The sequence below is a fragment of the Pinus tabuliformis genome, chromosome 8 (assembly GCF_031772625.1).
Source record: "Pinus tabuliformis cultivar Carrire ecotype Pingquan chromosome 8, CPIR1, whole genome shotgun sequence".
Lineage (NCBI taxonomy): Eukaryota > Viridiplantae > Streptophyta > Pinopsida > Pinales > Pinaceae > Pinus > Pinus tabuliformis.
In genome coordinates, this window is record NC_142294.1 from 1578384382 (window position 1) to 1578456470 (window position 72089).

General features: G+C 39.3%; 3 protein-coding genes across 3 annotated transcripts; all 3 read left to right on the plus strand.

Annotated features, from left to right (window-relative positions):
- Nucleotides 1-672: 672 nt before the first annotated feature.
- MAPR2 (membrane-associated progesterone binding protein 2) lies at nt 673-1604 on the plus strand. The gene is made up of 2 exons (XM_089367624.1): nt 673-849; nt 1099-1604. Exon 2 carries the CDS (start codon nt 1125-1127, stop codon nt 1422-1424), a length of 300 nt encoding a protein of 99 aa, XP_089223750.1. The 5' UTR covers nt 673-849; nt 1099-1124; the 3' UTR covers nt 1425-1604.
- A 2592-nt stretch (nt 1605-4196) lies between these two features.
- LOC149242060 (uncharacterized) lies at nt 4197-31821 on the plus strand. Its single transcript, XM_089370752.1, has 2 exons — nt 4197-4310; nt 31360-31821. The coding sequence occupies exons 1-2, from the start codon at nt 4197-4199 to the stop codon at nt 31819-31821; spliced, it is 576 nt and encodes a 191-aa protein (XP_089226878.1).
- A 1156-nt stretch (nt 31822-32977) lies between these two features.
- Nucleotides 32978-33520, plus strand: LOC149242061 (uncharacterized). The gene has a single exon (XM_089370753.1). It carries the CDS (start codon nt 32978-32980, stop codon nt 33518-33520), a length of 543 nt encoding a protein of 180 aa, XP_089226879.1.
- Nucleotides 33521-72089: the final 38569 nt, after the last annotated feature.

Here is a 72089-nt window from a genome sequence, read left to right on the forward strand (position 1 = left end):
GTTATCACGTTATGGTATGCTTGGAAATGGCGGAATCATAAAATATTTAGAGATTCCAAGACCCCTTTCTCTACCATCCTGCATAGTATTTGCTCTAGCTTTGATGCTATCACAGGTTTACAGGCATAATACATTTGTCTCATCATTTTTTTTTGCTCCCTCTATTTGACTTACTGCCAAAGCATGTTCATCTCCAGCCATCTAGCATCATGTGCAACCACTGTTTGTATCCATCATTCTCAGAGTTTTGCTATATGTCATCCTATCATCATGATCCAGCTCTATCTGACTTGATATCCACTCAAGTCCTTCTCATATGTTTTCAATTGTAGCTCTTTATATTGACTTAATATAATACTTGATATCCACTCAAGTCCTTCTCATATGTTTTCAATTGTAGCTCTTTATATTGACTTAATATAATCTATATCGCTTTTTCTTCTTGAAAAAAACTCATTGTTTTTAAAATTGATTTTATTTTGACAACTACATCCATATGCCAACTAGCATGGAGAATTATTAAATTTTATGTCTTATTCCAGCCAATTGTATTTGTGTCAACCTCATCCACCTAATCATAGAGCCCGTGACTGCGAAATATCGACCTACCACATTGCCAATCTGAGGACCAACATGGAAGAAAACGGGAGATGGATTTCCGAACTACTAACTGCCATTCTTGCCGTGGATAATTGACCCTATATCTAACGTTTACTGTTCAATGAAAGCCATGACGTAAGCAACTCTAATAATATTGCAGTGAAAAGCAGCTCTATCTACATTTTGGGTTGTTCATCATCGTCATTTCTGTGAAGCTACTGCGATACTCAATCTCTAAGCCATTTCAAGGTAAGCTGCTGCAATCCCTTAGTTTTCTTTCAGATTTGGTAGTTTCTTGGCCTCAAATCTGTTCCAGGAAAAAATGATTTTATTTGCTAAATTAGGAGTCTACCGTGACATATCTCTGACAAAACCATTTAGCCTTTGAACTGCTGGTTGAACATATGCATTCAGTTGGGTTGCCAGAGCATTTGGTGAAGAGATCCAGAGAACCCATGTAATCATATTTCATTTGCTATTGACCTTTTTCTTTGGCAGGAGGTATTGGGGTTTTCATAGTGTCCATGGAATTCACTGAAGAGGAGCTGATAAAATACAATGGATCTGATTCCAGCAAGCCCATTTACATGGCAGTCAAAGGGAGGGTCTTTGATGTCTCCAGTGGGAAGAACTTCTATGGGCCAGGGGGGTCATATGCCATGTTTGCAGGCAGGGATGCGAGCAGGGCACTGGCGAAGATGTCTAAGAACGAAGAAGACATCTGTGCTTCCCTGGATGGGTTGACAGAGAAGGAAATTGGTGTTCTGGCGGACTGGGAGAAGAAATTTGAAGCAAAGTATCCTGTTGTTGGAAGTGTTGCTTAGTTAAGTTTGGTGTGTTCACAAGAAAATTCTGTAATTGGGTATTCTCAAAAAGATAACTAGTTCAGCTCTGACGGCTGTGGGAATGATTCCATGTCTTTGATCAAGCATGACTACTTATACTTTATTGTATATGTTTAAATATGTTAGTAATGGATGCATATTCTCACTGTTATCAAAATACCAAGGGCTGTTTTGGATGGTCGAATGCATTGAGATTGTTTTGTTAGTTTCTTTTGGGTGTATTGTGCTCGGTTAATCATTTTTGCTAAGCAATAATATAGATTTATCTTAACCCTACCCTGGGTGAGTTTGAAACCTTACCCTGCCTGAGGTTGAGGTTTGGGAAGGTTAAAAATAATATTGGAAAGGCAAATTTTTTTTGAAATTAAAATAGATCTATGCTGGTTTAAAAGAAACAAAAGGTTGCTTTTCTTTTTACTTTTTTAAACTATTTTTTTGACATTACACTTTTTGCACGAGGTTTCCCTGGATGTAGAGTCCACCTCGTTTCTCTTGGTGTAATAAATCAAAATAACTTTTAAAAGCAACACGGTGCTGGTTCACTAGTTATGTCAATCTATTATCTATCCATTCACCAGGGTTCTATGCTTATTGTGGGCAGCCCTGGCCATTACCTGTGTGGCATGAGTTTGAAAGGAATGAATCAGAGTACAAGTCCCCTGTGTGACTTTAGTGGATTAGATATTGAGTACATTACAAATGCACATAATCCAGTTATTAACCAGGAGACTCATTTTTCTTTTCTCTTCCCATCCTTGTTCATTTGCTCATTCCTGCCCTGACACTACATTAATATCAGTTTTATGCGGCCTTGGCCCTTACCTGTGGCATGAATTTGAAAGGAATGAATCAGAGTACAAGCTCCCTGTGACCTTAGTGGATTAGATATTGAGTACATTACAAATGCACATAATCCAGTTATGTGACCTGAAACTCAACAGGAGACTCGTTTTTCTTTTCTCTTCCCATCCCTGTTCATTTGCTCATTCCTGCCCTGACACTACACTAATATTAGTTTTATGCAGCCCTGGCCCTTACCTGTGGCATGAGTTTGAAGGGAATGAATCAGAGTACAAGCCCCCTGTGACCTTAGTGGATTAGATATTGAGTGCATTACAAATGCACATAATCCAGTTATGTGACCTGAAACTTAACAGGAGACTCGTTTTTCTTTTCTCTTCCCATCCCTGTTCATTTGCTCATTCCTGCCCTGACACTACACTAATTATTAGTTTTATGCAGCCCTGGCCCTTACCTGTGGCATGAGTTTGAACTTTGAAGGGAATGAATCAGAGTACAAGTCCCCTGTGACTTTGGTGGATTAGATATTGAGTGAATTACAAATACATATAATCCAATTATGTGACATGAAACTTAACCAAGAGACTCATTTTTCTTTTTCCTTCCCATCCCTGTTCATTTGCTCATTCCTGCCGTGACACTACATTAATATCAGTTTTATGCAGCCCTGGCCCTTACCTGTGTGGCATGAGTTTGAAAGTACTGAATCAGAGTAAAGTTCCCTGTGACTCTGGTGGATTAGATAGTGAGTGCATTACACATAAGCTAAAAGTTATGTGATCTGAAACTTAACTAGGAGACTCGTTTTTCTTTTCTCTTCCCATCCCCGGTCATTTGCTCATTCCTGCCCTGACACTGCACTAATATCAGTTTTATGCAGCCCTGGCCCTTCGCTGTGTGGCACGAGTTTGAAAGGAATGAATCAGAATACAAGTTCCCTGTGACTTTGGTGGATTAGATGTTAAGTGGATTACAAATGCACATAATCCAGTTATGTGACCTGAAACTTAACCAGGAGGCTCATTTTTCTTTTCCCTTCCCATCCCTGTTCATTTGCTCATTCCTGCCCTGACACTACATTAATATGCACGTAACATATGATAAGAAGGAGAGTGAGTTCCTGTTTCTTATTCCCTGAAAAACTCTAGCCTCATTTCCATTTCCTCTTTCTATTCACATAGCGAATTTACCATTTCCAGTAACATAGCCAAAAAGATAATGAATTGAGCAACACCAACTTCTAAACATCTGGATACTAGATTAGCACATTACTAATCAGTTTTATGTCCATACCATATGATGGCAGGGTGGGTTCATGTTTCTTATCCCCTGAGATCCTCCTGTCTTATTTCTTGTTCCATTTCCATTTCCTGTATCTACTAACATAACCCATTTACCGTCCCTAGTAAGGTAGCCACATCTAAACAAACTGACAAGAAGAAACGAAATCCTCAGCATTAAATGCACAGGAATACTATACAACACTTCATGGAACCTTACCCCTGATCATTTTAGGAAACTTCGTCATAAGAGATTTTCATTGTTCAAAAAGAGGAGAAACTATACTCACAGCACCCCCTTGATCCACTTGCAGAGAAATATTTTTATCCGTTCACTCATAACAGAGCCATGTGACATCCACAACAGTTAAAGTGAATAGATACATTCAGCTATAACAAATATTTCAAGAAAGAAAGCTCTGTTCCCATACATTTAAAACTGTAAACCAGGATTATGTGTTTGTCCAGCCACACCAATGCTAAGAGATAAATCTAATGCATATGCTGCAACTTGTAAAAGACTGCATCCAAATCAAGCATCTGGCAGGGGTTGTGCAAGAAGGGGCGGAATTGTTCTAGGCGAAGTAACAGGGTCTAGCCTACACTGGCGAAGACTTGTAAAGGTTGGGATAATCCTACTACAATGATGCATGAGAGGTAGAAGAAGTTGATGGAGAGGACGCTACTAAATGTAGCAATTGGAGTAGAACTTGGGCCTGAGATCACGAAGGTTGAAAAGTTAGCTGGCAATGAAGATGAGGAGGAAACTGTGATAAAAACTCCAGTGATTTTTAGGACTCTAAGCAATAATGATATTTGATCAGACAAATTCAAATAAAAGAAGAGGGTGAGAAGCAGAGTTCCGGGTTGGCAATCCAAAATTTTAGAGTAGATAAGAATGGCACTTTTGAAGAGAAAGAGCCACCCACAACAATCCTGGGAATTGCAATTAAAATTTTTAACTATTGTTATACAGTGTTATGGGGTTTAACCGTAAGTTTTGCTGGGTGAAACCCACGAGATGGAGGTTCAAACCTTATTGAGTATATGGCCTGTTGTGTCTTGGTTAGCAGAGTAGGCGACCCTTGAGTGGACGTCTTGGCTCTTGTTGAGGCATAAGTTAATTGCTATTGTGTGCGGCTTGCAGGCTGTTGCACCTAGCCTAGGTTTATAGTGGCAGCCAGTTGGATTTGATCCTGGGCCTGTTCAGGATAAGTCACATCAATTATCGATTATCCTAGATTAAAAAAAAGATAACTATTGTTTTAGGAGGTTTAAAAAAAATAAAAATTAATGCTTTTGTTTTTTAATATTTTATTTGATCTCGGCTCTTGTTGAGGCATAAGTTAATCGCTATTGTCTGCTGCTTGTAAGCTGTTGCACCTAGCCTAGGTTGCCTAGGTTTACAGTGGCAGCCAGTTGGATTTGATCCTTGGCCTCTTCAGGATAACTCTCACCAGTTACTGATTATCTTAGATTAAAAATAAAATAAAATAAAATAAAATAATTTAACTGTTGTTTTACGAGGTTTAAAAAAAATAAAAATTAATGTTTTTATTTTTTAATATTTTATTTGATTTTTCTTTGAATATATATATATTTTAAAAAAATTTAAAAATCTGTTATATATATATATATATATATATATATATTTTTGTTGTTGTTGTTGTTGTTGTTAAAAATTAGGTTTTTTTTAAAATTATTATTTTGCATAGTAATGATGATTTTCAAAATTATCCTAAAAAAATGTTGCAATTTTAATGTTTTGGGTTTTAAACTTTTAAGTTATTTTATGTTAAGATTTTTTTAATTTGTTTGTTAAGTGGTATGAGTTTATTAGAGATTACATCATGTTTGATCTATGATTTGAGAAACCGCAACCCAGGGGTATCTAAGCCCTCATAATCTCTTGGGGATCACACCCCAGGCCTAGGACACACCAACCCTTATAATCACTGGATTTTTGCTGACAGGGTTTTGAACCAGTTACCTTCACATCACACAGTGACTTAACAATGCACCCCATCACCGTCTATTCTACGCTTGGTGGGCCTTAGGTTAATATTTTAAACGAGTTATAATTTAAACTGAAAAAAATAAAAAACTCTTATAGAATTGTTCTTTGATTTAGGTGTTGAGTTTTAAGTTTTTTTTTGTAATCATGATATTTGGTTTCTAATGCCATGTTTGAAAATGTTGGAACTTTAACCTTAAAAAAATTGTTAAGCAACCTCTATTCTATTCTAGGCCTGGTGGGCCTTAGGTTAATATTTTAAACGAGTTATAATTTAAACTTAAAAAAAAAAAAAAACTCCTATAGAATCGTTCTTTGATTTAGGTGTTAAGTTTTAAGTTATTTTTTGTAATCATGATATTTGGTTTCTAATACCATGTTTGAAAATGTTGGAACTTTAACCTTAAAAAAATTGTGAAGCAACATCACCACTTTTCAATTTGGGGTGTTTTTTCATGTTTAATATGCAAAAATATGGGGTTTTTTATTGTTTCTAGAATTCTCATTTTGAGGTCACTATTCTCGTTAAATTTGCAACCTTTTTAAAATAAAGATGCATAAATCAATGCAATAAAATAATATAAAATAAAATTTGCTAACAATATTGATTTTATTAATGAATTAGAATTGGATGTAGTTCCACTTGATGTATGTGGAGTGGTGTTTGGTAGTTTTTATATGTAAATGTGAGATGCACTCTTCATGTGGAAAGCCAACAAATATTGCCTCATGAAAGATGGAAAATCCTTCATTATCAATGCACATAAGGACAAATCAAAAATTTTGTTACTAGGTGCTAACCAAGCCAAAAATTTGATTAATTCTAACAAGAAGAATGTTTTACTATTTTTAAGAGAAACTTAATTTGTAGAATAGTCAATGAGAGCAAATGTATCTTTGGAGTGGTGCACTAAGGAATAGAGACAACAACTAGAAGAGTTGCTATACGCATACAAGGGAGTGTTTCAGAAGCCAAAAGGGCTAGCACCCAAAGGAGAAGTGGAGCATGAGATCCAACTAGTGCCAAACTCCCAATTACCAAATATCAAGTTGTATAGGCAGTGCATTCTAGAAATAAATAAGGTGAAGAAACAATGCTAGCAATTGTTGGATTAGGGTGTTACTTGACCAAGTACTTCACCATGTGGGTCACCCATCATAATCGTGTCAAAGAAGGATCAAACTTGGTGAACGTGCATTAATTATATTGTTAAACAAAATTATGCTAAAAAATAAGTACCTCCTACCTAGAATTTATGACTTGTTGGATTAGGTGTAGCAAAGAAAATACTTCACCAAACTGGATTTAAAATTAGGGTATCATCAGGCGCGGGCCAAAGAAGAAGATACCTAGAAGATTGACTTCAAAACTAGACAAGGAACTTTGTATGAATGATTAGTCATGCCATTTGATCTATGCAATGCACCAACTACGTTCATGAAATTAATGAATGATATATTGCATCCATATCTAGATTCATTTGTTAATGTTTATTTAGATGATATACTGGTATATAGTGCTACCTGGGAGGGGCACATCTCACATTTGATTCAGGTGTTAGAGACATTGAAGAAGCACTAATTGTTGGCAAATCTCAAGAAGTGTGATTTTGCAGGGTAGTCTTTGGTATTTAGGCTATGTACGTGATTGGTGGAGGGGAGTGCAAGATAAACCATGCCAAGGTGGAGGCCATCATGAAGTGCTTAGTGCCTACCAATGTTTTTGAGGTCAAGATTTTCATTGGAGAAACATAGTACATGAAGAAATTCATAGGGCTCATTTTCAACAGTATCCACATCACTTCATGTCATAAAAACGAGTGGCAAGAGTTTCTAGTGGGGGAAGGGACAACAAAATGCCTTTGAGGAGTTGAAGAAGAAAATTAGTCAAGCATTGTTTTGCACCTTACCAAACTTGCAGTAGCCCTTCAAAATGGATATGGATGCGAGTGGGTATGTTATGATAGTGATCTTGATGCAGGGAGAAAAGCTAGTATGTTAACAATATAAGTGTTTCATAGGGAAATTATCAACTACCCAACCCACAATTAGGAGCTCTATGTTTTGATACAAGATGTCAAGAAGTGTGTAATGTCACCAAATTTTGGATTACTAGGCGAGGTGGTTAGGAGGGTTTTCCAGAGCTTGTATCAGCCTGGTCATATGAGCATGATTACTCCATTGGTGGGCACAGAGGGTTTTAGAGGCTTTTTATGGGTCTAACTGGGGTCACTTACCATATTTCATCATCAAGATCAATTCTGCACGATTTGCTCTTGGTTCCATTGCGTTCCAACGATTTCTGTAAAATGACGTTAATAACAAACATATTTTAATTATTTATGCTTAAGGTGTTGTTTCAGGCTGATTACTTGGAGAAACACCTTAATGTAATAGCTCCTTGGAATCAAGGTGAAAAGATCTACATGATAGAATGATAAAAATGGGCTTGGGGTGGCCAGTGCGCCCACACAGGTGAATTAATCATTTTTCGATATTAAAAGTGACTTTAATTAGCTTATAAAAGTCACTTTACTAAATAAATAAAAGAAAAATATTTTTAAATATTTAATTGGAGGGAAAAAGGGAAAGTGAAGGTGAAAAGACAACCTGAACTCCTTGTTGTATACAAACCCTAGAAATGGAAACATATCGTTATACTGATATGACCATCTATGCATGAAAAAAGATTCTGGAACTAGGGAGAGGAGCGCGGGAGGTTGCGGGAGACTAGGGCGGAAAGCTTATGCGCAAGGGTTTCTCCATGAACGGGAGCAGAGGAGGGAGCTCCACTCCCTCCTTCAGAGAGGTAGTGGCTAACAAGGGCAAGACACCCCTGGATTCAGGCATAGGTAACTCGACGACAAAAGAAGCAAACAGGGACAAGGAAACATTGACCAACAAAGAGAAGAAAAATGATGGTACAAAAGACAAGAAGGAAAATGACAAAAAACAGGGAACAACAAACAAGAACCAAAAGGGACCATGCAAGCCCAAAGCTGATATCACGCCCAGAGTAATCTTAAATAACCCAGAGCTGCAGGTCCATAGGGAGCACATGCAGACTTATGCTATCATATGAAAATTCATGGGACTATGGCCCACCAAAAAGGTGCTACAAACATGGATAAGAAACCACTGGAAGCCTAAAGGAAGCATTGATCTTCATCTAGGATCTAAGGGTTTTTTCACTGTAGTGTTTGCAAACATTGAGGAAAAAGATAGAGTGTTTGAAGGTGGGCCCTACTTCTTTGCAGCAGCAGGGCTCTATATGCGGTTGTGGATGATGAACTTCGTGCCGGAGAGGGAAACCTTTACCTTCGTCCCGGTTGGGTAAGACTCTATTCGCTACCTCTGGATTATTGGCAAATAGAATCACTTACAACTATAGGCAATAAATTAGGGAGGTATGTCAAAACTTCTGAATCCATAAGAAGGGAAAAATATACCTCCTTTGCCAGGCTTTGTGTAGAGATGGACCTATCGGGAGCACTTCTGGATGAGGTGATATTGGAGGTTTATGATGAGGAATGGGTGCAGACAGTTGACTACGAGCATATTCCTTTTAGATGTCGAAAATGTCATGAACATGGGCACCTTCTTAGACACTGCCCTCTCAGTAAGATAGAGAAAAAAAACAATCCCAACACAATGAAAGAAACAGAGGGCTTTCACAAAGTATCTCATAAAGGGAGAAATGGCAAAAAAGGGCCAAAACAACACCAAAGCGGAGAGAAAAAAGTGAGGCCAAACCAGTTCCAAGTTCTTGAAGAGGAGGAAGATACAACAGTTGAAAATCAAGTAATGAAGGATGGATATGTTAAGCAGGACAAGGGAGAAGAACAAGATCAAGAAAAGGTAAAGGAAAAGCATAAAGAGATCATGATGAGTGAATCAAAGATGGATATGGATCAGGAAATGACTTAGAGCGAGATGGAAATGGAGGACAATGAGTTGCAAGAGATTCTTGACAGAGAAAACCTAGATCTAGAAGGGTTCTTGAGTAAGGGAACGACGGGAAGGGTAGAATCTCTACCACAAGAAGAATGCAATCGAATAAGGCAGTTATTCTTATGGAAAACTTAGGCAAAGAACTTAGGCGAAGATTACAACATGGAAAAACAAGCCAACCATGGAATAAAAGCAGTAAAATCGACTCCAGGATTAGCTCCAAAAATCCCGGGGAAAAAAAGGGGCAGAAAAAAGCAGAACGAGCTACTAATGGAATGTGGAAAGCTCATGATAGACTCAGGTAAGATGAAAGATCTAACCAGTTACTCCTTTACCAATCTGTAATTATGAAGTTTACAACTTGGAACATCAGAGGTCTAGGAAGCAAAAGAAAGCAGAGAATATTGAATAATAGAATGAAGCAGGTAGCTCCGGATATAATCTTTGTCCAAGAAATGAAATGCTCTGTTCAAAAGATAAGACAAATACATAGCAAATGGCTCAGCATATATGAGTTCATAGAAGTCAAAGCAAAAAATAATTCAGGAGGTATCCTTATCCTCTGGAATCCCCAAAAAATAGGTATTATTGATGCGGAAGCATCAAGGAATTATTTATCAGTTGTTATTAAGCCTATAGGTGACAAGAACGCTTATCTAGTAACGAATGTTTATGGCCCTCAAAGGTTAGATGACAAAATCAGGTTTATTGATTCTTTAGTAGACCTCCGAAATAGATTTGCAGGGCTACCGTGGGTTATAGGAGGAGATTTCAACATGATTAGATCTCTCTCGGAAAAAAAGGGGGTACAAGAGCACTAAATAAAGATTCCTCAGCTTTCCAATGTTTTTATGAAAACATGAAGCTGGTGGACATTGAAACAAACAATGGCCTTTGTACATGGAACAACAAAAGAGGAGGAGATTCTCAGGTAGCTTCCAAGCTGGACAGATTCATGATCTCTGAAGAGCTCATGCTCCTAGACAAGGAAATAATAGCAGATATTCTTCCTTTTGGAGGCTCAGATCACTGGCCAATTCAGATGGAGATCATGGGCATTGGCACCCCAAGAAACAAACCGTTTAGGTTTGAAAATATATGGCTATCACACCCAGATTTCTACAGCAATATTGAAAAATGGTGGGCTGAAGACCTGCAAATTCAGGGATCTTCTATGTTCCTGCTGCATAAAAGACTAAAGCACATTAAGCAGAGGCTAAAGGAATGGAACCAGAAGGAATTTGGTAATATTTTCACAAGTAAAAAAATTGTAGAAAACAAAATTCTGGAGCTCAATCAAGATTTGATCAGGAATGGCTTTGATAAAGACAAAAATGAGCTAGCAGAGAAACACCAACAAGAGTGGGAAATGCAGTGCAAACTGATGAGCCCCAATTTTTGGTAACAATTTGGGCTCATTTGGCCTACTTACCTTGCTCAACCCTTCATCTTTTATCACTTATGCATTCATTTCTTAGTATATTCGTGTTATTTGTAGGAAGAAGGGCAGGCATTATGTCTATGTGGCTAATACATGATGATTTCAGGTTTTTTGGCATTAAAGGGAGCAAAGACCACGCAGAAGGAGACAAGGAGACAACAAAGGTGGCATTGCAGGTTTATAGGGAGGTTGTCTACAGCCTTAAATGACCTCCCTCGTGATCTCCACCCTAACTCCGAGCTCCAACAGCTTTCCCCACCGAGCTTAAAGGCAGCCAACGGATTCTACAGGAACAACAGTTTACAGCAGTTTACTTTTAGTTGGACAGCCGAGCTCCACTAATTGAGGAAGCCAGCTTGATCCTCATCATGTATAAATATTAAGGCCGTAGCCTTTGATAGGAGCTTTTTGAACTTTTGAACTACTGTTGCAATTTCTAAGCACGAGCTACAGCTCGGTTTTTGCTCTTTGTAAGCCAGTTTTGGCATGTTGTTAGACTCATGATTATTTAATAAAGGCAGGCAGCTTTGGATTCAATTCTGAGTTTTTAAGGGAGCTATAGCTCTCAGGTTAGGGCCCAACCTGAGAGCAATAGACCTCCTTTTCCTTGTATTGTTACTTGTCTTTCCTTTCAGCACTTTATTCCTCTGTTTTGACATGCATTTGGAAATTACAGTCTGCTGATTCGATTTCTTTTATGTGATTGAGTAGGATTAGTTTACGGTTCAAGCGCTTTTAGTTGCTTAGATTATAGTAGGAGGATCAGCATTCATTAGAGCTCCAAGAAAAGGTTGACAGTGCACTCACTGCCATCTCTGTTTAGAGATTGGGGGTGTAGACCGTACCAACCACCAAAAAAACGCAGTCTTATACTTTCATTCAAGCTGCAACACAGTCATTTCAATTGTAGATCCATCCATGCATTCTGATCTTGAACAGTACTTCTTCATTCCAACTCCATGCACGATTTTTCTCTGAAGTTTACATTGCTGTTCGTTGAGTTAATAACACAGTTAGGATAGGTTGATGAATTCTCGGTTTTGTGCAGATTTGTTTCCTTTACATTGCGTTGCATCACTCTGTTATCTTCTTCTTCTTCTCAACCGCGCCTAAAGCCGCCTACCCAACCTCTGTTCAACTCGTTTGCTTTCCAACCCTTCTACTGTTCACGTAGCTCCATCTTTTTGGACTTTTCATTGCTTCCACCCTTCTATCCACCAACCAACTATACCCACTCTTTCCTCATCTCATATCTCTGTTCCTGAGCCATCATAAGCTCCCTTTCCATCCTACCTATCCACCCAAAACTCCAACCACAGAACATCCTGTAGAAGTTAGCAGACTTCCTGTAGAAATCCCGAGCTTCCTGTAGGATCCCCTGCAGACATCCTGTAGAAACCTGTAACCTCAGTTGCCAAGCATCTGAATGTTGTGGACTTCTGTGGAACGATGTTAGGGATCCCCTGGAACCTCTCCTAGCCCTCCTGACCTTTCCCAAGCTTTCTTTCCCTTCGAACTACCCCTGCACAGTCAAACCCTAATAAGAAACAAAATCATAATAACTCAAACCACTTAAGCAAAAATATAAAAACAATGTTCTTTTCAGTAGAAGTAGTTTAAATTCATGCATCTCATATCACTAGAAGTAATGGCATCATTTCTAGAAGTTTGCACTCCCACCATTGCATCATAGAGATTAGACTAGTCAGATTAGGGTTTACTAGGGTTTCCATGTTTTGTTGGCTTTCAGTTCATTATTGCAAAGTAGGTTAATTTCCTTTGAGATAGCCTTCGTCCATCATTTAGAAAGCTTCTTCTGAGAACATATAGAAGTTGGCTTGAGCCCTAGCGGACTTGTGCCAGCTGACCAAGTGACAGCTGCGACAAGAGCTAGTACTTGTGCATACAGCACCGTCGCTTCCAAGTTTGTTACGAACTACCGGGTTGATAAAATTAGAGATAGGAAGCTCCAGGAGTTGTAGCATTATTGCTACAATACTGGAGCCCACCATCTTTTTGGCGCCGTTGCCGGGGAAGCGTCAGAGTATTAGTAATTGTTGCTTTTCTTCTATTTTCTTACTCTTGCCTTCTGCTAAGTAGTTTATTTCATTTCCATTCTGCAAAAGTAGCATAGACATTTCCTGCTTTCATAGATTAGCATTTCTCGCTTTCATAGATTAGCATTTCAATTCTGCAATTTCATTTCTGCAAGCGTAGATTAGCCTTTCATTTCTGCAAGCGTAGATTAGCCTTTCAATTCTGCAAGCGTAGACTAGCATTTCCATTCCTGCGATTTCATTTGAGCAAAGTAGATTAGTTCTTTCCTGCTTTCAATTTGATTCTGCATCTTTATTTCAGTAAGATAGTTAGTTGTAGATCAATCTGTTTCAGTTTTGCAGGTACCAAAGAAAAACAAAAGCAATAAAAAAAAGTCTTTCCATTTCATGCCTCGTAGGAACCGAGATAAAACAGGCAAATTCTTACCCAACACCCCCACCACATCACTGAGTCACCCTTCTCTCTTCTTAGGTGACAGTGATCCAGAAGAACCTATAGGTGAACCTCCTGAGATATACGAAGATCCTATAGCAGAAGAAGAATTAGAAACCATCCCATCTGAAGCTATGGCTGACAATAGAAGAGAAGATGAGAGAATAGAAGGTGCCTTCCCCATCCGAGAGACCAATGGAGAGATGAAAATGAAGAACATTAGTCCCTCCGCTCTACCTCACTTCCATGGACTGACTACTGAAGATCCTGATACCTTCCTGTTTGAGTTTGCTGTCCTTTGTAGAACCTATGACTATACTGAAGATGAGCAGAAGCTGAAACTCTTTCCTTCCACTCTTAAGGATGCAGCATTGCGCTGGTTCATGGGCTTACCTGGGAATAGTATCACTACTTGGGCTCAGATGCAGCGAGCTTTCAATACCAAGTACCGGGACTACTGTAGGTCTAAGGAAACCAAGGGAGAAATCTTTCGGATGACCATGGGAAATGATGAGTCCTTAGAGGATTATGAGGAGAGGTTCCAACTTAGCTATAAGCGGGCTAGGTGCACACTTGACCCTGAATCCCTCAAGTTGGTCCTGCTCCGAGGAGTCCCTGAAGACCTCTTAGATACCCTTCACATGTTAGCTGGGGGGGATATTTACCAACTGCCTTATGAGGACATCAAGACTGTGTTTAGAAACCACTCCAGGGCAGCTCGGAAACGAGGTAGAGGAAACCTCCTCTCAGCTGGTGTCCCTTTCTCCAAACATGAGTTTGCAAATCAATTGGAAGATCTTAAGAGTGAGGTGAGACAGACCATTGCCATGCAACTGGACACATTCAGGATCCAGCAGAAGAAGGAAGAAGCTGAGAGAGCCTTGGCTATCTTTTGCCCTAGATGTACAAGGAGACACCCTAAGAACGAATGCCCATTGCATTCGGTTGAAGTGTGTTTCGTTTGTGAGGAGGACCATCCCACAAACCAATGTCCAACCTTACCTGGATTTAAAGCCATGTACCAAGGGACAGAAGCTCCCACTGAACCTCTCTATTTCCTCAACCAAAGAAGGCCACAAGGACCTAGACCTTACCAGTAGGGGATGCAAGGGGCACCTCAAGCTTATTACAACCCCAACCAATCGACTCCTATGCCTTCCTGGGGTCCCCCTGCTCATCCTTCTTGGTCTATGCCTCCTCCATGGTCTTACCCACCTCAGTACCCTACTCAACCCACTACTCATTCCTATCACTCACATGCCCAGCCACAGCCTCAGTGGAATGCACCTCAGTCGGGGTGGAGGCCCCAGTACAACACTCCTCCTGCCATTTTGCCTCCACCACCAGTTCAACCTCAACCATTACCTCCTGCTCCTCCAAGGCAACCTCAAATACCTGCTCAACCGAACCCGAACCCCAACAATAGACAGGCCCAGCAGGTATACACTGGGGAAACATCATGCCCTACTTATGCTGTGGAGATCCAGGAGATCAATCTTCGATCTGGAAAGACTCTTCCAGATCGCCAACCTCCTCCCCCAGAGGATGAGGAAGATAAACAGGAAAGTGAACCAAAGGCTATTCCACCCTTTCCTGAGAGACTAACAGCCACCACACAACCCAACCCAGAGGAGGATGAGCTCCTGGGTGAGCTCAAGCAGTGGTGTGTGAAAATACCACTTCTCCAAGCCATCAAGGATGTGCCAATATACAACAAACTGGTTAAGGAAAAGTGTTTCAAACACCCAGGCAGGCGAAAGAGAGATGCTTCAACCATCAATGTCTTAGGACAACTGTCTGACCTTATGTTAGGACAAGTCATCTGCCCAAAGTATCTAGATCCTGGGAGTCCTGTAGTAGATGTCCACATCAATGGCATCATCATACCTCACACTTTGATTGATTTGGGGGCTGCCATTAATGTGATGACCAGGGATACCATGCTCAAACTCAATCTTCAGGGTTCCTTGAGGAAGACCTCGACAGTACTGCAACTAGCAGATCGCTCCACTGTGACTCCTGAAGGGATTGTGGAGGATGTCTTGGTCTCTGTCGACTCTTGGGAATACCCTGCAGATTTCTTGGTTCTGCAACCCAAGGCAAAGCTTACTGGATATCCTCTCATTTTGGGAAGGCCTTGGTTAGCCACTGCAGATGCTTACATAAGTTGTCGTGCAGGAAACATGACCATCAAAAATGGTCCTATGTCCAAGCAGCTAGTCCTATATCCTCCTGCCCAACCTTCCTTAGAGCATGACTTACCACTTTGGTTGGAGGAAGGAGAAGAGGATGAAGTGTACTCAGCACCTCTGTGCACCCTAGATACCACTAGAAGAGACCCCCCAACCGAGGATGACTTGATCGAGACCTTGATCCAGAATCCACCTTCCAGTGCACTATCCTTAGAGAAATTGGTGGAGGATGCCCAAGCCAGCACCTTAGTGGATCTTTGTACCACCAACCCTGTTACTCCCAGAGTCAAGAATGTGGAGTTCGGCCCTGAGAGAACGTTAAAGATCAGCTCCTCCCTATCTCCTCCCTAGGAAAAGGAGCTGTGTAGCCTGTTGGCGAGTCACCTAGATGCTTTTGCTTGGAGCTATAAGGAGATGAAAGGAGTCCATCCCTCGGTCTGTACCCATCACATATACATCAAAGAGGGTTGTAAACCGGTTAGGCAACCTCAGAGGAGAATGAATCCAGCCCTTAAGGACATTGTCAAGGAAGAATTGCAAAAACTGTTGGATGCCGGATTCATTTACCCCATCTCAGATAGTGAATGGGTGTCCCCTCTGGTGTTGGTTCCCAAGAAGAATGGGAAGTGGAGAATCTGTGTGGACTACCGAGAACTGAACAAAGCTACCAAGAAAGACCATTTCCCTCTACCTTTCATAGATCAAGTGTTGGATGGACTGGCAGGAAAGAAGTTCTTCTCTTTCCTGGATGGGTTTAGCGGGTACAACCAAATCCAAATCAGCCCGGAAGACCAAGATAAGACCACCTTCACTTGTCCTTGGGGTACCTTTGCCTACCGAGTTCTTCCCTTTGGGCTATGCAATGCTCCTGCTACCTTCCAGAGAGCTGTCTTAAGCATCTTCTCGGAGCTGGTCCATGATGCAGTGGAAATCTATATGGATGACTTCACTCCTTATGGGGCCAACTTCCAAGAAGCATTGTCCAATCTGGGAAAAGTCCTAACCAAATGCATTGAGATGAACCTGTCCCTTAGTCCTGAAAAATGTGAATTCCTGATGACTGAAGGGACCGTGCTAGGCCATACCATTTCTTGCCAAGGGTTACAGGTGGATCCTAACAAAATTGCTCTCATCAAGAAGGTTCCACCTCCTCAAAAGGTAAGGGATGTTTGGAGTTTCTTAGGATTAGCAGGGTATTACCGGAGATTCATTAAAGACTTCAGCAAGCTAGCCTCACCATTGTTTGGTCTGTTGGCAAAAGATGTGGAGTTTAAATGGACTGACGATTGTCAGAGGGCTTTGAATGAATTAAAGGACAAGTTGGTGTCAGCCCCAATCTTGAGAGGTCCAAACTGGGCCCTACCTTTCCACATCCACACTGATGCCTCGAACAAAGCCATAGGTGCAGCTTTAGGACAAGTTGAACAAAAACTTCCATATGCCATTTACTTTGTTAGTAAAAACTTGTCCAAAGCTGAGCTGAATTACACTGTAACTGAGAAAGAGTTTTTGGCTGTGATCCATGCACTGAACAAGTTCCGACACTATATCACTGGCTATCAAACATTTGTACATCAGACCATGCTGCAATTAGATATTTAATGAATAAACCAGATGTGAATGCTCGTATTATTAGATGGTTACTTTTGTTGCAGCAGTTTGATTTGACCATTGTTGACAAATCAGGTAAAGAAAATGTTGTTGCTGACTTTTTATCTAGATTGGATTTGTCTGCAGATGAGGATGGGACAGTGGATGACCAGATGCCCGATGAACATCTGTTTGCTATCTCAGCACTCTCTCCATGGTTTGCTGATATAGCAAACTACCTTGTTTCAGCACAGTTCCCTCCGCACCTATCTTCAAGAGAGAAGAGCAGAATCATCAGAAAAAGTGCCTCATTTACTTGGATCGGGGGCAATCTGTTCAAGCTTGGCCCCGATCAGATCTTAAGGCGTTGTGTAAGGGAGGAGGAAGTCTTTGATATCCTCCTCACCTGTCATGATGGGCCTTGTGGAGGACATTTTGCAGCAAAGAGGACTGCCTTCAAAATCCTGCAGGTAGGCTACTATTGGCCCACACTTCATCAAGATGTCAGAAGATATATCAGCCAATGTGACCGATGCGAAAGAATGGGGAAACCGACTCCAAGGGATGAGATGCCTCTCCAACCTCAAGTGACTCTTGAGCCATTTGAGAAGTGGGGTATGGACTTTGTGGGTCCAATCAACCCTCCTTCGAGGCAAAAGTCTTACATCATTGTGTGTACTAACTACCTGACAAAGTGGGCAGAGACTAAAGCAATCAAAGCAGCAACAGAAGAGAAGGTGGCCGAGTTCTTAAGAGAAAACATCTTCTACAAGTTTGGCTACCCAAGAGAGCTGGTCACCGATCAAGGGAGCCAATTCACATCCAACCTAGTTGAAGACCTACTAGCTCATCACAAGATCAAGCATAGGACTTCCACCCCCTATCACCCTCAAGCAAATGGGCAGGTGGAAGTCACCAATAGAGCATTAGAAGGGATCTTGACTAAGGTGGTGAGCAGCAGCAGAAAGGACTGGGCAGATCGCCTGGTTGAGGCCACATGGGCTTACAACACTACCTGGAAGACCACCACCGGCTTCACACCTTATGAGCTGCTCTATGGGAAGAAAGCTTTGCTGTCCATTGAATTTGAATACAACACTTTGAGGATGGCAGTTCAGCTAGACCTAGATCTCAGCCATGCACAACAAGAAAGATTATTGCAGCTGAATGGACTGGACGAGCACCGAATGCAGGCCCTCCTTCACTCGGAAGTGGTTCAACTTCAGAGAAAGGTGTGGCATGACCAACACCTCAATGACAAGCAATTCCAGCCGGGAGATTGGGCCTTGTTGTATGACTCCAGATACAAAGATTTCAAGGGAAAGCTGAGAACCAGATGGCTAGGACCATATGCAGTGGAAAAATGTCATGACAATGGATCTGTTCTTATTCAAACCATTGATGAGGAAGCCATCCCCATGCTTGTCAATGGGCATCGCTTGAAGATCTACAGGAAGCCTCTCTTAAGACAAGAGTTCATGAAAACTATGGAGAAATCAGTGATGGTCATAGAGAAGGGTTCTGCCTCTGCTTTGGGCATACCCTGAAAGATTTAAAAAAAAAAAGAAAAAAAAATAATAAAAATCCTTGGGTGAAAACCTCTCTGAGGCGCCCAAGGCAGGTGGTAGGGGTGAAAACCTCATTGAGGCGCCCCTATTGTCTTTCCAAAAAAAAAAAAAGAGATTCGAAAAGATCCTTGAGCGAAAACCTCTCTGAGGCGCTTAAGGCAGATGGCAAGGGTGAAAACCTCATTGAGGCGCCCCTGTTATCTTTCAAAAAAAAAAAAAAAAGAAAAAAAAGAAAAAAAACAATAAGCAAAAAAGACAAGGACAACAAGTTCATAATGTAAAATTGCATGCAGGTTGCAGGTGTTCTATGGAGGAGAGGAAGCCTCTCAACTCAAAGCCAAGGATCCTTATCATGCTGTCAGGAGACCTCACCAGCACCTCCTCCAAGAATACTCATTTTCTCCAAGGTATGTGCACAATTTCATCACGGCTTGAGTCTTCTACAGGAAGATGCAGATTTTCTACAGGAAGGTGCAGACTTTCTACAGGAACACAAACTTTCTACAGGAAGCTCTGTATTTCTACAGGAAACTTCCTGTAGAAGTTCAGGACGGCCCAGAATTCATTCTATGAGGAGATCTAATGACTAAGGATCGGTTTGGACGCATGCAAGCTACTGTTGTCACCCTTGCACACTGCTGTCACCTCGTCCTACCACCCTTGTCGACATGCAACGAAGTTACCTGCACCAGCAAAGCAGATCGTTGAGTTATCAAAGAGAAAGCAATTTTTAAGATAAAAAAATGCTGAGATGCCATACCATATCCATCCCAGCCATCCACGAGCTCAGGAAGCGTGATCGTGAGGCCAAATCCTTCGTCGTGCAGCATGCACCCGAGGAGGAAGAACTGTTACAAGACATCCTGCGGGAGTCCTGTAACAGTTAAGCCCGCTAGAGTGTACACCAATCACAGCGCTGGCCATATGCAATGAAAACGCGGGCGCATGCAGCCACAGCATCCAATCCATCGTCGGCAGCCTGTAAACATGAACCTCCGGGCCTGCGCAAATTCATCAGCGGCAACCGAATCCACTCATCATCGTCCAAAAACCGAAAAATCGTGTTGCGGCCGCACAGGTAAGTGTCTCGACCCTTTCTTCCGTCAGATTGCATGAATTTTACTTTGAATTGTTTGCAAAGTGTGAAGAGAATGGGTTGAGCGGCTGTATGGCCAGTTGACTGGCCACGTCGACCAGTTAATGGTCTAGTCGGATGTTTGGGTGGCGGCCATGACAAAAGGAATGGGCAGCACACACGTGAGAGCAATCCCGTCGGGAAAAACGGATTTAGCAGAAGAGACGGCGGCGGATCTGCGGGGGGATGATGCGGCAGTAAGTGAACTCGCAGGCAAATGATGGGACGACGTCATCCAACGGTCCGGCGGGGACAGCTCACCCCCGTGCCACGGATTCCGCCGATTCAAATCTAATCGGCTAGATCGCCCCATGCATTTATCATTCACCGTTTGGAACGCGAGTGATCATCTGGATCCCTCTGCAGTTCGATACGCCGAGCCTTTGGCTATCAGAACGCCTGTGAAGCAACACCGAGAGCGCAGACCAACTGCAGTCTTTCCCAGAAATCGCGCGCTGCTCCTACAGGAAAGCTGTTTCTACAGGAAGGCGGGTTCCTCACGTCAAAAGGTGGCAGATAAAAAGGTAAACCTGAACTCTCCATGCAATTGGCTTTTGAAGGTGGCAGAATCGTCGTCTACAGTCTGGTCGTAGAAAATTGTTGCAATTATCGTCTGCTGTGCATAAACTGTCGTTCTACAGGATGTCAGGGTAATTAAGCTGTGTTAAGGTCCTCAGAGATAAGCTTCGTGGATTATGTGCATGACAGAAGCGTAATTCTACGCTCTGTCTCAGTAGACCAAATTTCTTCCACGTTCGCCACCTCTAGTAAAGCAACAGTTTTTATCATGCCGGGTGGGTTTATTAGACGGGAACCCACTGATTCAACAAAGTTAAGGGAAAATCTGGAGGTGGTGGAGCTCTTCACACGAGCACAATGGATATCCTTTTGTGACAAATTGCAGGGTTATGACGACGAAGTGGCAGAAGAATTTTTGCAGGCTCTGAGGCCGAAATTCAAAACATTGGCCACCGTGAACTTCAGGGGCCTAAGCCTCAAGCTCACCCCGCAATATATCAGCCGAATTACTGAACTTCCAATGGGTTTGCCCTGGGATAAGGAAGAAAGGAAGTTGAGCCAACAGGCCAAGAAAGAATTCTTTCCCCCAAAGGAGGAATTCTCGGAAGACAAAAATGGGGTGCGTAGAACCAGTTTGCTGCCACCATGGAATGAAGTTAGCTGCAAATCATGAAGTATATAACCTGTGAAGGCCGTTTTAGCATTGTGTACGGGTATCACTTTCGGTTGCTCACTGAATTAAGGCACCAGATTGATCTTCCTGTAGAAAACAAACTGAGCATCCCTTATTTCCTGCTACAGTCTCTAATTGAGTGTGCCACAAAGTTAAAAGAAGGCATAACCGACCAGGTAGCCCACCATGGATTGATCAAACTTCTCGTGGAGGATGCACTTCATTCATATAAGGTTCCCCTCTCATGGGAAGCATTCAGAAATTTGACAAGAGATGGAGACATAAGGATGTTGACTGAAGAAAGTGGTTCCTCCAGCAGTGAGGAAAAAGAATCAGTGGCCGCGGGAAAGAAAGAAACAGGCCAGAAGACCCCGACCACAGTGCAGAAGAAAGAACAAAGGAGGAAGCACGAGAAAAAGGATGCTGAGGAAAAAGGTGACACACCCATCTTGTCAGCAAGAGAGAAAAGGTTGCAAGGCAGAACAGACAAAGCTGAGAAGGTCCACATCAGCAAAAGTACCTCATCAGCACCCGCAACCAAACCAAAAAGCAAAACTCATGCAGCAAAGCGAGCCAAGGTGACGACACCTGTGTCTACAGGAAAGTAGAAATAGGCTTCTACAGGAAGCCCTGAAAAAGTGAAGCCCAAGGAGAAGAAGGCGGACATTCTAGCAAGGGAGGCAGCAACTGTGCTGGCCGCCCTCAGCACGCCACCTAAGCCAAAAGAGAAGAGAAAGAGGGAGACCCCTCTATACTTTAAAGCTCGAAGAAGTGTTAGGATAAAAATGGGCAAGCCATAGCCTCCGTCCAGCAGCCCGATTATTATTGAAGATGCCCCTACATCGCCCAAGGAAACGTCCCCCTCGAGGATATCAGTCACCTATGAGAGGGGGAGCCCAAAGAAAACTACGTGGCAAGAAAAGTTAGACCTGTTGACTGAAAAAGCTCGGCTACAGGAGGCTGAAAATGTTCTACAGGAAACTCTGGCCTGGCTACAGGAAACAGAGAAGATGGAAGGAGAAGGACCCTCATCACCACCAAGGGAGGGTGAGGTAGAGCCACCTGAAGAGGCTGAAAAAGAACATATACCAGAGCCCAGCCCTCAGCCTAGTCTGAGTTCATACTACACCTTTTTAGAGGCGGGCAAAATTATACCTCAAAAATTTACTGTGCCACTATTTTTTGCATTAGAGGAAGAAAGAGTCCGTACACACACGTGGATGAAGATTGCCAAGTCAAAGGGTGTGGCGGACATAGGCCATTTACAAGAGAAACTCAAGGAGGCCAGGAGTGAATTAGCCATGGCTAAACATGTGGCCAATTGTCAAAGAGTGTACCTACAGGAAGAAAACCAGAAGCTAAGATTGCAGCTACAGGAGCTGAGGGCAGGGACAGGTACATCCTCCAAGGACACCACAGAAGAATAGCAAGGAAAAAAGGAACTGACCACCGGTCTTGAGGAGCCAATGACACCTCTACAGGAAGCAGAACAGCAAGCACAAATTGAAGTGCAAGCTCTAAAAGAACAGCTGCAGCAAAAAGAAGCACAATTGGCCTGCATGGCCAGTTGGGCCATGGAGGCAATACAGTGCAGACAACCTGCAAAATCCTATGGTTTGTACTTGAAAGACCAATGGCTGCAGTTCCAAATAAATACCTTGGCACAAAGAGGTATTTCTCAGATCCAAGACCCACAACAATTTTCTGAATTGTGCAGTACTAGTTCGTCCGAGGATAAGGCTAAATTAGCGGAGTTCTACCTCCACAATTTGGCCTTGCCTAATGTAGTTTCCTGGGATCCCAATACTGCCTTGGGTGATATGCAATTGATGGCGTTTGCTTCATGGTTGAACCATGAGGATCAAAGAGCAGCAGAAGCAAAATCGGTCATGAACCGAGAATTGAACGAGCCATTGTTCATTCGAGCAGAACTAGAGGATCCAGTTGCACTCATCTCAGCACACCAACAATTGTCTACTGATCCTACAGCTTCATTAAGATATATGGATCAACAGGCCCAAGCCATAGCTCATTTTGAAGACATGGAAAGACTGTTAGGAGAAAATGCTGCCCAAGCATGCACACGCAGGTGGAATACATTGGCACACAGTTTGAAAATCCGAGAGTACCATACCCCAACTCGGATGAGGGAAGCTTTGGTAAGGGTAGACCTTTACAAGAAATCCATGCAAAGCCTCCAGGCCAGCTGGATTGGCCTTAAACTCAGCCCACCACTGCTGCTAGGATTGACTGAAGGCAGCACAGAGAAGGATGACAGTGAACAATGGGAAGAGGTGGACAGGAAAGCTGGGTTTCATATCAACAAGGAGGACACTACCACAGAGGCTTGAGATGTAAGGGTAGCAGTAAAAGCAATGAAGGATGAAGATTTGGACTAAGTTGCTCAAGGATGAGCAAATATTTTAGCTGGGGGGTGATGATGAGCCCCAATTTTTGGTAACAATTTGGGCTCATTTGGCCTACTTACCTTGCTCAACCCTTCATCTTTTATCACTTATGCATTCATTTCTTAGTATATTCGTGTTATTTGTAGGAAGAAGGGCAGGCATTATGTCTATGTGGCTAATACATGATGATTTCAGTTTTTTTGGCATTAAAGGAGCAAAGACCACGCAGAAGGAGACAAGGAGACAACAAAGGTGGCATTGCAGGTTTATAGGGAGGTTGTCTACAGCCTTAAATGACCTCCCTCGTGATCTCCACCCTAACTCCGAGCTCCAACAGCTTTCCCCACCGAGCTTAAAGGCAGCCAATGGATTCTACAGGAACAACAGTTTACAGCAGTTTACTTTTAGTTGGACAGCCGAGCTCCACTAATTGAGGAAGCCAGCTTGATCCTCATCATGTATAAATATTAAGGCCGTAGCCTTTGATAGGAGCTTTTTGAACTTTTGAACTACTGTTGCAATATCTAAGCACGAACTACAGCTCGGTTTTTGCTCTTTGTAAGCCAGTTTTGGCATGTTGTTAGACTCATGATTATTTAATAGAGGCAGACAGCTTTGGATTCAATTCTGAGTTTTTAAGGGAGCTATAGCTCTTAGGTTAGGGCCCAACCTGAGAGCAATAGACCTCCTTTTCCTTGTATTGTTACTTGTCTTTCCTTTCAGCACTTTATTCCTCTGTTTTGACATGCATTTGGAAATTACAGTCTGCTGATTTGATTTCTTTTATGTGATTGAGTAGGATTAGTTTACGGTTCAAGCGCTTTTAGTTGCTTAGATTATAGTAGGAGGATCAACATTCATTAGAGCTCCAAGAAAAGGTTGACAGTGCACTCACTGCCATCTCTGTTTAGAGATTGGGGGTGTAGACCGTACCAACCACAAAAAAAACACAGTCTTATACTTTCATTCAAGCTGCAACACATTCATTTCAATTGTAGATCCATCCATGCATTCTGATCTTGAACAATACTTCTTCATTCCAACTCCATGCACGATTTTTCTCTGAAGTTTACATTGCTGTTCGTTGAGTTAATAACACAGTTAGGATAGGTTGATGAATTCTCGGTTTTGTGCAGATTTGTTTCCTTTACACTGCGTTGCATCACTCTGTTATCTTCTTCTTCTTCTCAACCACGCCTAAAGCCGCCTACCCAACCTCTGTTCAGCTCGTTTGCTTTCCAACCCTTCTATTGTTCACATAGCTCCATCTTTTTGGACTTTTCATTGCTTCCACCCTTCTATCCACCAACCAACTGTACCCACTCTTTCCTCATCTCATATCTCTGTCCCTGAGCCATCATAAGCTCCCTTTCCATCCTACCTATCCACCCATACAACTTCTCCACTCCTCCATTACCCAAAACTCCAACCACAGAACATCCTGTAGAAGTTAGCAGACTTCCTGTAGAAATCCCGAGCTTCCTGTAGGATCCCCTGCAGACATCCTGTAGAAACCTGTAACCTTGGTTGCCAATTATCTGAATGTTGTGGACTTCTGTGGAACGATGTTAGGGATCCCCTGGAACCTCTCCTAGCCCTCCTGACCTTTCCCAAGCTTTCTTTCCCTTCGAACTACCCCTGCACAGTCAAACCCTAATAAGAAACAAAATCATAATAACTCCAACCACTTAAGCAAAAATGTAAAAACAATGTTCTTTTCAGTAGAAGTAGTTTAAATTCATGCATCTCATATCACTAGAAGTAATGGCATCATTTCTAGAAGTTTGCACTCCCACCATTGCATCATAGAGATTAGACTAGTCAGATTAGGGTTTACTAGGGTTTCCATGTTTTGTTGGCTTTCAGTTCATTATTGCAAAGTAGGTTAATTTCCTTTGAGATAGCCTTCGTCCATCATTTAGAAAGCTTCTTTTGAGAACATATAGAAGTTGGCTTGAGCCCTAGCGGACTTGTGCCAGCTGACCAAGTGACAGTTGCGACAAGAGCTAGTACTTGTGCATACAGCACCGTCGCTTCCAAGTTTGTTACGAACTACCGGGTTGATAAAATTAGAGATAGGAAGCTCCAGGAGTTGTAGCATTATTGCTACAATACTGGAGCCCACCACAAACAAGAGGAAATTTTTTGGAAACAAAATCTAGGGTTTTATGGCTAAAAGAAGGAGAACGTAACACCAAATTTTTTCACAGAGCTACCATTGCGAAAAGAACTCACAACAGAATCTCTTTGATCAAGGATGAAAATGGCCAAATTCATCATTCCCATGAGGAGATAGATGCGTAAAGCATTTTAGGGACATTGCCAAAGAAAACGTCTCAGAAAGAGAACCTTTCATCAAGGACATAACTAAACATATACCTAAACTAGTCTCCAGAGAGGATAACTATAATCTCAATAGACCTATAACTGAAAAGGAGATCAGTGAGGTCCTCAAGGAAATGCAAAATGGCAAGGCACCAGGGCCGGATGGTTTTAATGTGGATTTCTTTAAAATCTGCTGGACTATCGTTAAAAGGGACATAGTGGAGATTGTGGAAGACTCCAGAAGGAACAAGACCATCTTGAAAGCTCTCAATACATCTCTTATTGCCCTTATTCCGAAACAAGACAATGCTCAAACTCCAGAGAGATAGAGGCCCATCGCCTTATGCGATGTTGTCTACAAGATAATTTCCAAAGTGGTGGCTAACAGACTCAAACCCCTGCTCCCTAGGCTTATCTCCGGGGAACAAACAGGGTACGTAGAAGGAAGGAAAATTCTGGACAACATAATTAAAGCTCACGAGGTGGTTCACTCATTAATATGCAACAAGAGAGCAGGCATGATCATGCAACTGAACATAGCCAAAGCTTATGACAAAGTAAATTGGATATACATCAAAAAAGTGCTCACAGCGTTTGGTTTTGATCATAATTGGGTCAGATGGGTCATGGCCCTGGTGACCTCTTCCAGCTTTTCAATTTTGGTAAATGGCTCTCCTTCTGAACTTTTTCTCCCTTCCAGGGGTCTTAGACAGGGAGATCCGCTATCTCCTTTTCTCTTCGTCCTCATGATGGAAGGGCTGGGGTGATCTATCAAACATGCAAGAGAAACAAGAAGAATTCAAGGATTCCAACTTTCGGAGAATGGGCAGGTTTTGACGCATCAACAGTTTGTGGATGATACCATGTTACAAGGAATTCCCACAGTTAAAGAAGCACAGGCCTACAAGCAAATTTTTAAGGTCTTTGCGCATGCTACAGGTATGGAAGTCAACCTTACCAAATCAAAAGTCTTTTTCTTTAACACTCATATCGCCATCCAGAGAAATATCTCCAGAATTTTAGGCTTTCAAAAAGAATTCCTTCCTTCTAAGTATTTGGGAGTTCGTCTTACAGCTACACCCCAACACAAGAGCATTTGGGATCCACTAGTTACTAAAATGCAAGACAAGGTCAGGAAATGGACAAACATATATCTAAATTTAGCGGGAAGACTAGTGCTTACTAAAGCAGTTCTCCAAGCTATCCCTATCTTTATGCTTTCAGTCCTCCCAACTCCATTAGGAGTCTTACAACACTTTCAGAATATTTAACGAGATTTTCTGTGGGGCAAAGATGAAACAAGGAAGAAATGGGATTTGTTCTCATGGGAAAAGATCTGCAAACCCAAAAACCAAGGAGGCCTGGGTTTGGACAATCCAGAGATTCTCAACAAGGCTCTAGGAGCAAAACTTTGGTGGAGGTGGGTTAAGGATCCTAAAGCTCAATGGGCAAGCATCTGGAAGGAAAAATATGCCAATGTCTGGCCAGCTTCTGATATAATACGCATGACAGGAACAGTGAAAGGCTCCCCCATATGGAATAAGGCTTGGGAGAATAGAGAAGTGGTTCAAAAAAATAGTTTCTGGGAAATCAGAGAGGGAGAACTGGCACTTTTCTGGGAGGACAAGTGGCAACAAGAACCTATTCTTCTAAGGGAAGAATTTGCAGGCCTCAAGCAAGAGACTGACAATCAAGGATTAGTTAAGGTGAAAGACTTTTGGGAAAATCCACAAAATGCAGAAAAGTGGAGAATTTGGAAAAAATAGAGAGCAGAGAGGATAGGACCCTCAACAGTAACGCTGAGTCCCTTAAGAGAATGCTGGATCAGAGAATAATTCTAGTAACTAAAGGGTAGGATCAACTGAGATGGGGCAACAACAAAGAGGGCAACTTCAACATCAAGGAAGCTAAAGGTCTTCTCCTTGATTCGGACCCACAAGCTCCAAATAATATTTGGCTGAAGCTTTGAAGCACAAAGGCTGGATGAAAATCAAACTCTTCATTTGGTTAGTTAACCACTGGAAAATCTTAACCTGGGACAACCTCAAAAAAAGGGGCATCTGGAGGGTCTTTGTGAAACCCAAGAGGAGACCATCGAGCATCTTCTCAACAACTGCATTTTCACAGACATGATTTGGGATTTCTTTACCAACATCTTCAAATAGTCTGATAGAGACAAAGATTGTATTGGTAATACCCTAAACAATTGGAGGAATAAGTTTTCTGATAATGAAGTTCTCAATTCTGTCTGGGATCTCTTGCCGGGTTTCATTATATGGAATGTGTGGAAAGAAAGGAACAAAAGAATATTCAAAGAGGTAAAGAATGACTCTATTAGCCTGGTGAAGCTGATTATAAAACAACTTAAGGAGACAGTTGGTACCACCGTTAGGAATCTCCCAAAAAATCCTCCCTCAGTCGAAGAGTTGAGAATCCTTCAGCTATTAGACATGCAGGGGCTCATTCCTCAAGACCTAGGCAGGAAAGCAAGATGGAGAGAGGCAACAGAGGAATTCTGGCATCCTCCCCCTGAAGGTTTTTTAAAGTACAATATAGATGGAGCTTCCAAAGGCAACCCAGGGGAGGCTGGCTTTGGGGGAGTTCTAAGGGATGAAATAGGTAAAATATTTACCCTCTTCCATGGATACCTAGGAAAAGCCACCAACAACATGGCATAATTAATGGATTTGGAACAATGCTTAGAATTTTTGATACAGAACAATTGTCAAAACGTCATAATAGAGGCAGATTCAGAGTTAGTCATCAACGCAACCAGGAGAATTAGTAATGGATCAGGGCCGGAAAAGGTCACAAAACATTGGAGGTTAACTTGGGTTCTCTAGAGAATTCAAGTTCATCTACAGAAACTTCGTACCCTCAAATTTATACATGTGAAAAGAAGAGCTAACAAGTTGGCAGACATTATTGCCAACCAAGGAGTAGATTGCAAGAATAGAGCAACCTTATGGAGGTGGGACACAATGGTGCAAAGCAACCTGAAAAGACTATGTCACAACCAGGCAAAGAAAGATATTGAAGTGTATAGAAGCAAAATAACAGAAACCAACTAGTGATGAATAGAGGTCAGAGGGTTTCTCAAGGTTGGACAAAAAGGTTAAGTAAGGACGATCTGCCAAGGTTAGCGATTAAGCTGACAGCGTGAAGGATTGTTCTCTAGGTTGGGCATCAAAGTTGCCTGGATCGAAGAATGAAACATCTCATACTGCAACAACACCTCAGGTTCCTTGCCTGTCGGCGGGCTCTTTGGCGGGTGTTTCCTTTTTCTTTTGGTTCCGGAAGTCAGGGCGCATCGTATGGCGTTCACTGTGGTCGCAAAACTGAAGTTTCTTGTCCAGAAATTGTTTACTGGCGGGGTAGTGGTATTCTGGCGATCGCATGCCACAAAGGTGGATTCCGGTTTTCCCATTTTGGTAGCGATCACATTCATTGGTTGACACATGGTGATGGGGTCGGTTGGAATACCACCACCCTCATCGCACACTATTGTCCGAGCTTGTTGGGGGTGCGATATGTTCCAAGACCGTCCGATCTTATGATGCGATGCGACAGCTGGGATGACTCATGTAGTTTGGTGTACGGGCTTGTTATTTGTCGTGCTACTTTCCATTATGAAGTTATCCGCTGCCTTTGGATAGGTTTAGTAGAGTCAATGGTTAAGATTAATGAGACAGGTTGTCTGCAGGTTGTATTCATCCTCTTATACGAGGTGTGTTTCTCTCGCAACAATTGTAATTAAAGCAGCTGGTTAGTTTTTTTGTTGGGAGTAGTCAGTCTTTATTACTCTTGGTGGGTCGCATTTGTTCTTTGTGGAATGCGCCTTTCCTTTTCCATCCTCAGTTTCTCGGGTGGGGTGTTAAGTGGCGTTGTTTTTTTTTCTGATTGGTTCTTCAGCTCTCTTTTGAGAGTTTTGGGGTTTTGTCGTTGGGATCGGGGCTAGTTCCTCTCACCCGTATTTAGTTTTTGCAGGCTTTCTCCTTGGTCCACACCTCATCGAGGATTGTTGTATTCTATGTATTTTAATTGATGATTAATGAAATAGAAGGTCCGACTCTTGCCTTAGCAAAAAAGAAGGTGAAAAGACAACCTTAAACTCATTAAATAAAGAAAATGATGAGACTCTCCTTATTCATGCATTGTGTGTGAGTTTGGAGAAAGAGCTATTGGAGAGAGTTTGAAGGAGACATTGAGGGTTTGGAACCATAGTTGCCATAGCAAACTTGTGTGTGAGTTTTGAGAAAGAGCTCTTGCAGAGAGTTTAAAAGAGAAATTGAGGGTTTGGAACCCTAGTTGTCATAACAAATTTCGATGTTGCAACAAAACACCCTAGTTTGAGATTTGCGAGTGAAATGACTCAAATTTCACTTTCAAAATACAAAGGAGAAAAAAGTTTTTCTAGAAATTGAATCTGAAAAGGCATTATTAGTTGAATCTTTGATTTATGGTTCTTCATTTACCATCTTTCAAGTTGAAGTTGAATATGTGGGAGCCAAAAGCCCAAGCTAAGGTTAAAGTAATTCATTGTTGGGGAGAAAGCACAAGTCCCTACCATTATGCTGATCGAATCTTGAGAATAGAGGCTGCATTGTTGTGAAAAAGAGACAAGGATGGTTTCTTGTCACTAATGACACAATTTCCTCTTTTTACAGTGGTCCAAGTTTCACATTGAAAGGCAGCTCGAGCATTTAGTGGGAGCCACTCATCCTTCTTGCTGTTGGACAAGATTATCTTGCTTTCTGGGATGTGTGTTAGTGGCTGGGTTGTGCGTGGTACTTGGAGGAGCTCAAACACAGTTAGAGTCAAGACATATCCTTTCCTAGCTGAGAGTGAGGCTGAATATATTATTCCACTAAGCTCGAGTCTTTATTTTCTTGCTGGCCGTGGGTTCTGAAGGTTACAATAATGGGTGACAAGTCACTCTTAAATACTTTTCCATTGTTGTAGATTCATTCTGGGCTACGTGCTACCCCAAATACTAGTTTGCATGGGATTCCAAGGCTATCACTAAGTGTGGAACTGCATATTAATTCATTGGCCAATGTACACTTTAAACTGCTGCTGGAACAATGCTTCAAAGGAAGTGTTATTGAAGTCTGTACATTTACTAAATCGCTGCCACTAACAATCAGGTCCTATACTTCTTATTTGTTCACTGTGTATACGGATTTAAAGGAGAACATTTATCTTATGGGTTATGTTGTTATGTATCATTAATGGGTTAGTTTCTAAATTGATATAAGATATGTATGTTTGATATTTTGGAATTGTTGGTACATATGAAGCATTAAATGTATTATCCAACAAATAAAAACTACAGTGTAACACTTACAACAAAGTGTAGACAACATGTTTGAAGAAATTGGTCACTGAAAACTCAAACCAAAACTCAGAATTTTTTAAGAAAAACCAGCAGTGTTAAGAAAACTCAAACCAAAACTCGGCAGCACGCTTGAAGACCTGGGCGGCTGAAATTTGGGGCCACCATTTGGCAAATATCCCCTTCGTGCAGACCTTCGTGAGGGGATGGTTCGCACTGAGATTCGCTCGTGCTGATCATACCAACTGGGTTCTATCCTCCTACTGGCACTTTGATCATGCCCCGGTACTCTTGAAGAGATGGACTCCATTATTTGACCCAGAGACAGAACAGATTGGCATCGGACCGGTATGGATTCGGCTTCCAGGGCTTCCACTTCATTACTGGTCAGAAGACATATTCAGGAGAATTGGCAATGCCATAGGCACATACATGAACTATGATAAATCCTATCAGCAGACGGGCATGATGGCCTATGCCAGGATTCTCATTAACCTGGACACAAGGGGAGGTCTGCTTGAATACATAACCATTCAGTGGAGAGATACAGAGCGCAAGCAGATTATAGATTACGAAGGCATCCCATATCGTTGCGCAGGTGCCATAAAGTGGGCCACTTATATAGGGACTGCCCACTCCTCAGAAAAGCGATGATGACTGACAAGGAAGATGCAGCCGATCAGCCTCAAGACAATCCCCCCAGGACGCAACCTGTTCAGCTCAATGGGGATCATGAGCGCACACAGAATGTGGAGGAACCTCGGAGCATCCCAGAGGCAGCCGATACTGCTATGGCTCCCACTGCTCCTCCTCCTACATCGCCAGCACCTGTGTAGCCACCGACTGAACAAGCGGGCCATGAGCAATCGGGTAAGTCTTACACTTCCCCTTCTCCGACATCTCCTATTTCTTGCATGTCGTTGGGCATCTCATCTCATAATTATATTGGCACTGAACCTATCTCTGCTATGTTATCCTCTGCTTCTCACCCCCTGAGTTTCCGCACACACACTTCACTCATTTGCTCCCTACCGTTCCCTTCACCGGTGGCCCCTCCACCGCGGATCACTTCGTCCCTGGCATCCATCCCATCTCTTTCGACCCAGGCTTCCCCCCGATATTCTCTTCGACCTCGGACAAAGGACAGAGGTCTGGATGCTGTAGGCCTCGACCTGGCTAACGCTCCCATGGCCCTCAAGAACTCCCGGGGTCGACCCTCCTGCATTACCAAGGCAAGGCACACTGCAGATGAAGAAGTTGCCCTTGGGTGACAGCAAACTATCTTCAGGGCCCTTAGAGCGAAGGATGGCCCTATCCCCCTCCCCTCATGAATATTCTCTCCTTCAACTGCCGTGGGTTTGCTAGTTTAGCCAAAAAACTAGTGTTTAAGAGACTGCTCTTATCATCTCTACTGGACATTATTTTTCTTCAAGAAACACTATGCCAGGCCGAACCACTCACCCATTCCCTCACTTCCTGGTTACCCAACTGGACCTTCCATGCACTCCATGCGTCCGGTCGATCAGGGGGTTTGGCCATCGAGGTCAATAACAGAACTGCGGAAGTCCGGAATATTTTTGGAGGAAGAGGCTTCATTGGACTAGACATTAGTTCACATTCGGTAGAAAGGGACATCAGAATCATCAATGTCTATGGCCCTTGTGCTGATCGTGCCAACTACTGGCGGTCCTTACTTGAATCAGAACTATTCCAAGCAGACAACATTATTCTTGGAGGGGATCTAAATTTCTCCCTTGGTTTCAGTGAGTCATGGGGGCACCTAGCACAGGTCGACTCCCTAACAGATACTATGTCTAGCCTGCTAGAGGAACATCAATGGGTGGATATACCGTCTGCTAGACTACAATATACCTGGTCAAATAACAGAAGTGGAGATCAAAGTCTGGCCAGGAGACTTGATAGATTCCTTATCAAGGAATCTTTGTTTAATAACCTCCCCAGAGTTCGTCAATGGGTTGGATCGGGAGGCATATCAGATCATCGGCCCATTTTCTTAGAAGCAGAGGACCACACCCACAAAATCAAAAGCCCCTTCAAGTTTAATGCCTCTTGGCTCCAGGACCCCTCTTACATCCAATTGGTCCATAATTACTGGCAAACCAATCTCATCAGGGAAGACGAGGATATCTCAGTGGGCTTTGTTAGGAAACTTACTGAACTCAAGCAGATTACTAAAAACTGGGCTCATCAAAAACGCATCCAAGATAATCAGACCCTAAAAGAGGCAGAAAGGGTCATAGCAGAATTTGAAGATTTGTCAACTGGGACCTTCCTCTCCCCTGAAGTAAGGAGAATTACACCTCTCTTATTGCAAAATGCTCACAAATCCTGAGAGAAAGAGAAGAAAGTTGGAGGCTTAGAAGCAGAGCTATTTGGCTCATGGAAGGGGATGCCAATACAAAATTTTATCAATAAATTTGCTAATGGCCGGAAAGTTATCAATACTATCTGGGAGTTAAGGAACGACCAAGGGCACCCTGTTAGTTCACAGCATAACCTGGCCAGGCTGGCCACAGAGCACTTTAGAGGTATTTATAAAGCTCCTGAAGAAGTTAATATCTTAGAAATCATGAGGGTGGCCGAACTCTTCCCTAGATATATAGAACAGGAAGAATCTGAGGAGCTTCAGAAGGAAGTGACCATGGCAGAATTGGAGGCTACACTGAAATGGTTCAAAAAAGATAAAAGCCCTGGCCCAGATGTATGGACCATTGAATTCTACCTCGCATTCTTTGAAATCCTGGGCAACGACCTTCTGAAGATTGTTGAGGACAACAGAAGGCGGGGTAGAATTTCCTCTGCCATTAAATCCACTTTCATCGCTCTCATCCCCAAAACAAATGCGCCAAGCACTTTTGATGACTTCCGGTCCATCTCTCTCTGTAACTGCCTCTACAAGATCATAGCCAAGACCATCGCCAACCGCCTCAAGCCCATTCTCTCGCATCACATATCCTCAGAACAATTTGCTTTCCTCCACCACAGATAGATCCACGAGGCAATTGCCACTGCCCAAGAACTAATGCACACCTTGCAGGTCAAAAAGAAAAAAGGAATGATTCTAAAAGTGGATCTGTCTAAGGCATTTGACAGAACGAACTGGTTATACTTGAGGTTGTTGCTTACTCATTTGGGGTTCCCCTACGACTTCATCAAATGGACTATGAGCTGCATCACTGATGTATCCTATAGTGTTTTACTAAATGGGGAAGCTACCTCTTTCTTTACTTCAGAGAGAGGACTCAGACAGGGATGTCCGCTCTCACCTCTGCTGTTTTTACTTATTATGGAAGGTTTAAGTAGAGTTATCTCATCTGCACGTGACAGGCATCTTTTGTCTGGCATTAAACTTGCGGATAACTTCTAACTCACTCATCTATTATTTGTTGATGACATCCTGATCTTCTTGAATGGCAGTATTGGGGACTCCACTACCCTTCATAACTCCATTCTTCTCTTCCAGAAAGCTACAGGTATGAGGATCAACGATAATAAATCCACGATTACTACAATTGGTTGCTCTATACATGAGACTGCCTTTGCTACTCAACGCTTTCCTTTTATCAACTTGACCCTGGCGGATGGTATAAAGTACCTTGGTTTCAGATTGAAACCTAATGGCTACAGAATAGCTGACTGGTTATGGCTCATAGCTAAAGTGGAAAAGAGACTCCAGGTATGGTACCATAGATATCTCTCCCGTGCTGGCAGACTGATCCTTATCAAAGCTGTGATCGAAGCCACGCCAGTCTACTGGATGGCCCTTACCTGGATACCAAAAGGCATCTTGAACAGGTTACAACATATTTGCAGCAGATTTCTTTGGAAGGGACATCAGCCAGGAAGACTATTTGCTTGGGTCAAATGGGACACCATCGCCAAACCCAAGCGCTGGGGGGTTGGGGTATTAAGAGGCTCGACCTATTCTCCAGGGCACTGGCTGCCAAACTCGGGTGGCAGCTCCTCACCTCTGATGGACTATGGACGCGGGTAGCATATACGAAATACATCAAGCCCCTGAACGTGCTGGATTGGATTTGCACTCAACATGGAACAAATCATAACATATCCATCATATGGAAAGCGGTTATCAGTACCTTACCTCTGTTACGTGAAGGATTAACTTGGCGCATTAAGGCAGGCAATGCGGTGCGTATAGGTCAGGACCCATGGGTCGGATGTGGGAACATTCACAGACTATCAGCTGGCCTCATCAGGCACCTTAATGACAGAGGAATCACCAACATTATGCATATTGGAGATCATGCAAATTCTACCTTCCTCCAACAGGCTTGGACCAGTGCACAAGCATTAGAAATTCCGGCTCAATGGCAGAATGAATGGATGGAGTATACGGACGCACTCACACAAGCCCACATCAGGCTCACTGAAGGACCCGATGAAATCATATGGGCCTTTGCTAAGCATGGAGCATACGTCCCGAAGCTAGGTTATCTAAAACTCATGGAGCCTTACAAACCTCAGAATATCCACCCCACATGGAAAGCTTTATGGAAACTCAAGTCGGCCCCCCGTACTCGTTTGCTAATGTGGAACATTCTGTTTGATAAAATTCCAACGGGCACAAATCTCATGAAGAGATCCTTTCACGGACCTTTTCGCTGTCATCTATGTCATGAGGAGGAAGAAAGCACTGAACATTTATTCTTGAACTGTAACATTACATTACAGTTTTGGCATGCCCTCATCACTCACTTCCCGCACTTGAAAAATTGGCAAGGCAATAATATAATGGATGCATGGGAGAACTGGTTTCAGAACCACTCAGGGAAATCCAACAATATTCCGCTGCTCGCTTGCTGGGCCGTTTGGATCGCCCGAAACCAGGCTATCTTTAACCATAGGGCCCCTCACTAGACCACTATCCTACACCACACTATTGCTGATTATAACTTGATACCTGAAGAGGAAACCTCAACCCCAGCACGTATCATGAGACAGATGAATATCGACAAATCAAAACCATGGGCCTTCTTTGATGGCTCAGCGCAAGAAGTGGGATGCGGTGGAGGAGCAATACTTTATCTCAACGAATCACACTGCTATAAGATACAAATAAACTTAGGCAGAGGCACTAACAATTATGCTGAACTGTGCACAGCTAAACACATCATACACTTTGCCATCCAAAAACATTGCAGTCACCTCCAGCTGTTTGGGGATTCTAAAATAGTATGCAATTGGTTGAATGATGCATCTCATTGTCATGCATTTTCGTTGAGACACATATTAGATGAAGCAAAAAGACTGACTGCTTCCTTTGAATCATTTGTCTGTCGACACATCTACAGGGAACAGAACACCATCGCCGACCAGCTCTCAAAAGAGGCAGCGCACAGACAAGGAGACAACTGGCTGATTCAGGAGGAAATCGACGGAACATACCACCAGCATTATCACAGACCTTTTGATGATCATATGGGAGATGGGCTATAGAGCCCACTACAGAATCATTTTTGTTTATAGTTTGTATATATTTCCTTTGTCTAGTTCTGAGTACAGCACTATACTTTTGATATTTTCAGCATATACATATGGCTCTCTACGAAGAGCATGGCTATAAATTTGAACACTACTAGTACACAATTTTGGAATTGCTCCCTGCGTGGAGACAAATTTTGTTTTTTTGACTATCTATGTACTTGACAGGCACAACTGCCTCTACATGAATGCTTCGGCATCTACAAAATGTAATTTCTTAACTCTAATAGAAATTACGACTTTTTCCCAGGGGAAAAAAAGTATCTTACATATGTGTGTGGTACTTGGAGGAACTCAAACACAGTTAGATTCAAGACATATCCTTTCCTAGCTAAGTGTGAGGCTAAATATATTATTCAACTGAGCCTGAGTCTTTATTTTGTTGTTGGTTGTGGGTTCTAAAGGTTACAGTAATGGGTGACAAGTCACTCCTAAACACTTTTTCATTGTTGTAGATTCATTCTGGGTTGCGTGCTACCCCAAAAACTAGTTTGCATGGGATTCCAAAGCTATCACTAAGTGTGGACCTGCATATTAATTCATTGGACAATATACACTTTAAAATGTTGCTGGAGCAATGCTTCAAAGGAACTATTATTGAAGTTTGTACATTTACTAAATCGCTGCCACTAAAAATCAGGTCCTATGCTTCTTATTTGTTCACTGTGTATTTAGATTTAAAGGAGAACATTTATCTTATGGGTTATGTTGTTATGTATCATTAATGTCTTAATTTCTGAATTGATATAAGAGATGTATGCATGTTCTTTTGGAGTTGTTGGTACATATTGAGCATTAAATGTATTATCCAACAAATAAAAATGATAGTGAACACTTACAATAGAGTGTAGACAACATGTTTGAAGAAATTCATCACTGAAAACTCAAACGAAAACTTAGATTTTTTTAAGAAAAACTAGCAGTGTTACAGTTTGATATCTTACAGTGTTATGAGAGCATTGATCTTGGCTCAGCTGTGGGTTATCTTTGAAAAGCCAAGTTCGAGGACCTTATTTTGAAGGTGTCAAGATACAATTGTTGGGCTCAAAGGGTAGATTATAACAAGGGAACAATGCTTCTAAGTCAAGAAGAATTATTTTCCAAAAAATTTGAAAATTATAACAAAACCTTTGCAAAGGTGATAGAGCACATGGAAGCATGGGTGTCACCAAATGCAGTAAATAGAAAAAGGAATAGAAAATTCAAAGATGAAAAGGTAGTCAAGAACCATGAAGCAAGGATTGAAGATGAAAACCATGACCAAACCTTCCAGAACGAACTGAGAAAAGTCACACCTGTTGAAAATGAAGCTACAACAAATACACCCCAATGGGTTGGAATGAGAGTTTGGGATGAAAAGGAATGAGATTGTTGAATTAGATGATGGGTACAAAGAAAATCACGAGGCTACAATAGTGGATGATGATTCCCAAGAGGTGTGCAAAGATGATAACACACAAGTGGTTAATGACGCAAACTCAGTCCCATCAGTTGATGAGGTAAATGTTGCACACATGCCTACTTATGCCTATAACTTGGAAACCCAATTGAAGATGAACACAGACAGGATTAGGGCAGCCACGAGGCAATATGATGATGCACTGGTATTGGTGACAAATTATTGTTGGAGGAGTGCAGTGACACATGACAGTTTGGGAGGAGAGCCTTCACTTGTAGATTTTCAGACCCTCAAAGAGGCATTGGTAGAGATGAAATCTAACTACCTACACCTCCTTTCAGACAAAGATCACCTACTCATGCTTGCTGAGATATATCATGATGCGCTGGTAGTAAAAGAGGAGGAAGTCGCCAAGCTTACTTATTCGCTTGAGATTTCCCAGGAGTCCTTGAAAAGCACTTAAATGACCCTTCAAGAACCTGAGTTGCAAGTCGAGCATCCTTGTATGGAGTTGCATTGTGTACATTATTCTAGGGAAACCATCACCAAAGAGGATATTTGGGCCACTCATGATTTGATGGAGGAATCTCATGTGATATTGGAACACACAAAGCATCTAGATGAACATGCACTTGTAGAGAGGTATGTTCTAGAGTTTTCTGATTATACACCCATGGGATGTGGATACAGGTATATTTTAGATGAGGCTACATACATCTGGGATCCAGGTTCGCTTGAAACGAGTGGAGTGGACACTGGAGACCCCGGTTGCCATTGGGATCTGGGGGGCTTTTCAATCAATTACCAGGTGTGAAGGATGACTATGGCATTGACAAGGTGATTGACCCAGTGGCGAAGCATTCATGTTCCTTCATACTTCCATCAAAATTATGGTCAGCACTAGTGGTTGGTTGGTTTGATGCGGGAGTGTGCAAACTTCAGGAGATGTCTTGGCACATTATTCATGCATGGAGTGGCAGGGTGGTCAACATGCCTCATCAAGAGTTATTCAAATGGGATGGAAATTGTATGCCACCAGATAGAGCAGTATACGAGGATGATGTTCTTCCATTGATGTATTGGGCATATGAGCCACCAAGGATCGACACAACAATGACATCCCCATTAGAATGTGAGAATTCGTACCTCTCAGGTCTACTAGGAAAGAGGAGATATGACTCACATCATGGTGGGTCCACTAGCAAGATAGCAGATACATTTGCACATGCGAGATATCAGACGGTACAAGGTGCATCAACAATAGGTGGGAACAACCAGTGGGTTATAGGGATATGACATGGTGTGCAGGGGTATGCAAAGGAGTATGGTGATGCATGTTTTTATGCAGTGGTGTATGGTGTTGCACAATGGAATCTCAGAGCATTGCTTTTGGGGAGACAAATTGATTGGGACATCTGACATACCAATGGGCCCGGCTTAACCAGGATTGATGAGTGGGTGGTTGAACATCAGGGAGCATTGCATTCCTCGAAGTTTGATCTTCGATTGGAGCATCACCTGATTAGAGTCAGAGAGCAGGTTTGATCCGAATTGGATCCATAGAAGACTGTCAAAGAACCATGACTGAATCAGGTCGAACAACTCTCTAAAGAAATCAAAACAACGATAAAAAAAACCCTGAACCAGTGGCAATGGCAACCAACATGGAACAACGAGGACCTCGATCAAAGTGCACTGACCGAGGCCCATGGAGACTGCGCGGGAGGCCAACGTAGCCCCTAGGAGCCCTGGAATGGGGAAAGGAAGAGGTTTTTGATGCGCAATTAGTGCTTAGTTGCGCTTCGCTAGGCGAACAGGGCCATAATGGGAAAACCTGAGCACTCGGTCGTGTGGGGGAACCGGAGGACCGCGGGCGGAAAAAGGAAAAAGCACTAAACATACACCGCGGGACCCACACTCTGGAAACCGACAGTTTTGATCGGGGCGCCCTTGAACGGTAAGAGGTTTTGGACAAGAGTGGAGCATTTCCATACACCGATCGATGTGTGGTAGGCGGAGGTGAGAGAAAACCGCCATTGATCGCGCGCTATCGGTCGAGCAAGTCAACTGCGCGAAACGTGCGTATGGCGTCGGATCTGGAGGGCCCAGATTGGACGGTCGAGATTGCATCCGATGGGAAGGAGCGAAATCGACAAGGAATTAAGCTGCATTTTAAAGGGATTTGGAATCCGTCTGACCGCCACGGTGGAGGAAGAACACATCCACGGTGTAACTGAAGAAACGAACCGACGAAGCATGCTGGCGCCATTTAGAGGAGGACAAGTGGCCACTCCCTGAGCGTTCATGATGACGCCTAACACAAGGAACTCCAAGCACAGCTGTAGAAGGTGAATCGACACAGGTAGAAGAGAAACCGAACAGGCATAGGGTTCGAATGGCTAAAAGCCATGAACAAAGACATTTGAAACAAGTTAGAGTTGAGTAGAGTCCAAGCGACCAAGAGAGACAGTGAATAGTGAACCCGGAGAGGAGGACTGCACACAGAGAACAGTAAAGCATAGCAGAAGAGACAAAGGGCCAAGCTGATCAGCAGCAACATCGAGCACCAGAGAGCTTGAGGATCCAAGCCATCCCATAGAGGATTTTGTCTGGACTGAGCATCACATTTGGCTCTTTCCACTATAGACCAAAAGGTCACAGAGCTGGTAGGAAGAAGAAGAGTCTGTGTACTCCAAGTGGCTTGGGGAATCCAAGAACCACCCTGCCAAGCTAAATTTGCTTTAGGAGAACTCATATTGAGTCCCTGTATTGTATTTTCTTTGCTTGAAGACACAATAAAACAAGGCCACCATTGAAAGCTGGACCGGAGACAGAGCCTTGGAGAATAGGGTGAACTCCTTATTAAAATTGTTTGTGTCTTTGTGTTGCTTACCGTATTTCTCTGTTGTCTTTCCATTTTATTGTTTGTGTATTGGCAATCTGATCGATTTGTTGTTTCAATAACACAGAACACACACCAGCTCATGAGTCTGTAATACCTTAGTTTAATAAATCTTTAACTGATGTCACTCATAGGGTGAATATTAAATCAAGGTTACTCGCAGGACTACCCATGGGTATCCATATGGGTTCTTGATCACGCCTTTGGGATTGACCCATGCATCAATTACTTTCTAGTCTGACATACTGTTGTAGAGGCTTCTATTGTTATTCTTTGATGCTCTCATCACATATAGTTGGACACACAGGGGTCATCTGAGACAGTTGGGTGAAACACAATGCATCATGGACAAGATAATGACTTCCTAGTTGAGGCATATGGTAGGAGTACAAGTTGACAAATACATGATTAGGGATGGTGTGACCTACTACATAGGCAACATATGTCCCACCCCTTAGTACACACTTAGGGAGATGATTAGGAGAGAATTTCATGACACACCTTCGGTAGGACATTTCTAGGCATTGTACGAGCATGAGGCACAGTGGATGGTAGGCCTCTTTTACAGGAAGGCATATGGGTTCTAGGCAGTAATTGGGTACATCACCAAGAGACATGATAGCATAGTCTGATGTGTGATTAGGCAAGAGCAGGGCAGTTTAGCATGCACTAGATTGATTCGTGATACATGGTGTCCATCTATTGGTTGCATACAGGGACTAGTGATGGGGCATGAATGAGCGACAACAGTTAGTAGTTCTTTGCTGCAACAGTTAGTTATGATCAGAGTGGCGCAACGACAACATAACAACTCCCCTTTGGGATTAGCATGGGACCCTGACATTATAATACTTGACAACTCAACCACCATTATGGGTGATTTGGTCTTTACAAGGGAAGATTATGCAGATCTTCCATTGGACCTAAATTTGGCGGAGGGTGTTTCACTTCTCAGTGATTCGTTGGGGGTATTAGAGGTGGTAGTGGTTAGTTCCTGTGGGCGAGGATCCTTTTTAGCAAGTTTTGGAAGGTACTTTCAAGAGTTCACTTGTTAGGTGCACGAGATTGGTTTTCTGGTAGAGCAACTGCTTGACGAGCTAGCTGGAATTTCACATTATCGAGACACTCTACTTATTGATAGTATGCAGTGGGCCTCTAGTGTTTATTCCTTGTTGGTGAGGAGTGGAGCGAGAGATTCTTCATGATGATTATGATGGTTTGGGACCCTCGTATTCACTTAGATCAAATTGTGGAGTGACAACATGTGATGGCATAGCTTGAGGGCAAACAATTTTGGGGAGAGGACTCTGTAATGTCCCCAAATTTTGGATTACTGGGCAAGGCGGTTAGGAGGGTTTTCGAGAGCTTGTGTCAACCTGGTCATAGGAGCAGGATTACTCCATTGGTGGACCCAGAGGGTTTTAGAGGAGTTTTATGGGTCCCACTAGGATCGCTTACCATATTTCATCATCGAGATCAATTCCACAATTTGCTCTTGGTTCCGTTGCGTTCCGACAATTTCTGTAAAATGGCATTAATAACAGAAATATTTTAATTATTTATGCTTAGGTGTTGTTTTAGGCTGATTACTTCGAGAAACACGTTAGTGTAATAGTTTGTTGGAATCAAGGTGAAAAGATCTACAAGGCAGGATGATAAAAAGGGTCTTTGGGTGGCCAATGTGATCACAAAGGTGAATTAAGCATTTTTCAGCATTAAAAGTGACTTTAATTTGTTTATAAAAAGTCACGTTTTTAAATAAAGAAAGGAAAAGTGATTTTAAATATTTAATTGGAGGGAAAAGGTAAGTGAGTTATAAAAAACAAAAGAAAAGAAAAAATGGGAAGGTGAAGGTGAAAAGACAACCCTAAACTCATTAAATAAGGAAAATGAGGAGATTCTCCTCATTCGTGCATTGTGTGCGGGTTTGGAGAAAGAGCTCTTAGAGAAAGTTTGAAGGAGAAATTGAGGGTTTGGAACCCTAGCTTCCATAACAGACTTTGGTGTTGCAACGAGACACCCTAGTTTGGAATTTGTGAGTGAAATCACTCATATTTCATCGTCAGAATATAAAGGAGAAAAAGATTTTCTAGTGGATTGGACTAGAAAAGGTGTTATCAGTTGAATCTCAAATTTTTGTACTTCATTTACCATCTTTCAAGTTGAAGTTGAATGTGTGGGAGCCAAAGGCCCAAGCTAAGGTTAAAGTAATTCATTGTTGGGGAGAGAGCACAAGTCCCTACCGTTTGGTTGATCGAATCTTGAGAATAGAGGTTGTATTGTTGTGAGAAAGAGACAAGGACGAGTTCTGGTAACTAATGCCACAATTTCCTCTTTTTATAGTCGTCCAAGTTTTACATTGAAGAGCAGCTCGAGTATTTAGTGGGGGCTACTCATCCTTCTTGCTGTTGGACAAGATTATCTTGCTTTTTGGGTTGTGTGTTAGTGGTTGGGTTGTGTGTGGTACTTGGAGGAGATCAAACACATTTACAGTGAAGACATATCCTTTCCTATATGAACGTGAGGCTGAATACATTATTCCATTGAGCCCGAGTCTTTATTTTCTTGTTGGTCGCGGGTTCTGAAGGTTACAACAATGGGTGACAAGTCACTCCTAAACACTTTTTCATAGCTATAGATTCATTCTAGGCTACGTGCTAGTAGTTTGCATGGGATTCCATGACTATCACTAAGTGTGGACCTACATATTAATTCATTACACAATGTACACTTTAAATTCCTACTAGGACAATGCTTCAAAGGATCAATTATTGAAGTTTGTACATTTACTAAATTGCTTCCACTAAAAATCAGGTCCTATACTTCTTTTTTGTTCACTATGTATTCAAATTTAAAGGAGAAGATTTATCTTATGGGTTATGTTGTTATGTATCATTAATGTCTTAATTTTTGAATTGATATAAGAGATGCATGTCTGTTCTTTTGGATTTGTTGGTACATATGAAGCATTAAATGTGTTATACAACAAATAAAAATTATAGTGAATGCTTACAGCAGAGTGTAGACAACATGTTTGAAGAAATTCATCACTGAAAACTAAAACCAAAACTCAGAATTTTTTAAGAAAACTAGCAGCGTTATAGTTTGGTATCTTACAAAGTGGAAACACTCTTTGATGGGAAATGAGATATTTACTCACATAAATCACTATCCGCTATAGCATTTGCAGACCTAGAGTAAGTAACAACCGACCAGACACTACAAGTGGATGGTGTTTTTTTACATTGAATTCATTTAGTGATCAAGTACAAGAAGGGAAACACAAACATGATGGGTGACATGCTTTCTAGGCCACTCATATAAAAAATTATAGTTTTGGGAACTCTGATGCACATGGAACCTTCCACCCATGATGCATCCAAAGACGCATATACAAAGGATGTAGACTTCAAGAAGGTGTTTATCAATTGCAGAGGCATAGTCACGCAAACAATAGAGATAACACATTTAACTATCGTCTCTAAAATGCATTTCTCCACAAGCTAAATAAGTTATATGTTCCTAAAGGTGAGCAACTACAACTAATCAAACATGTTCACACATCTAAGGTTGTGTGGAATTTTAGTGTAGAGAAAACAATGGCCAACTTCAAGAGTTATGTGCATTGGCCTAAAATGTGAGAAAATGTAGCTAAGTTCATAAAAGGATGCATGCTTTGTTGTACTAGTGAGTCTAGTAACATGAAACATAGTTTATACCATCCATTTCCTGTGCCCACTCGTCCATGGGAAAGAAATTCCATGGACTTTGTGGGAGCTTTACCAACAACTAGGAAGGGACATGAATACATGTTCATGGTAGCTGACAGGTTCAACAAGATGTGCATTTTCATTCAGTGTAAAAAGACCATTAACGTGCAAGAAGTGGCGAACTTGTTCTTTAGAAAATTTTGCGTGCACTTTGGAATACCAAGGAGAATTGTTTCAAGCAGGGACACTAGATTTCTCAGTGCATTTCATATTAAATATGTGGGAGAAGATGGACACAAAGTTGATGAGATCTACAACCTTCCATCCATGGATAAAGGGGAAAGTAGAAGTAGTCAACACGATTTTGGTGCAACTTTTGAGGGGTTACAATTAGAAGCATTTGAAGACTTGGGATGAAAATTTAGGATATATACAACACTCTTAGAACAGAGCAGTCCACACTTCTACTAGTACGCCCCCATTTGAAACTTGTTTTGGATATTTTCCATCTTCACCTTTGGATATTGCATATGGACAACATGGAAAATTTTAACGATGGAAATTTATTCTAAAGTTTAGATACCTTGGCGAATCTTACTGGTCCCTAATATTCAAACCATAAAATGTTTGGAAATATTGTCATAATAACTTTCAAATTTATAATTAATTTATATAGTTTCTACAAAACTTTGGCGATTTTTAAGGTAAACTATTTTTATCCTATAAAATTTGGGCGAATCATTTTTGGAAAAAATGGTTGTTGGCGAATTTATTTTTTGGAAAAAGCATGGGAAATTAGCTCATTTGCAAATATTACCCCCTAAAATTTTCCCCAATAGACAACAAGGAAGAGTAAGGCAAAATCTCATAGGGGAAGCTTTAAGGGTAGAGAAATTTGTTGAGAAGATCAAATAGATCCAAATACAAGTACAAGAGAAACTAAAGAATTCATAGGAAAAGTACAAGGTTAGGCATGATCGACACAAGAAAAAGATGTTATTAAGAGTGAGAGATAAAGTATGGTTATAGTTGAACAAGGAGAAGCCATAAAGTCTTAATAAGAAAACCAAGGCTTTGTGATATGGTCCTTTAAAGATATTGGAAAAGACGAGAGATGATGCCTATGCACTTAGTGTACTCCCTTACATTCACATTTACTTAGTGGTGAATGTGGAAATCTAAAATTTTATGAGCCATCCATGTTGGATTAGGAAGAGGCGCAGGTTCTATTTTCCATATAGGACTTGACTCCATATGCTTAAGAAGAGTTGACAAAGGAAACAATTTTGTAGAAGAGGTCTAGAAATACAAGATAGGGGCAACATGACCTTTGGCAAATTGGATTGAAATGACTACTTTCAAATAAGGAAAAGTGGTACTCTAAGGAGAATGTAGAGAAAAATATCCTCACCACATTCAATAAAAGCTTTTGTGGACCAAAAGCCTCCCAAAATGGGGTGGTATGATCTAGATTATATTATTTGTCATTCATCTCAATGCTTTTGGGGTGGAAAAATTAGAGGAATCAACGTACAATAATAGTTTTAGCAACACAACCTAATTTGGAAAATTAGGTTTTGGAGCCTTTTGGGGCTAGTTTGAAGCCTTAAGTATCATGATTGACCACTATAATTCAAGAGGATTTCATGTCATCACCCATTACTCATGGAAACGGGACTAGCCACATGGGATCTATGGAGAAGTCACTAGAAGGGTCAAATTGTAACTCATGTTGAGAGTTGAATGAGTCAAATTTAACCCCTAATTGACTATTGATTTGTGTTATAATTGGGCCACTAGGAGGAAACTGGGCTTCATCCAATTTTCTTGTGTTTTGTTCCATAGTAGAATAAAGTAGCCAAGTGTGGATAGAGAGAGAGCATAATAGAAGGGTTTTATGTTTTCTCGCAACATGGGTCACAGGTCTCAAACAACCCCATTGTTAGTTCCTTCTCCTTTGTATTTGCATCATTTTCCATTTCAGACAAAAGAGAGAAAAATACTATTACCTTCTAGCTAGTTTTTCTCCTGAAAGGATTTTCGAGATCATATCTTGGTGTTCATTATGTTTGGTGTATGTTTGTATTTCATTGTTCTCTACTTTCCACATTTTATCTATTGCATGCATATGTAGAAAAATATTAACTAATAAATCCATAAATCTAAAGAAAATTAACCCTCATAGTATAAATTTCATATTTTAGTTTATTTTAACAGTGTTGTTGTGACTAGTTGGTCTAGTAGAACATACACAACAATTTACAGATTAGAAGGTGAAATTGAAGATCAATGAAGATGAACATTTTGATTAGTCCTCCTTTGCCATTTTAATTGTCCCATTTAGGTTTCTTTACTGCGTTAAAAGGGAAAAATTATGTTCCCAGGTTAACCAAATGAAATCCGCTACTTCATAGTATATTCTTTATATAATATTTCCATGAGAAGTAGTTTCAATCGATAAGTAAGAGATTAGTTGGATTGGCCATATTACAATATGTAAGTAAGATGATTTTAAAAATAGAAATTGATTGTTTGGATGGAAATATTTAAAACCAATGAGCAATTAGAAGAAAATGGCACTTAAGACAAAATCTAAATGTCAAAGTTATGTTCATTCGAAAAAATGCATGAAAATGAATGTGACACATAACAAGTGGAGGTTGATCAACATGCTAATTGGTGCACAATGAAGTTCTCAAATAAAAAGAATTTACTCTTTCTTTAACTTTTCCTATAAACTCACTTTTGCAAATATTTTTATATGGTAAGTGACCCACTTTTATATAATAAGCGAGAATCACTTTACAATAAATTTACTTTATAATTAAAGTTGTATGCAAAAAAATAACTTAATAAAACATTTTTATTAAAGTTATATTATAAGTGATTCATTTTCAAAATTAAGTGAAGTGCACTTTACAATAACATTATGTTTTAAATTAAAGTTGCACGATTTATTTTTTTAAACGACAATGAGAATATTGAATTACTAAAAAATCAGTGTCTCGATCATAGCCTGTACAACATGTGTTTACATAGAGATTCCCTCGAGGCTAGCTACATTGTTGGAAACCAGGATAACATCGAGAGGGGGGTTCAATCAATATTATATAATTAAAAAAATAGTCAATCAAACACATTCATTAGAAAAATTAATGCACCAATCACATCAAGCTTGAACACATGATATTTGTAACACCCTCCTCTCACATCTACCCAAGTAACCATGCCAACCAGGGTAAACATGCAACGAGAGGATACTATGATTGGATTCGACCTCCTATGTGACCTTCAGGAAGTGGAATCGACGGAAACATAACACAGAGATTCAACATCAACTTCAGCGCCCTTAGGAACCAATCCAACACTTCGGACAACTTGCCCTTGGTTCCTATTGAAGTTTTGACCAGCTTAAGGCTTAGTCTCCCTCATGCTATAGGCATGACAATGTCCAGAAACCTAGAGTCACTCTCACAAACTTACTTGCTAGCATCTAAAGACTCATTTTGCTAGTTTTGTGCCAGCGTCCCTGGGATTTAAGCCACTTTTTCAGGCCCAGAGCCCAGGTCACTACCCAAAATGGAATGATAAATTAGGAGCAGCAAAGAAATAAGAAAACAATGATGCAAAATCAATAAGTTAAACAAGACCTTAATCAAATCCCTACCAGCCATGACATGCATTTCTTCAAACATGTAATCTACAAGTGTAACCGACATAATTAACCATAGGGATCTTGTGCTTATCTAAAAATTTCTAAGAACCATTGTTCCTTGATGTCATTTGCTACATTACCATCTATTATACCATAGATACATTATCCATTCATTTACAAGTCAAAACATGCTGAGAGCCATACATAGTTGCTGTCATAAAACACACATATAACCAACATAATAACAATAGAAATACTCATACATGCCACATATAATCCATCAAAATACCCATAGAAATACAAGGAGAAATAAACTTCCATTAATGATGCAAAATACAAACCCGGATGGGACTTCCATGTTCCACTTGACCATAGAATGGCTGAGCTAATTCTCTCTTCAACCATTCACCCCCGTGCCATATTCCAAGCATGAATGTGGGACTCAAACCAAAAGAACCAACTAGGGCAAACCGAGGGTAAACCACCTCAACCTCATCAATAGAAACCAGGCTTTACCGTAATCCATCCCGGATCACTAGGCCAACACAATGAACACATCATAGCTGCCTGATTGCGTATAAGGACACAATTCTCCTTCCATTACGAAAATGATAGTCAATTCTGGTACATCGCTGCCCTGTTAGGTGGTTGGCTTGATTGTGTTAGTGAGGCTCCATGACTGTTTAATTCTTTTTGCCTGTATCATGCTATGTCCTTCCTCTTTCGGCCATGCTTTATGGTATTTCAGTTCAACGGCCTAACTGTCACAATACTTACAGAGTCAACCACCTTCCTCCTCGGGTAATTGCTAGGAAGTAGAGTACAAGGTGCATGGGTGGCTGGACGTGCTAATTAGAAAGAACAGAGTAATGGCAGGGTGGCGGAGGACAGGCGGGTAGCTGTTGGATGAATTAAATTGGACAGACATAGTAATGGCAGGGTGGCGAAGGACAAGCGGGAGCAGTCATGGACGAGGGCCGCTAGATCGAGAGAAATGGATGGAGGAGATCGATTGTATGAGGCTTGTAGTCTTTGGTGGGAGCGGAGAAGGTCTGAGCCGTTGGATCTCGGGTGGATAGATTGGGCGGCTATCGGGCGGAGGAGGTGCTCGGACGATAGCGCACGGGGGGGTGGTTTGGTTTGGGTGGTCATGGTTTTTATCGAACGCTTACTGGGTGGTAAGCGGTAAAGGGTGGAGTCCACCTGATGCCACTTATCGCATGCCACGTAGCGGAGGAGGTGAGAGAGAAACCGCATTTATCGAGTGGGTACTCCTTTCATTAGTTGCCTGTGCGATAAGAGTGACAACTGTTAGATCTAGCGAGAGTGATCTAACGGCGGAGGTCGATCGAGCATGTCTCGTCGATCGGGTGAATCGTAGGCCGTCAAATTGGTGGGAGAGATCGACGGCGGAGGGACATAGAGGTATAGGATGTCCTCGAGAAACGTGCGGAGGGCGCGTATGACAGAAAAGGTAAGGTTTTTCAGGGGTTTTTTTGGGTTAATTTATTTGATGCTAAGGTCGTTATGAAGTGAGGGTTGGGTTAAGATATGAGCGGAATAAAATGTAAGTAGGAGAGTGGGGAAAGTGGAGTGATGGCTCGTGTGGGGCCCCTTCCAGGACAGCAAAGCGGACCATCTTCTTCCTTTAGTCTTCAAACTAGCAGCGCTGCACCTCAAGGCTAACAAGTAACCTCTACAGTTCCTATATATGTGCACTGAGCTCCTACTCTTTGATTTGCATTTATAATTTTACTATGTTTATTACCATGGATATTGATCCATGTTTTTCACCCATGGTATCTTGATTTGACTCAAACATTGCCTTAGCAGTTCCATCATTAATTTGCATGCGAAAACTATAATTACTCTTACATTTTTTTTTGGATGTTTTATTTATACCCACCAAGCCATCTTGCTTGTTATTATTCCAACTTTTCTTTAAATTTTAGTGCTCAAGGCCTCAAATTTCCGACCTTGGTCCTCAAACTCTGTTTCTCACATGATGTATGTGTCTTGGTGCTAAAACCACATGCTTATCCATTATTGACTTTCGCAGATCAACAAATTGACGAATTTTCAATGCTTGAGCACTAGGATCCAAAGCCAAGGTTTAGGTGCCCGATAGGTCCTCAGGTGTTTACTCCCAACCCCATGTGGCTAGGGGTTATGACCACTAGTTTAAGCCACTCTCAACTCTCGGGTATCAAGAATCCTTTTGAGCCCTTTAAATGCTAAAATCTAAGACGAAGTCCTTTGGGCACTTACTACCATGATATTCGCCAACCTTGGTGGTGACCATGGCGTAAACAATGCTCACTGCCCATTGACCGTCACTCACCACCCATTGGTCGTTGCTCAATTCCCACTGGTCGTTGTTCACCACTTGGTGATTACAATTCCTTCCAACTTGGCACTCCGATGGAAAGAAACGTCTCATGACATTGAACCCATTTGCTGCAGACGATGGGAAATTCTTTGTCTGCAGACCCATTGCTCGCTGCTCATCACTCATCGACCAAGTTCACTACCTACTACAATACCCTCCAACAAGTGGTTTGATGGACAAAAAATTCACTTGACGATGTTGCACGTGACAATAATTTGTCCATCTATTAGCTTGTTGCTTGACGCCAATCGGCCTTTGGCTAATTCTCAATGTTTACAATTTTTTCCGAACATGGACTCTGATGGATGAAAACATTGCTTTCTTGTTTTTTGCAAATGACAGAAAAGTTATTCATATACTAGCTACTGCTCGTTGTTCTGTCGCCTTGTCAAACACTACCTGTTGGCTAAGTTCGTTGTTGTTTTGAAGTTTCGATGGCCCAATGCCCCAATAGGCTGGTGAGAGACCAACATGCTATGTCACCTACCATAAAATCTAACATGTCAAGTGATATAACCAGTAAGAGTGACATGTGTCCTCCTATTCACATGTGCCTATGACATATCACTCTCCATCTGGCCAATTGGCCACCCAAAAATTCCTAATCATCTTACCATGTGTCACTCCCACATGTTGCCACATCATCATATGGCCCACCACGTGTTCCAATCACTACTTCACTGGTTGTTGCTTTGTTGCGTGTAAAATATTTAAACTAGGCGATCCAATAGACCGTTGGGCGATTACCGCTACACCCCTTACGACCAGGTGTTGTGACCAACAACTTTTTAGTTCACTACCATTGACCATTTGCCATCGATTCTTCCTCTTGTGCTTCTGTCTTAATTTTTTGGCGCCGATTCGATAACAGGCCCCTGTGCCACTTAGTATAAGAGACCACTGGTATTGCAACATGAACCTTCTTAGTTTTGGTATGAAGAAAGGGGGGGCGCAACAAATCACTTGCTGCCACTTAGCCGATCGATAAACCATGATGGTTTCTGCCAATGGGGGTTACCTCTCCATTAACTTTTGGATAGACTTCGCCCCCCTCTTGTCATCAATCTACCCACTTAGGCTGATCCGATGATGCGACTTTTTAATTTATCACCATTGTGGCATGTCTACTTTGAAACCAATTTCTGTGAAGTTTGTGGGATTTAGAAAAAGTGCCATATACTATTGGAAATGTTTCAAAAAGAGATATTTAATTGGATATGTTTCATGCTCTTTTTAATAAAGCAATAAAATGAAAAATGCTTGCAAAGATAAATTACCCAAACTGACTTCATCCAAACAACAAGCAATGAGAATGGACACTTAAAGTAATAATGACATCAATGACATCACAAACACTCACCATTTTTCTCTTGAACTTGACATCAATGACATCACAAACAATCAACATTTTTCTCCTGAACTTGACATCAATGACAACACATTCAACATATAGCTACAACTTCTTGACCGTCATTATTTTTTTAACTATCAACTTGCTGGCTATCCTAAGAAATAAAAGGCCTTTGGTGGTGTACTCTCCAAAAGACCTATAAAAATTAACAAAAATTACATTGCATAACAAAATTTGGACAATTTTTCTAGATTAGACATCTTGGTAATTCTCCTCTAGGGAGGAACATTCAAGTCCAACACTATATTGTTTCCATTGCTTTCTTCAGTTGGACAAGTAGAAATGTGTTGTAAGAAGGATAGTTGTAGATCCTTTAGAAGTTATCTAAGGGCTTCTAGCTCATCTTCCAATCTTTCGTGCTTGGACCGATCCTCCATGATCTTTTGCATAACATTCATTGCTACCTCTGAAACTTGAGTATATTTTTCCCAAAATAGTTCGTGATTGGATTTTATCCTGTCTAGGCATTGCCCCAAAATTCCCACATCCAAATTATCACTGAATTTTCCTTGGTCCCTAGTCTCCATAGTTGTAACAAAATCATTGTTTAACCTACAAAGGAAGAGCATGGCTGGTTGCATGACAAGCCTTCTCTCAACACCACAGAGAAGCATAAATTTCAGCCCTAAAGAGGCGAAATTTCCACAGTGAGCCAACCCCAAATTGGAATCTTTTGAATTCTCTCATGCACAAATTTGTGACTAAGTAGGCCAAAAAGCCACTAGGAAGAGAAAATTTCTAAGTTTGAAGCATCATTCCAAATCAACATCACCCCAACATTTTGAATTGAAAGCAAGCCTAAGACAAGAATGAGAAGGAAGTTACCCAAATTATCAATTAAAGATTGAGTTATAGTCCACTTGAGACCCTCATCAAAAAATTTCTTGTCGGGGAAGTATCAGCTCCACTAAAAAGGTGACTATGCCCACAAGCTTCCTTTGACTAGTGACTACCATTCTGAATCGAAAGTAAGGCTGAAACAAAGGCGAGAAGGAAGTAACACAAATTAGCAAAGAAGGATTGAGTTACAATTCACCAGAGATCCTCATCAAAATTGTGACTTGTCTGAGAAGGAGCAACTCCACTGAAGGGGTGATTTCACCCATAAACTTCCTTCAACTAGAACAAAATTGAAAATTGAAGGGAGGAGGAAGTGTAGAGGGACTGGTGCCACGCGCTGCACTAGCACTTCCACTTCGACATCTCATGCTCAAACAAGCAAAGAACCACAATATTCAACAAAATAAAGCCACTCCAAGCTGTCAAATCGACCATGATTCCCTTATATGCAAAGTGTGGTAAATCCCTTACGACTTCCATTAATGCAGATCACTAAAATTTAATAAGGATGATGCAAGAGTGAAAGTTGAGGGGATTGGGTGGTGGTAGAGGCCACCGATAGTCTAACATTGGCATGTTTCCACATTTTCACTACAAACTCGAATTGAAACGGAATGGTGTATTCTTAAAACAAAGTTGATTTCTAGGGGAGGGGCCTTAAGGGACTTTTCATACCTCTAGCAAATCATGTTTTGTTGAGATTTCCCAACGATTGCGAAGGAATAACCGAAATGGAGGGTTTACCATTCCTGATGAAGAGCCCTTTCTCAAGGTTTACCTATTCCTTGAGGTTTACCCCTATATTTGCAAGTTTAGTTGTTGTAGAATTGTTCGATCACAACACAAGAAAGAACCTTATGTTTGGAAAAATTGATTTTAGAGCTTGGATTTATTTGATTATGCTTCACAATTTGTAGTCCTTAGGCAAGGTTCTAAAGTTGCCTAAACTTTTACAAAAAAATAAGTTAAGGAAACTAAATATTTGAACTCATGAACTTTATTTTAAAAAGTAGCCTTTACCAAGTAAGTTAATGTAAAATATAAAATAAAATAGTGAGAAGAAAAATGAAGGTTCTTTTTTTTAAAACCAAATTTTAGTCAAGCCAATTAGTGCAAATATATATAACAAATGTTAGAAATAAATTTGAGGGTTTTCTTTTTCCTTTTTTTAACTCTGTGCTTGGAAGTGAATACTTCCCCAAAACTCTTGTTTTTGTTTGCAAAACACTTAAACACTATTGCATACGAAAATAAACAAATTATCAAAACATACAAAATCCAAAATTTATAAGGTCGGGGTCTGATTTTGATCAATGTACTTGTAAATTGCAAGCTTTGTCTTTGTTTATGATTTATTTAGATTGCATACACTGCAGGCAAAGAGCATATATAGACCAAAATGTGAGCAAACAATAAATACAAACATAAAAAACATATCTAAGATATTAAACAAAATGAAAGTGTTTTTAAAAATGATAATGAAACTTTATATCTATAGATTTAATAAAAAGCATTGTATCTTACGCAAATAAAAACCTATTTGGGTAAAATAAAAAGGGTTTCCAACTAAAAACAAGACCTTGAATGCATTAGAATGGTTTTCTCATCCCAGAAATGCTTAAAAACATTGGAATCCAAAGGTCTTTTGATGCATGCAATTTGAGAGGCAATGATCCACTTAGGTCAAACATATTAAGACAATTACTCACCCAAATAGAGAAAAGATCAATACACCAATCTGTTATGTGCTTAAAATGCCAAAAAACAGAAAGATTCCATGGTCATAACGAATATGGTCATTTGAGGAAATATATTAATGTAAAAAGAAAATAGTTTACGTATGAGTTTCTCACAATCAATCATTAACAAATAACCATTTGTGCTCTCTAATAGGTATCGTAGACTAATCAAGTAATAAATCACAAATCAATATAGTCGTTAATATTGTGAAAAAGATCAACAACTGAATCACACAATGTATAAAAAATAATTGTGATCATTAAATTAAATAATTACAACACATACTAAAGAAGAAACACTCTTTACTTAAAAATACATAAGACCACGTTGATTTTAACTACTAAATATCCAAATATCCTAAGAACAATAACCCTTTATATATATATATATATATATATATATATATATATATTTCTTTTGCAATTATGATTCATTATGTTTCAATATTTATAAAATGATTTTAGTTTTTTCTTTCTTAAAAATTTGTACTTTTATATTCTTCTATGAATAATTTAATTTCAAAATGTCGCCCAATTAATGGTGGTAAAGAATATCCATCTCAAAACGAATAAACTTAACACATAGAATTGAAACTAAAATTAGGACACATTCATGGCAATTTCTACTTTAATGATGTAATGGAAACCCATCATCACCATATCTACATATATGTGCAAATAAAACCAACATATTGATTACATTTCTTATTGCTTGATTCTTGAATGAGTATTGCATGGATGGATGGTACACATGTTCAAAATTAATATAAAGGAGGACACTTAATAAAGAGATGAGTTAGATGACTTAGAAGATGGATGACTAAGATGACTTAAACCACCATCAACTTCATGTTTCATTTCATCTTTTTCAAGGAAAAAAAAGAGTGGACTAATTATTATATTTTTTTTTGGAATTTGAAATTATAAATTTTGGTAAGATTGTGGATTTAAGTTGTTTAAACTGTGTTTTTGAGTATATGAATGGATTCAACACCTTGGAAAACCCCTCAGACACTCAATTTCTACAAATAACATCACTAAAACTTAAAATTTTGAGAAATTCTTTCAGAATTTCAACCAAAATTGATTGGAAAAAATTCCTCGAAAAAGGACAAAACATCTAACAGTTAAACTACTAGGAAAAAATGTTGTTGACAAAAAATATCGAAGAACAAAATAAGCATGAACTTGAAACAAAGTCTTTCCAAGTAGGGTGACTACCCTGGACGCCAGGGACAATAATGACAACTCCTTGTGGGACACTACTACCTGTCTTCATGTCCAATCGTCAAATGGGAATCGACAATCATATGGAGAAATATGAAGACATGAGGGGTGTTAATGCCCATCACGTCACACACAGAGAGAATTCAAAAATGGGTATGGTTACTGAGGATTGTAATTATGATATTGTAAGGAAGCCCCACCTCACAACGATCGTTATGATAATGGTTCATGGGAAAATCAAAGCCTCAAATCAAACCAATTATTCTCAATTATCATTTTGGGTATGTTCCCTTACAAATTTTTGTTCTCTATTTTCTTTAGCATTTTATTTTAACTCCCCTTAGGTTACAACTTGTAGATCTCCCTCCCTCTGCCAATCTCAGCACTTGACAGTTATGTTAATCTCTTTTCTTATTCATGCCTTCTAGTTCTGCATACCTATCCATGAATTGGCATATCCATGCCGTTTCGAGCCATTTTCCAAATTGGTGGGTGCAATTTCAAGTTGATTGGAAGTTCTAGGCTACCCTATTACATTAATCACCCCCTTATGCACTCTCCCTTGCATTCCTTATCCCGCTACCCTCACTCAATTCCATTATTGAAATCACTACATGTCTAGGCATTGGTCACACCCATCACATAAGCATAGGTCATGGTGCATCCTCTCGCACAAGAGCACAACCTCATGTAGAAGCATCTACAAATTTATATTGGGAACATAGTTCTAGGGTAGTTAGAGAGAAGATTGAAATTGCTAAAAATGAGGCCATAGTGGTAAGAAGATTATTGTCTAATATAGAGGTGGTGGAGAATACATGACAATGGATTCCAAATCTGGGCAATACAAGAACGAGACAAACCCAATGTAGTAGATCTCTACTAAGAAATCATAACCACCATGGGTATATTCCTCATAAAAATAAGTGAAGCCCAATAAGATATTTTCATATACATAGATGCTTTGTAGCTATAGGTGAACAAGCTAGACCGCAAGGTGACTATTCTAGCCAAGAAAGTGGCAAACTTGAAATTCCTTGGTAGCAAAGAAGAGGCAACAACTCCATCACACCATCAAGCAGATTCTCTGTGATAACAATTAGGATTTTTATTACTATTTTTCACTTTTCAGAGAAAATTACACAACCTGCTCATTAGCTACAGTTTTAGATTTTCCAATGTTTTGTCTAATAATATTAGGGTATATGACTTTTATACCTTTTTTATCTTAGTTAAATTGAGTATTATGTAAGACTACTTATGTGCAACTAGTTTGGTTTCCCTAGTGGAAAACTAGTAGCCATAGGAATGATGTTATCAATTACTAGTGATACAAATGCATGCCTAAATTATAAAAAGAAAAAACTTGAAACCAAGTCAATTTTTAATGTTTTGGTTATTTTTCTTCTTTTATTTTTAAAAGGTGACAAAAACTATCATAACTTAGCTATCAATTGGTGGTGAGGATAATGATCACTAGTTGTTATTCATGAATGTAACTTGACTCATCGTTGTTATTCACGAAAAAACATGCTACTTAAAATGATTTATTGGTGGTTTGCAAGGGGTCAAACTTTCACTCTTGCCATATGTTAAACTGCGAGTCCCTATGCAATCATGGAATTCGAGACCACATTCTTATGAGTTGTCATCCTTATCAAGAGATGAGGTGTTGTCATCGTCCTCTAATGAGTTATAAGTGAGATCTAGATCTAGAGGTGGCCAAATACATGAACACTATATTAATATTAATAGATTAATACATATATGTTAATGTTTTAAAGTATTTTCTACCTAAAATGACCTGGTGATGATTCGTAATGGGTAGACTCTCACTCTTGCTAGATACCTCTAGGTCTTGGGCTCTTACTTGTATCTTTATAGTCAAGGGAAACAAGATTGTAGCCAATCAAACACAATGTTAAATCTTACTCCAAGACCAAACGACAATTTACAACTAGATTGCAGATACAAGAAAACCAATGTCCCTTATGTTCATTAATAAAATTACCTCTAATAAAATTATGTACTTTTCAATAACATCTTACTGTTATACATGAAACCAAATAATACTCCTAATTATAAATTAAACTCTTATCTTAAAAAATATTTTAATTTATTTCAACTACTAATTTCTTATTAAAAATATATATTTTACCCATTTATCAAAAATAAAAATGAAAATTCTAAATTTATATTTTAAAAATATTCAACGCTATAGATTTATATTTAAGAGGCAAGTATAAATTTATTTCAACTCGGTTTGGAAGGCCAAGAATCCACTTCTCCATTGAGATGTTATCCCTCTTTGTAGTGCATTTGGGTAATTGAACAAGCACATTAGTTTGTGTTTTATATTAATTTTAATTTTATTATATTTTAATTAAATTGATTGAAAGTTGGAGGAAAAAAAGAAAGAAGAAAAAGTATATCTTTCTTACATGTAAGAGAATAAGTTAATGGTCCAAAATCAAGAAGTATTTTATAGGAGTGAAAGCCTGCCCACTTACATATCACCAGTGAATAATTCTAAATAACATGATTTTCCTTAAATAAAAATTATTGGTTGAGTTACATTTATGAATAATAACTAGTAATAACTATCCTCATTACTAGATTAAAAACTAAATTATGATAAAACTTTATTTTATATAAAATAAATAAATTCTACCACAGTGAATGGGATTCGAAATGGATCGAATCATATGTCGCCGTTGATCACTACACTTCTATGAGTAGACATTTCCTACCTTCGGACCATCGCTCGAGCTAGCCCTAACCCTTTTGGTTCCTTTGGGGGAAATTGATTATGAAAATAAGGATTTTTATTAATTAGATCAATTTGAATTCTTAATAATTCATTTTATATCGGGGAGGTAGGAGTGGGAGGGGTTGTTCTTCACCTCAATGAAGAAAGAGTGTTGAAATTCGCCTGGAGCCTAGGGGTGTCATCTAACAATTGAACAAAGTTTTTTGCACTATGACAATGATTGCAACTGGTTTCTATCAACAAATTTTGACAATTGAAGGTCTTTGGGGACTCCAAGATTGTCATCCAACATGTGATCAAGTGTCGTGAGAAAGATGACCCATGGCTCCCTCCTATCCCACACCGGATCAAATTGTTGATAGAGCAATTTGACAATATAATTTTTTATCATATTAAAATGAACTTGAATGAGGAAGTCGACTTCATGGAAAACTATGGAGTGCTATTAAAACCCTGGGAATTAAAGGTAGACGATGAGAAAATAATATTTAAGCCACTCCCTTAATGTTGAGCAAGCAGTTAGAAATAATTGGGTTTACGAGGCGCATTAAGCTTAGGATCAGGGATCAAATTTCATTATTAATACGGGACCCTCTCGAATCAAGCTCCATATTAATTAAGACCAAAGAGTGGTGTCATATTAACTTGGAGAATCATGCTTTCATGGCCACATGGAGCAGTGATGTAAGCTTGGAGCTGACACCAGACAAATGGATTAGCAAAGATTTGATTAATGGGGAAATTCAAATGTGCAAAACTGTAATCTCTACTCCAAAGTACTAGTTTGGCGATGGACAATGCTTTCAAATTTAGAGGTTATGTGCTCAATTCTTAATGGAGCCAATGCAAGTGGCTTTGATGAGGTTATGTGCTCAATTCTTAATGGAGCCAATGCAAGTGGCTTTGATGAATGTAACAACCTTCAATACAACATGTTTCCGAAACATGGTCAGGATGGAAGTCTCGACACTACATATGGAGCACTTGGGATCTTATGATATCAATGAGAAGGTAGTTCAATTGCTCATCACGTTGAGTCATCAATGTTGGATTTAGAGACGTCTAATTACAAATATTAAGTTGGACATACGTGCATTGTGATTATAATTTCAAATACTGTCAGCGAGATTGCATTTATGTAATGATTAAAATATGCCAAATGATGTGATTAATTAAATCATGGCATTATACGTATTTAAATAAGGATTTGGATACAAATACATATAGAATGATATTAAACAATTATAATTGTTAATGGACCGATTATAATTGATTAAAATAATAGCAGTAATAAATTTGAGCTGAATAAGGAAATCAGAATCTATTCTGATTGATTGATTGATTGATTTCAAAATCTGAAATTTCAGATTTCATGACAGACTTGTTTCAGCTAAATTTCAGCTGCCCTAGGATTGGGGTTTTGCACTGCTATAAAAGGGCTGAGTCTCCAAGGCTTGCAATCAACTCAGAAAAATTGTCTGCTCCATTGAAGACTAGATACTCTGTCATTTAGGATAGCCAGAGAAAAGGATTGCAAGTTCTTGGAAGGATTTAAGAGCCAACAACTCAAGTAAAGCCCAGGAGCCTTTTGAAGATGGAAAGTAAGTTCCGCTGTGCATTGATTTTGATTTCTTACAAAGGAGTAGATCTTGGTTAAGGGGTTTAAAGTAATTAGGAAAACCCACAAATTTAAATCTAACAATTGGTATCGGAGCTCCCTTCTGTAAGAATCCGTGCTTGATTTTTTGGAGATTAGCTGATTTTTGTTTCGTATGGAAATTGTGAACTCTCATAACAATTTTAATCCAAATGCTCACGCAGAAGAGGATCGAATATGCAGACATATAACTGGAGAAATTAGATGGTTTATGTTTCAGCTCTTATTTCTCTTTTCACTTATGGTTTCGATTTCTTGCATCTCGTTTTATATATGGCCTGTGCGAAATCGAAGTTGGAATTCGAATCTTGCATAACACGATATTGTTCAGAGATTTATTTTTCGATTCCTTCTCTACCCTTGTTTTAATTGCAGGTTAATTTCAACTCTCCCTTAATGTTTCAAATCAGGTATACAAGGGTGTGGTTGCAACTTCGGTCTAAGAAACACTGGGAAATATAGAGGCATGAAAACGCTTTAAAACCCACACAATGCGATGCATTTCACAGCTCAAATACTTTAGGGACCATAGCGCTGAATTAAAGATGAGGAAGCATAGAAAATTTATACAAGAAAATACAGAAAACTTTCAAATTACAGGACTAAAACATTTCTTTCTATTTTCATCATCAATTTATACGCTGTAACAAATATATTTTTTATATATTAATCAGAATTTCAGAGGAAAGATGATAAGCTCATCTGTCTGAATAATAGAGTTCGCATGCAAACCAGTTGAGACCGATCAATTTGCACTTAATTGTAGGTAGTCCACCGTTGGTTGGGCCATGGTGATAATCTAGATAAAGAATGATTCTAAATTCAGACTAAACTGGTCCAAACCAAGAAATTTTCACTTCTAATTTTTCTTGAAGATGGAACTGCACATAAGGCTATTGACAGTGAACACATATGGCAGATTCAGGCCCCAATTGCTTCTTACTTTCCTTTTTATGGAATTACTCATGTTCATGTTTGGCTTGTGGAGGGACTCGGGAATCTCAAACATAGCTGATATAGTTAAGAGGTTGATTCTTGACAATGACTGGTGGGCTATGGTAATTTATCCCCTAAACATTTATGAGCAAATATTTTCTATGATCCTCTGCACTAAAATATGTTCACCATACCTGTATGACGTGTGTGATTACGTAATGCAGATAGATGCAGACAACTGTTCTGTTTGGTCACATTATTTGGCAATTTCATTTTACAGACACGTTCCTTACTCTTTTTTTCAGGCAATTTTCTGTTTAAAATTTCTCTAGCTCACCTGATATAAGAGGGAACTGCTCATCTGATCAAAATTTCCTAGCTCAGCAGAATGCTAGGAATGAGATTTGGTTTCTTCTAATAAGATCTAGTGTGTGATCGTTTTCTGTTAGAACTTCTTAGCTATGAACAACAAATCTCCCACGTAAGTTTGAACAAAATGATATTGCTTGGCTAAAGTAGGTAAAATAAGCATACCTTTGCCTCCAGAAATAAGCATAATTTTGGAATCTAACTAAAGACAGTTTTTTGGTATACATGTGTTGTTTTCGCATGAGTCAAGCATTGATGTTCGCAAACGAACCGCTCTCTGTAAGACGATTGCAAGGATGACTCATGACAAGTTACGTGCTGGCAATGGACGTGGGTGTTAGCTTTCCCAAAGGAGGGTTGGCGCCTGCTAAGTTGTTTGGTGCATAAGGGTTGCCTGAAGGTAATGATTGCACCCAAAGGTGTTTCATTACTGAATGGTGTTTTGGCTAAAGTTTTAATGGAGCAAATAGTTTTACACATGCCTTTAGATAGATTTTAGAATTATGATTAAGGATCAAATCGTGACGCATCATATCTAAATTATTTCCTTGTTCTTGAATTTTTCAGATCCAAACATAATGTCAAGTCTAAGTCAGATTAAGCCCCTCATGGGGAACAATTTCAAACAGTGGGAGGAAAAGCTGAAATTAGTCTTAGGGATCATGCAATTGGACACAGCACTGAGATTTGATCGCCCCAAGCCTAATAAAGAGAGTGAGGTAACTCCTCAAGAGAAGGCTGATATTGCTAGATGGGAGCATTCAGATCGCATGTGCATAATGGTGATGAAGCAAACGATCCATGAGACTTTTCGAAGCATCATACCTGATACAGAGACAGGCGCTATTGAATACCTTAAGGCCCTTGAAGAAAAATTCACAAAGAGTAAAAAGACTGATGTTAGTACACTCTTTGTGAAGTTGGCAACAATAAAATACAAGGGAAAAGAAGGGGTTAGAGAGCATGTTATTGAGATGACAAGACTGCAACGTGCCTTGAAAGGGCATAATTATGACATCTCTGATGAGGTTCTCATTGAGTTCATTTTTCTGTCTCTCCCGTCTAACTTTAGTCAATTCAAGATGACTTATAATTGTCAAAAGGAGACGTGGACACTACCTGAGTTTGAGGCTCGGTTGGTGCAGGAGGAAGAGAGACAGAAAATGACTAAGGGAGAAAGTGCTCATGTAGTAACATCTAATCCTAAGGGTAAAGGCAAGAAGCGCAAGTTTACTGCCAAGGAAAAGGGACCTACCAAGGTAGCTGCAAACAATGCCGCGCAGAAAAACAAGAAGGAAGATACTTCTGCGAAAGCAGAAGAAAGGAACTATTTTTTCTGCAAAGCGCCAGGACATACAAAGAAATTCTGCACCAACTATCATGCATGGTTGGCAAAGAAAGGTATGTCTCTTGCTTTGGTTTGTTCTGAAGTTAATTTAAGTTCTGTATCTAGATATACTTGGTGGATAGATTCAGGTGCAACGACTAACATTAGTATGTCGATGCAGGGTTGCCTAAGCCATCGCAAGCCAAGTGAGGCAGAGCGCTACGTTTACGTAGGAAATGGCAATAAAGTAGAAGTGGAAAGCATAGGAAAATTTAGATTATTATGTAAGACAGGATTTTATTTAAGTTTTGATGCTTTAGTGGTTCCATCTTTCAGAAGGAACCTAATTTCTATATCTTATTTGGACAAAATTGGTTATGTATGTTCATTTGGTAATGGAAAATTCAGTTTGTGTCAAGATTCTAAGCTTCTTGCTTCTGGTATCCTGTCTTCTTATGATAATCTTTATTTTCTAGATATAGACACTTCACATTCAGAGGCACTGCATATAGATAATAGAAAACGTAAATTAACTTGTGAGAAATCTGCAACATTATGGCACAAGCGATTAGGACATATCTCTATGAAAAGGATAGAACGTCTTGTGACTAATGATATTCTCCAACCTTTAGATTTTACAAACTTAAGTGATTGTGTAAATTGTATAAAGGGAAAACAAACTAATAAACGTAAGTATGATGCAAAAAGGTGTAATGATGTCTTAGAATTAATTCATACGGATATCTGTGGTCCTTTTCCAAAGGCTACAAGAAATGGTGACCGTTACTTTATCACATTCATAGATGATTATTCAAGATATGGTCATATTTACTTAATAAAAGAAAAGGCGGAAGCATTAGACGTGTTCATAAAGTTCAAAACGGAAGTTGAGTTACAACTTAACAAACGTATAAAGTCCATTCGTTCTGATCGTGGTGGTGAATACTACGGTCGTTATGATGGATCAGGAGAACAGCGTCAAGGTCCCTTTGCAAAATACTTAGAGGAATGCGGAATTGTGCCTCAGTATACGTTGCCAGGTTCGCCTGCAATGAATGGTGTTGCTGAGCGACGAAATCGCACCCTTAAAGACATGGTGAGAAGTATGATTGCTCGTACAACTCTACCTGAGAATTTGTGGGGAGAAGCCTTAAAGACTGCAGCATACATACTTAATAGAGTGCCTACTAAAGCAGCTAACAAGACCCCTTACGAGTTATGGGTTGGGCGCAAGCCTAGCTTGAATCATTTGAGAGTTTGGGGATGTCCATGTGAAGCTAGGCCTTATAAGCCAAGCAAAAAGAAACTGGACGAAAGAACCGTTAGTTGTTACTTTATAGGCTATTCTGAACGATCTAGGGGGTTCAAATTCTATAATCCAACAGAACATACAGTTTTCGAGTCAGGAAGTGCAAATTTTTTTGAGGATAATGAGTTTGTGGGGGGAGATATGACAAAAGATAGTATTTTTGAAGAAGAAGAGACGAATGCGAATGAGACTATGGACCAAAGTCCTAGTTTTGTTCAAATTCCGATTGCGTTTAGAAATACATCTTTTGACAATGTGCAAACTTCATCATCCCAAACAACTCAGTTAGAAACTCAACAGGGAATAGAGAACACAAATGAACCTGAACCCAACCCAAACCCTCACATTGACATGACAAATGTTGATGGCCTAGGGCCTGTGGGAGATTCAGAAGTTGGTAATGATGTTCTTCCTCCTGTTGAAGATCAAGTTGTAAATGAACCTCAAGAAAATCTAGAGCCTGTGCCAATTAGGAGATCTACTAGAGAGAAAAGATCTACACAATCAAAGGATTATGCATATCTTCAAGAACATGAGTTTGACATTGGCATGTTTGAAAATGATCCTGTTAATATCAAACAAGCTGTGGAAAGCTCTAACTCTCAAATGTGGATTGATGCCATGAATGAAGAGATGAAATCTATGTATGACAATGACGTTTGGGATATCGTTCCGTTGCCTAAAGACAAGAAACCCGTTGGTTGCAAATGGATATTTAAAACTAAGCGGGATTCTAAAGGCAATGTTGAAAAATACAAGGCACGTCTTGTTGCGAAAGGTTTCACACAGAAAGAAGGCATTGATTATAAAGAGACTTTCTCTCCAGTTTCATCGAAAGACTCTTTAAGGATTATATTGGCGCTTGTAGCACATTATGATTTAGAACTTCATCAGATGGATGTAAAGACGGCGTTTCTCAATGGTGACATTGATGAAACGATCTATATGAAGCAACCAGAAAACTTTGTATCAGGTGATGCAGGGTCTATGGTTTGCAGACTTAAGAAATCTATCTATGGGCTAAAACAAGCATCTCGACAATGGTATTATAAGTTTCACCAAGTTATTAGCTCATTTGGTTTTGAGTCTAACATAGTAGATGAATGTATATACCTTAAGTTCTGTGGGAGTAAATTTATTTTCTTGGTTTTATATGTAGATGACATATTGCTTGCCAGTAACGATAAGGACATGTTGCATCAAACTAAGAATTTTTTATTTAAGAACTTTGAAATGAAAGATCTTGGTGATGCATCATTTGTTCTAGGGATTGAAATACTTAGAGATAGATCTCAAGGTATTCTGAGGTTATCCCAGAAGAACTATATCGATAAGATTCTAACAAGATTTGGCATGCAAAACAGCAAACCAGGAGATACCCCTATATCAAAAGGAGATAAGTTTAGTCTGAAACAATGTCCCCAAACTGACTTAGATAAAAACCTCATGAAAGATATTCCCTATGCCTCAGCCGTGGGTAGCATCATGTATGCACAAATGTGCACGCGTCCGGATATTGCGTTCATTACCGGAATGCCAGGGAGATATTTGAGTAACCCAGGTATGGAACACTGGAAGGCAGCCAAGCGAGTGTTGAGATACCTAAAGAGAACAAGGGACTATATGCTCACGTATCGGAGATCGGAACAGCTCGAGGTCATTGGATACACCGATTCTGATTTTGGAGGATGTGTCGACAGCATGAAGTCAACATCAGGATACATCTTTATGATGGCAGGTGGTGCTGTGTCATGGAAGAGCGCTAAACAGTCATTGGTAGCCTCCTCCACTATGGCAGCTGAATTTGTTGCATGTTTTGAAGCATCTAATCATGGCGTATGGCTGAAGAACTTCGTCACAAGTCTGAAAATTGTGGATTCTATTCAGAAACCACTCAAATTATTATGTGACAACAATTCAGCAGTGTTATACGCAACCAACAACCGAAGTTCGTCAAAGTCGAAGTACATTGACATTAAGTTTTTGGTTGTAAAAGAGAGAGTGCAGAATAATGAATTATGTATAAAACACATAGGTACAGACTCCATGATTGCGGATCCTCTTACTAAAGGATTACCACCCAAGAAGTTTCACCAACATGTTGCTTGTATGGGTGTAATATCTGTTTAGGATAATTAGAAAAATGTGGGAGTCTGAATATGTTTTAAGTTCTGTTTTTTGATGTTCTATGTAATGCAATTGTAAACAATTTTGATGATATATACAAGTTGCATTCAGTTTCAGTTTCATTATTTCTTTCTTTAAAGTTTAAATTTTTTGGCCTCATAAAGTAAAGTAAAGGTGACTCAATTAGAAATAGGCACGTCTAATCACACTTGCGTGAAATTTCTAAACTATATGTCCAAATCAGATTCATGTCATTCAGTTATGTTGGCAGCGTGATTTATGTCAGTTTAGTTGCGAATAAATGTGACAAATGCCGCTTAAGTCCTTTGTTAGCATAATTGATGGACGGAATTGTTTAAGAAATACGATAAGTAAAGACAGAAAAGTTGCATGCAATAAAGTTAAGGATATATAATCAAAAGGTTGCACTTGTCCATGTGGGAGATTGTTGGATTTAGAGACGTCTAATTACAAATATTAAGTTGGACATACGTGCATTGTGATTATAATGTCAAATACTGTCAGCGAGATTGCATTTATGTAATGATTAAAATATGCCAAATGATGTGATTAATTAAATCATGGCATTATACGTATTTAAATAAGGATTTGGATACAAATACATATAGAATGATATTAAACAATTATAATTGTTAATGGACCGATTATAATTGATTAAAATAATAGCAGTAATAAATTTGAGCTGAATAAGGAAATCAGAATCTATTCTGATTGATTGATTGATTGATTTCAAAATCTGAAATTTCAGATTTCATGACAGACTTGTTTCAGCTAAATTTCAGCTGCCCTAGGATTGGGGTTTTGCACTGCTATAAAAGGGCTGAGTCTCCAAGGCTTGCAATCAACTCAGAAAAATTGTCTGCTCCATTGAAGACTAGATACTCTATCATTTAGGATAGCCAGAGAAAAGGATTGCAAGTTCTTGGAAGGATTTAAGAGCCAACAACTCAAGTAAAGCCCAGGAGCCTTTTGAAGATGGAAAGTAAGTTCCGCTGTGCATTGATTTTGATTTCTTACAAAGGAGTAGATCTTGGTTAAGGGGTTTAAAGTAATTAGGAAAACCCACAAATTAAATCTTACAATCAATTCCGAGGAATACAGGTAGAAATGGAAAGAATTGAGGGTGAAGTCAGTGAGGAGATTGACATTCACATGGACAGGATAGCAAGGGCAATGGATTTCTTAATCACCCTGGTTTCTCACAATGCAGAGATGCAATTAACAGAAGCCAGAGTGCGCAATGAGCTATTCTCCCATAGGTTAGGGTTGCTGGAGCTAAAACTGGATCGCTTGCAGTTGACCACCAAAATGTTGGAGATTAGGGTCGACAATTTAGGGAGGAGAGTGGAAGAGAATGGCATAACACAGAACCGGGCAAACAATGCCAATCAAGAGTTAGTTGTGAATGCACAATAGATGGAGGATCATCACACCAGTGCTGATATTCTTGGAGAGAGCCACGTGTAACCCATCACTGATGATGATAGATTCCAGGTCGCTCCAACTAGGGAGGACCTGTAATGTCTCTTAAATTTTAATTTGGTTATATGTTTTGTCATTTTTTTTAAGTATAAAAAAAACATCTTTCATTACTAAAACAAAAGATGTTACATATTCCCGAGTCTTTATTGCTCTTGTTACAACCATATGCAGATGAAAAAAATACATCAAGATGACAACAGATAATCTACAACTAGATACAACCAACGGAAATCCTCCCTTCTAGGTATCAAGAAACCATAGAAAAAGACGAGATAAAACTATCAAAAAGTGGATATGACAATGGGGAATCCGAGAGAAAGAAATTGGCCTCCAAAAAACAGAGATATCAAGGATCGACTAGCAAATATAAAACACAGGAAAGTAACATGGAAAAATAGAGAGGAAAAAGGACCTTAAGGAAAGAATGAAGGTGTCAGAACTGGTGACAATGCCTTGAAACATGCATTCAAAATGAAACAGACTAGCCGAAGCAGAGACACCATGCTTGGAAAGTTAATCAACCAAAATATTCAACTCATGATAGATGTGACAGAAAGATATAGAGGAGAAACATGCTTTCAAGGAAGAATTTTGTTTGAGCCATTGCCTTAAAGAAAGCACAGAAAGAGAGAGATGCCCCAATACCCAATCAATGACCACCTTTGAATCGCCAATAATAAGAATATCATCTATTGCGAGCCATGAGGCACAATGTAAAACTCCCCATAAGGCCAATACCTCAGATCTCATGTTGGTGCCTCTGCCACCAGACCAATAAAAGTGGAAGGCCTAGGACGAATTAAGGACAACAATGGCGCTACAACTGAATAAGCCACCCACTGAGGCACTTAGAATTATTGACATTAAAATACTTTAATATATTAAAAATAAAAATAAAAAAAATTCATAACTATTAATTAATTTATTAATTATTATATTAATTAAGTATAAATATTATCTATTTATAATTAATTAATATAATTTGGTTCAATTATTTGCTCCTTTAACTTAATAATTATCTTTCTAATGCTAGAATATTTTTTTTTTTTTCTATATAACTTAATTAATATTTTAATTATTATATTGATCAATTATAAATATTATTTATAATTACTAATATGAATTGATTTAATATATTAAATTAATTTATAAAAATTAATATATTTTAGTTTGATATATTATCTAAATAATTTTTTTTTTTATTATCAATTCTATCTTTAGGTTATATTCCTATTTATTAAAAAATTTTAAATTTTTTTTTAAAAAATTTCAATAAAGCATAATAAGATTTATTAAAATAAATTAAAAATAAAATAGAAAAATTAATTAAAGATAAATTAATATATAATTTTTTTTAAAAATATGTATATTAATATTATATATTAATAAAAAAATTAAAAAATTTATTAAAATGAAAAATAAATAAATAAAAAAAATTTAAAAAATATTAATTATTATATATTAAATAAAAAACTTTTAAAAATATTAATTATTATATATTAATTAAAAAATTTTAAAAAATATTTTATATATATTAATATTATATATGAATTATTATATATTAATTAAATTTTTTTAAAATTTATTAAAATGAAAAATAATTTTTTTTTTAAATATTAATTATTATATATAAATTAAAAAAAAAAAAATTAAAAAATTTTAATAAATTTTTTTTAGTAAAATTTCAATAAAGCATAAGAAAATTTATTAAAAAGAAAAATAATTTAAAAATAAAAATAGAAAAATAAATTAAAAATAAAAATAAAAATATAATTAAAATTGAAATAAATCTAGATTCAAGCCGACCTGTGCTATTCCTTAATATTTTTTTATCCTCATAGGTATTTATTCTATCCATTCTGCTCTTCTTTTATCATCATTCTCAAACCCTGATGATGGATCCCATTTGGGATTTGAAACGTTGGTATAAAAATGTTCATACTGTGGATTCTCCGATCAATGGTTCAAAAGATACAAACCACAGATCTCTTAAATCCAAAAATAAAATATATTTTGATAAAAAATAAAATAAAATATATTTTGATAAAAAATTTATATTTCATGTATCGAAATCAAAAAAATGTTTGTAAATTTTTAAAGAGTTATAAAAATTACTTTTCACTTGTATTTATCCATTAATTTTTTTTCCTTTATTTTTAATTAATCTATATAAAAATTTTAATTTTTTTTTTTTTTAAATATAAAAAAATCAAGTCATACAAATTAAACGATCGAAAAATATCGTCATGAATCAATCTAGATTAATGGCTAAAAACCACCAATCTCATATATCTATCCACCATGTTTTTTCCGCGTCAATCCATAGGTTAGAAATGTTGGTATGACCCTAACACTGCAACTAGATGGCGTTTGTGTGGTCTGGATGCACCAAATTAGATTCTCTCTAACTTCCCTAAAAAATTGAGGCTTTCTTGTTGAAACTCCAACAAAATCTTGGGACGTTAGACTTTGGTTCCTCATCGACCAATATGAAAACACTTTGATTTTATTCTAAATCTGGTGGGTAGAATATCCCTGCATGGGATTCATAAAATTCCATCTAGCTTGTCACACATAGTGAGGTTGTGACTTTTGATGCATAGAGTATTCTCACAAAGCTCCTTGTATATGTTAGCAATAGACTTTGCACATCCTCTGAGGTTCTACCACTAGTTAAATGCTATAATTTCTAGATGCACAGCAACACATTCCAACTTCCTTTCTTTGAACACAACAATGTGTGAGTTGAGGTACTTAGTCAAGCTTCGGATCATGAGTTCACACATTCACTAACCATTTAGCCAGAATAGTTTGAATATGCATTTGGTTAGTTTGATTGATTATTAGCACGATTTCTTTGCCTAGTAGATTGTTTATCGCCTTTGACTTGCAGCGTAGAGAATCCAAATTATTTATTTAAACTAGTATAATTTATTTGTTATGGATAAGTTTCACAAGCGTACTAGGGATAACGAGTTAGGAAGAAAGAAAAAATACTATATTGAAGTATTTAATCCCACTCATAGTCATCAACCAAAAGCATACATAGAGGCCAATATATCTTAGAGAGCCAAAATTCTTATTGCTAAGTTAAGGACTAATTCTCATCAACTCCGTTGTGAAACAGGGCGCTGGAAAATGCCAAAAGAAGTGTGGGAGGAAAGGGTATGCATTGTTTGTTCTTCCGGAAAAGTGGAAATAGAAAAGCATTTCATTTTAGAATGTGAGGCCTTCAAAGACAACATGGAAAGTTACTAGCTCTTGGGATAATCTATTTAGCGAGGTGTTTGTCGAGACGCTGAGAACATTTATTGTGAGGCTTCACAGAAAAAGGGTCGAATACATCAAGCAGATGAAAAAGCAATTTGTCCCATTATCTATCTTTAGCCTCGTGAATGTTAAAATAATTTTCTTTCTTTCTTTCTTTTTCTACATCACAATTGGTTAATCCTCATATGAGTTTAATATCAAAGAACAATTCCAAAATATACACACCTATCAACATTATTATTAAATTAATTAATTTTTAATTAAATAATAAATTATTAATTTATTATATATATTAAAAAAAAATTAAAATTATTAACAACTCTAAAAATCTCTATATTTAAATAAACAAATTATTCTTAGTTAATCGTTAAAATCAATTAAATTATTTATTAAAAATTTATCTAAATATTATATATATATATATATATATATATTATTTTAGTTTTAGAGTAAGTTTTGAATTCCCAAATTTTAAGGTTCAACTTTTTTCATCTTTTCATTTATATATATTATTTTCTCGATAATTTAATTTAAAATATATTTGAAGTAAATATTTTTTTTCTTATTTTAAGATATATTTATATAAAATTTTACAAGAGTTAAAGTCAATATAATAATATTTAGAAAGATATTATAGTTCATCATTCATTTATATATAAGCCCCAAGAGTCAGCTCAATTGATCGAGTTTTCATCGTTAAAACACCTTTCTAATAGGAGGTCATGGGTCAATTCTTCTCGACACTCTTCAGGTTAGGCTTTGCTAATGAGCCGATGGGAAGTGATCCCTTCGAGTGGATCTATCTAAAAAGTTTTCATGAATGTAGCAGACACACATACATATTTAAAATTATTTATAT

What these genes read in the sequence shown, in the direction of transcription:
- LOC149242060 (XM_089370752.1), top strand. Translation starts at nt 4,197, where the DNA reads ATGGAGAGGACGCTACTAAATGTAGCAATTGGAGTAGAACTTGGGCCT. An exon ending in AAACTGTGATAAAAACTCCA is followed by an intron (nt 4,311 to 31,359) that starts GTGATTTTTAGG and finishes CCCTTCGTGCAG; the next exon opens with ACCTTCGTGAGGGGATGGTT.
- LOC149242061 (XM_089370753.1), top strand. Translation starts at nt 32,978, where the DNA reads ATGTCTAGCCTGCTAGAGGAACATCAATGGGTGGATATACCGTCTGCT.
- MAPR2 (XM_089367624.1), top strand. Translation starts at nt 1,125, where the DNA reads ATGGAATTCACTGAAGAGGAGCTGATAAAATACAATGGATCTGATTCC.